This window comes from Zootoca vivipara, chromosome 3 (genome assembly GCF_965207765.1).
Source record: "Zootoca vivipara chromosome 3, rZooViv2.hap1.1, whole genome shotgun sequence".
Lineage (NCBI taxonomy): Eukaryota > Metazoa > Chordata > Lepidosauria > Squamata > Lacertidae > Zootoca > Zootoca vivipara.
The window spans coordinates 40,205,304-40,277,392 of NC_142586.1; the positions used below are offsets into that span (position 1 = coordinate 40,205,304).

Below are 72,089 nucleotides of genomic sequence, written 5' to 3' on the forward strand. Positions count from 1 at the left end.
GTCAACCCTTGGAAACAAGAGAAAATATAGTCCATCAACCACATGACACTATATATGAAAGCAATCTCTGCCTTCAAGTTCCAAAACCTTAACACTGGCTGCTGATTTACTGCCTGGACTGTAGCTCAGAGGCACCGAGCTGGGATGCCAATATTAAAACTGCATGCATCCCAGTGCAACACGGTCGAACACCCCCCCCCCCAAAAAAAGGTGGCAGGTGGTATCTGGGTCTTAATCACAAGCAGTGGGAGAAAATACCCATGGCTTCAGTTAATTAATTTATTAAAAACATTTATGTAAAACATAAAGTTACCCTTGACCATTAGGTCCAGTCACGGACAACTCTGGGATTGTGTGTTCATCTCGCTCTATAGGCCGAGGGAGCCGGCGTTTGTCCGCAGACAGCTTCCGGGTCATGTGGCCAGCATGACAAAACTGCTTCTGGTGAACCAGAGCAGCGCCGGAGTGGTACCTATTTATCTACTTGCACTTGACGTGCTTTCGAACTGCTAGGTGGGCAGGAGCTGGGACCGAGCAACGGGAGCTCACCCTGTCGTGGGGATTCGAACCGCCGACCTTCTGATGGGCAAGCCCTAGGCTCTGTGGTTTAACCCACAGCACCACCCGCGTCCCTAGGAAATATTTATATACTACTTAATTATTCACATTTTGTAGAGATATGTAAAATAATGGTATCCTGCACACCACAAAGAACAGAATAAAAATGCACACTGTAGCAGGATTTGAGAAGGTTTGCTTGCCTGTCTATATATGGCTCTCTTCTCAGCTCAGGGAAAAGGGACAACACAGCATTTAAAGCACGAGGAAGAGGCACCATTAAACATGGTTCTGCATAAGATCCATAATCCGTTCATCCTACATTAAAGCTGATAAATTGCAAATTATGTACTATGTTTCTAATATAGCCCTAAACTGATCCAACAGCAAAGTTTTCAATACCAGAAAGCAATTAAAAGAAAGACAGCCTCAGCAGGTGAATGCAAATTATTTGGTTATTAGAGACCTGATCAAATAAGACAATCTAATTAACCAGTGATCAAATTAAGCAGAGGACTCTCTGAGTGAGGTGTAATTAACTGGAATTGTCTGTATTATGTAGGGTACAATCTACCATCCAATTCCCGTGAAAGCTCAATTGAGATGAATGGGATTTTATGTGAAATAGCATCTGACAAGTTGCACACCTATTCTGTTTTTAAGATATGCATTATATGAGAGATTAGGCTAGAGTCCAACATTTAGCACGGACTGTAGGAAACGTCTTGATGCTTACTGGTCTTCATAAGCTCATCAGCCCAAGTGGCAAGAACAGAAAGGGGATTGTGAGGAGCTTCAAAAGGTTCACTCTGAACTGTGTGAATGGGCAAGTGTAATTCAATTTAGCAAATGTGAAATGATGCACACAGGGGCAAAAGCAATCTAACTTATCGGATCTGAACTGGCAGGGACCAACTGGGAAACAGCTCTTGGGAGTCACAGCAGGCAGATAAATGGAAATGTCGACCCAGAGTGCGACAGCTGTGAAAAGGGGAAATTGTTTTAGGGATCGTTAGGAAAGGGATTGGAGATGAAAGTGTGATATCATAATGCAGTTATAAAAATCTATGGCATGAGCAACAATTGGAATACTGTGTTCAAGCTTTGGTCCCCTCAGCTCAAAAAGAATATTGTTGAGCTGGAAAAGGTTAAGAAAAGGGCATCCAAAATGATAATGAGGCTGAACTATTCCCCTATAAGGAAAAGTAAAGGTTACAGCGCTTGGGACTTTAATTCTTGATATGCATTTTTAGCCTGCCCTTCACGATGTGATTCTGGTTCAATTCAAGTAAACCATTAAATACATAAAATATTACTAGTCCGTATTAAATCTTTTTTTAAACAAAAATATGCTTTTCAGGATTATACATTTCACTAATTTTAAAATCATTTTAACATTTCAAAACTTGACTTCCTTCCCCCTTTCTGCGGTTCCTTAAATTTAATATCTTCTGCATATCCAAATTAACTTAATTTGCTCATTTATTATCTACTTTATATACTCTTATAAAACTGCAGGTTATTACAATAATTCTGCCAATGTTCTAAATATTCAATAAACCATTTCCAATCTTTTATAGTTTGTTATCTTGATTTCTTATTTTCTTGGTAAGTTTCACCATTTCTTCATATTCCGTACGTTTTTGTATCCATTCTTCCTTTGCTGGGACTGTATTAAATCAAACCGGAAACAGCAACAAATCAGAAATAGCAACAAATCTACAGTGGGAGATATCTTCTGATCTTATTCTCTACCCCAAAGGCCTGTGGAAAAAAAGGGGGCTCTTGACATGACATGTTTGGATAGAGAGAGAAAAATATTTCCTCTCAAAATACTAAAATCCAGGGTTATTGAACAATGCTGAATGTGGGAAGATTCAGCGAGTTTTCCTTCATATACCAGTTGAACTATGGAATTTGCTACACAAGATACACTGACGGCCACCAACCTAGGAGGTTCAAAATGTTTTATTTCATAAAACCTATATACCACTTGACAGTAAATAAAATAAAATCCCCCCACCTTGGGAGGACAAAACTATCACCAAATACTAGTCATGATGGCAATGTATACATTTTCTCCGATATCAGTGGTGATATGTCTGCGTATACCTGTTGCTATAGAGAGTGCTATTGCACACAAGTCCTGCTTGTGTGGCTTCCTCTCCCATCTGGTTAGGGCAACAACTGGGCGAACAGGATGAGGAACTAGACTACTTTATCTAGGAAGGATCTTGATGCATCCTGATGATAGGTTGTGGTTTTTTGCATTTAGGAAGCAGCCTTCTTCCTACACATTAGCAGGTTTAAGTAAAATACAGCCAACCACTGACAGATCTCTTCCTCCGTTACTTTTTATGGATGACAATTATTGCTGTTTCCTGCTTACCTGGCAAATGGAAATGAGGACACTTCATGGCAATGTTACCTAGGAAAAGATCCAAGTGCCTACCATGAAAATCTATTCTGTTCTGTGGTTCTAAAATAGCAGTTGAGATATACTTCTAAAGTCTTTCCCTGCTGTAGCTGTTTTCAGTAAGTCTAACCCAGGCATCCCCAAACTGCGGCCCTCCAGATGTTTTGGCCTACAACTCCCATGATCCCTAGTTAGCAGGACCAGTGGTCTGGGAAGATGGCAATTGTAGTCCAAAACATCTGGAGGGCCGAAGTTTGGGAATTTAAAGCACATTATCTTCCCCATATCTTGTTAAGGTTGTTGGGAACTGTAGCTCTGGGAAAGGTAAGCTAGTGCTCTCAGGATTCTTCGAGGAAGTGATGTTTTTAATGTATAGTGTATACTTAGCCCAAGGATTGCCTTGCAGGATCCATCCCTAGCTCAGGAAAAACTTCATAAAGAGTTAACGAAATGTTTTTTTAAAATGTGGTTTCAGAACAGCAGCAGATTCATTCACAGTAGCTTTCTTGAAGAGAAACAATTGATAAGGTTTACAGTTTATCTACTGATAAAATTGTATTTTATTTGAATTAATGCCTTCATTTTATTATCTACTTTGCCCTTGAAATTTTGCAGCATTTGCTTACTAGATCCTCAGTCGTATTAGTTTTTTGGGAGTAAGTCCCGTTGAACTCAGTAGAACTTACTTCTGAATAGACATGCAGACGACTACACTGTTAGAAGAAATAGGTTTAAAAATGCACATTGGCAGAAAGATAAAATACATTTTTATATGCAAAAATTCATTTATTTGAAAAAATTATAAACCACAATAAAAGGCTTTCCAAGCGGCGTACAAGTAAAATTATAGATAGAACAATAAATTAAATTACAATAAAATGCATTAAACATTAGCGCAAATGTACCGGTATTGTATTCCGTTATGAATTCCCTGCAATTTACCATGCCAATATAAATTTTCAGCAAGACCCTTCAATCTAAGGTTGTGACTTTAAGTACATTTATTTGAAAAATTTCCACTGAAAAGAGCATGAAACTACAGGACTGAATACATCTAAAGCTGCAATCTTATGCCCATTTACCGCAAACCAAGCCAGTCCCACTTAGCACAGTGGAACTTCCTCGGAGTAAACATGTATAGTTGTGCAATTAGTGTATTTACATAGCTTTTTCCCATTGTGTATGAACTTCAAATACATCATTATATTAAACCTTACAACAGCTACCAGGATAGGCATGTAGTATGAGCCCTTTTCTAACAGGGAAGGTTAACGCCAATGAATAAGATCTTTTCTTAACAGATAAGTTCATACCTAAGAACTGGAATCAAAGGTTCCAGTTAGTAGCACACGTTTAACCACTACCCCATTTCAGTAGCCTGCAAGAGCTCATATCACAATAGACCAATTGTGTCCAAGATACCATCAGAATTTTTGACTTTCATGAAGACTTCAGTTTCCCACTTAGATGCATTTACTCTCCAGCTAATTATTTGACCACCTCAATGAGTTTTCCCCCAATATGCCATAATCATTATTTTCCTCATTTCCTGGAGGAAAAACGTGTTCAGTTTTCAGAGGTGTTTGAGACAGGGAGTTTTGCTTGCCTTTGTTTGGGATAAATTACAGGCAGGAAATTAAGCTAAATGAATTAGTTTTTCCCTCTATAGAGAGGTCTGTAATGTTTCCCATCTCACTGCCTTGTCTCAAACCAGCTTTCTGTCAATGTCCACTCCTTTGTATTCAGAAACCTTTATATTGGTTGACATTTAACTATTCCAGAGGACGATAGCTGTTGTGGCTACTGAAGGAGATAATAATTGAAAAGAGACAGATTTTTTGATAGCTGAGGATTATTTGTTGCCATTGTTTTAGGAGTATCAGCACAAAAACCTTTGATTACAGCTCCCAAATTCAAAAGGGAATCTGTGAAGAGATAGGATAAAGATGTCATATTGAAAATAAGCCTATTTTCACTATTAAATGGATGGATTTCTTATTTCACCCAAATGGCCAAAATCTTCCCCAGCAAGAATGGCACAGAATACCAGATATACAGTACTTATTAAAATATATAGACTATTTTATCCTAAGGATTCAGAGTACCTAATATCTATACTTAGTAATAGCTCTTCCTACTTCCTGCCAGAGGCACCTACATTTGTTCTGTCAGATGGAGAGACCACAAACACTTGAGAAAGAAAACTCAAAATGCAAGTGTTGACAAAGTTAACATGACTACAAGTTATGAATGCCCTGCAGAGGTCAGTTAGCTGTTCATGTGGAACGCCGCACTGCAATTAGTCAAAAAAGGATTTGTACTGGTGTGAAAGAATTGTGCCAACAATGCAGTGATCCATCCATACATGAATGGGTTTAGAAATTCTGGGGCACCCAGAAGCCTCGTAACAGCCACAATGGGTGGGTCAGCTCAAAGACCTGATGAGATTTCGGATGCCAAGTAGAAGCTAACTGAGCAAAACTCAGTAATCAAGATAACCTGCACTTTTGCTATATTCCAAAATGCTCAACTAAAGCCTATGGTTGCTTATCTATACATTTACCACTTAACTCAAAGGAATTTACTGAGTGGGCATGTATAGGACTAAGCTATAAATCCAGAACTGTTAAAAACAATACAGGATGTGCAAGTGGAGAGACCCAGGTTTTGTTTTGACTTGTTTGCTGGCTGTTTATGTGCAATTCTTGTGAAGTGCTTCTCCGGGAGAAAACACTTGAACAACACCTCCAGAGACACTGTAGATTAGATACCATTCCCTTGGCTGTCAATCCTCCTGCGCTATGGAAAAGCACAAGGTTCTTAAGGCATTATTAGTGTGTTATCTGAAAATCGTGAGGACAGTTCAGGACTCTGTCTTAGAAAAGGTGCGGGTATTCTGATCAATCCGTGGTGGTTGCGAGGTTTGAGTTTCTGAGATCCGTAAAGACGCAAAGCACATTTTCTGAAGACCTCCACAGATGGAGAGGAACCTGCACTGAGAGAAGCTCTTTGTGAGGATGGGCGCAGGGGGCAGCCCCGAAATACTTTCATATAGGGAGAAGGCGCTGCCACCGTGTGTGTGGGGGGGTGAACTTTCCAGTTTCGGGGTGGGGAGAAGGAAGAGAAGCAGGATCCGGGCGGACGGCCTCCTCCTTCCTCGCCCCCCGCGTCTTCCCAGCGCCGCGTGGCGTTCGAACGCTGAGCAAGGCCTCATTGTGACGCCTCAATGGTTGCCCCTTTGCGAGCGCCTCCGCGCGGCGGGCTCGGCTGAGGGCAAAGGCCGCGGCGGGCGCTGCAGAAAATGGGGTTCTGCAAGGCCGAGGGCACGGGGAAGCTCGTCCTCCGGGTGGGCCTGCTCCTGACGCTGCTGGCCAGCGAGCCCGCGGGCGCCTTCAACGACACCATCTCGGTCGACGTGGCGTTGTCGCAGCCGCTGCTGCATGAGCTGCATCACGAGGAATTTGGTGAGCGGCATCACGAGGAATTTGGTGAGCGGCTCACCCACGTCCAGAACCTGCCGAGCCCGCGGAGGGAGGGCGGCCTGCAGAGAGGCGCCCTTCCCCACGAGCGAGAGCCTCGTTCTGCACTGGTCTAAGCCCAGTCGGCGGCGGCTGCGAAGGGCCTTCTTTGCACCTCCGCCGTCTTCATTGTGCAAACGTGCTCCTGGCTAACCTGCGCGAGGCAATTTTCCAGGCGAAAGCACACCTCTAAGGCAACAGCCCCGTGGCGAGGCTGCTGCTGCTTCTAACTGCCTCCTCCTCCTCCTCCTCCTCCTCCTCTCTTTTCCCCGGGCCAAGTTCCAGCCTCAAAGGCTCCCCGGCGCTTCCTTTTCGCTCGCTGCGCCGCCCGGCTGCTGCTCTTTGCAGGTCCCGGCAGTTCCTTCCCATTTCCCCCCTTGAGAAGCTGGAAGATGTAAGGTCAAAGCGAAGGTGTTTCACGCGTGAAGCCAGCTGTTTGCCAGGCTGAGTGAAAGTCGCGGTTTTTTTTTTTTTTAAAGTCAATGCTTAATCATTCCTCACCGGGATGCGAGATCCACGTGCCCTCTTTTATGTCACGAATTGGATGCGCTGTCAGTGCGACATCGTTGTGCAAGGACTTGCTTTGAAACCCCAAAGTGGACCATCCCTCGAAGACTGTGACTGTCTACATATTGCTCCCGGCCCATTCTGAGAACAGGATGCTGGAGTAGATGGGCCATTGGCCTGATCCAGCAGGCTCTTATACATTTTTAACTCTCCGATGATGATTGTTCATGTGTAAAACTTTTTACATAACTTTTTTTCCACTAGATGTTAGGCTGCAGTTCTATACACACTTATCCGGAAGTCTGTGCCATTAAACATAATAGGATTTACTTCTGAGTAAACATACATAGGTTTGTACAGTGGCACCTTGGTTTTAGAACATCTCCGTTGACAAACATTTCGGTTTTCGAATACTGTAAACCTGGAAATAAATGCTTTGGTTTTTGAACACCGTAAACCCGGAAACAAATGCTTCAGTTTTCGAACACACTTCGGAAGTTGAACATGCAACGTGGCTTCCGCTGTGTGCAAGATCCTGAAGCCTAGCTGCCGGCTATTGAGTTTCGGGTTTTGAACGTTTCAGAACTTGAACGGACTTCTGGAATGGATTATGGTCAAAAACCGAGATACCACTGTATTATTATAATATAGCTTTGATTTAGCAATCTGAAAAGTAAGACATCCTGCAGTATAATATTCATCTCTACTACATACCGTATTTACAATATGATTCATCAGTCACTGAAATAAATATACAGTAATATTGTGCTTTTCAATTTCCCTACTGGACCATATTAAAAGAATAAATTACCATGTAGGGATGTATACCCTATTTCTCAAAATTAGTTAATATTTAAATAATGAGATGTGTCCAGCTTGATTTGTTTTAGTATAATTTATTGCTCCAGAAATCCTGCTTTCTTTCACATTGCTCCACTGAATGAGAAAATGTTATGCTTCAGGTGAAAAGCACTGGGGAAGAATTTCATAACTACAGGTGGGTGAGAGTCACCTAATGAACCCTGTCAATGGAAGTCTTGCACAAGGGCTTCGGCTTGCACAATGGGGCTTCCCCCCTCCTGCCCCGTCATTCTTCCTGCATCTGCCATAATTTGCTCTGAGAGGGTTAGGAGAACCTCCAGAACATCACAATCACAAGGGGGGGGGGGGAGATCTTTCCACCTCTCATGCTTGTGCAGACGGAACGTTTGCAATAGCACAATGTTGAATTTCACCCTATATTTTAGTATACTGTACTGTACTTAACTTACTTATGTAACCTGCTTTTTGTAACATTTTCAGAAGAAAATCTGACACAACCCAGGGAAGTAGAATTTGGAGAATGCACGGTTACATGTGGTAAGCAGAAAAGCAGATGGATAAAACATAGTATAATTGGGTGGGTTTTGGTTTTTCAAAAAAACTTTAGGAACAATATACTAACATTAGCTGTTGAACCATTGTAATTTGCATGCCCTCGTTCACCTTTCATTGATTTCAGTTGTTGATAACTATAATTAACAAAAACAATCCAGTTGATTGTCATTATAAATTTAGGTCAGAACTGTTGTTTTATTAATTTCACAGCCTGCAGGCTCTTTAAAAACAAAACAAAAAAACAGCTCCTTTTGTTTATTGGCTCATGGAGCTGCCTTCACCACAGTAACAATTTTCTCTATTTGTGAACATCTGCGAAACGTTCAGAAGCTGAAAGACCTCCTGATGCATCTCACAGATGTCTTCTCACATACAATATTGCCAACCCTACAAAGCAAATTGCTTCTCTGCAATCGTGAATGCTGTATTCATCATACAGCTTGTTAGTTGTGCTAAAGGTAGCTGAGGTCTCAAAAATGAGTGGATCATCAATAGGGTGACCATTTTCTAGTCACATGCAGAGTAAATAAAAATAGGATAGTTGTTGCATCTCTTACAATGGCTCCGTTTCTCAGGTAGTTCGCAAGAGAAACAAATGTTCATAAACCTGATGGTTACGCCTTTGTTGTCACAAAGGAAATGTTTACAGCCCCCACCAGTGCAGCATATTTTTGTTATTTTGTGCCAGTAAACATTTTTTATATTATTCTAATGTTCTTTGTCCCAGTTAATACTTTTCTTTAGCACAGTTTGCATCCCTTCCCTATTCAAAATTTTAAAAATTTGCAGAATGCTCTCCATTGTGGCATTGTTTCCATACTTTTAAGTTACCCACTCCATATATTCACAGGGTTCTTTTAATTATAAATGTAACATTTAAAAAAGAAATATGAACAGTTGGTGTTATAATGAAAGAGTTGCATTCACTGATTTTGTCACTCTCATTTAGAGTGTGTTTTTTATTTTAAGGTAGCCATATCTATTATTTGGTCTATAGCAGAGAAGCTACATTGCTGTCCATTCCCCAAAATTTCAAAATCCATGTTTCTTTAATACTGCTTCTCCCCTGAAATGTGTAGAAGCCTCTGTTTCATTGCTTTTTCCAGGAGATATTTATGGTAATTGTGCCAATTCACAATATCCTTTTGATAATTGTTAGAATCCAGTGTTACCCATGTGCTCCTAGCTTTTTCCACTTCCTTTTTTTAAAAAAAATGTTTTATAGTATGCTGTTGTTTATATTTTATACAGTATCTTAAAGCACTTTGTACTTCTTGTCTTGCTTTTCTTAATAATAATAATAATAATAATAATAATAATAATAATAATAATAACAATCATGTCAGATAGATTTATGGAATTCCCATTTTTTCCTGATCAGGAAAGCATCATGATCAACTTGACTCACGTTTCCCTGTTGAAATCCCAAAATCTGGGCTCATCCATACTGATGTCTAATGAGGATAATAAGATTCCACATTAATCATTCATTGTCCATGTGATATTCTCTACCAAATCACTGCCTTCCCACACCATACCACACCACATTCAAAAAGGAGAAGGTGTAAGAAAATCCAGATTGAGAGCGGGAAAAGTGGAGGAGAATGTCCTAAGGGCAACAGAATTAATGGAAGCACAGGAAGCTTGTTGTTGTTGTTTAGTCGTTTAGTCGTGTCCGACTCTTCGTGACCCCATGGACCATAGCACGCCAGGCACTCCTGTCTTGCACTGCCTCCCGCAGTTTGGTCAAACTCATGTTCGTAGCTTCGAGAACACTGTCCAACCATCTTGTCCTCTGTCGTCCCCTTCTCCTAGTGCCCTCAATCTTTCCCAACATCAGGGTCTTTTCCAAGGATTCTTCTCTTCGCATGAGGTGGCCAAAGTATTGGAGCCTCAGCTTCACGATCTGTCCTTCCAGGGAGCACTCAGGGCTGATTTCCTTCAGAATGGATAGGTTTGATCTTCTAGCAGTCCATGGGACTCTCAAGAGTCTCCTCCAGCACCATAATTCAAAAGCATCAATTCTTCGACGATCAGCCTTCTTTATGGTCCAGCTCTCACTTCCATACATCACTACTGGGAAAACCATAGCTTTAACTATACGGACCTTTGTCGGCAAAGTGATGTCTCTGCTTTTTAAGATGCTGTCTAGGTTTGTCATTGCTTTTCTCCCAAGAAGCAGGCGTCTTTTAATTTCGTGACTGCTTACTATCTCATTAAACAATAGTATGGACGAGCCCTCCATTTACTTGATCCTATTAGTGCCTATGATATTCAGCTCAACTTTTTCTTATTCATTATTTCATTTTTTTTTTGCTATGTAGCTGTAAGTTGAACCATTTTTTAAATTATCTTCCAGCCATCAATTGTTCTAAATCCTTTTGGCTATGCTTTCTTCTCAATTTAGCACCTTAACTTAATTGAATTAACATAGTTCTTCATTAACTTCTTTGTTATTATTGATAAAACTGTCAGATTAGATGTGGTCTAATGCCACTTAGCTGCATGCCTCATTAAAGCCCCACCCCACCCCGCAAAAGGTTGACTTGCTAATACTCTTTCACATCCAACCTTCATTGCAAATTACATTGCTAGGGAATTTGAATGAATATCTCAGTGGCCATTTCCATTAAAGTCAATAAACCCAAATACCTTGTTTTTCATTGAGTGCTAAGCCAAGGATCATGTCTTGTATCTCTCCAACAAAAGTTAAGAGGAGCAAAGCTTGTGCATGGTAAGCCACAGTTAATGGCATGTCATAATGTTCAGATGCGTCCAATGAGAAAAATTACCAGGATAGAGGTGAAAATATCCAACTTGCCAGGCAATAAAAGGAGAAAAAGTAACCAAATAGTGAAACACCAAAGGAACTTGAGATCTTCTGAAATAACCTTTTTTAGGACTTGAAATTTAAAGTTAGCCTACACAAAGCTTGTTGCCCCTGGCCCATATTTGCTTCATGCGTCCATGGTTTCATTGCATGAACACAGAATCTGGCATCTCATATGATCTAGCCACCTAGAAAATTGATCTCTGTCTATTCCCTGCTTTCTACCGTACCCCCGAAGACAAAAGCAGGAAGGAGGCTTATCCAGGGCTATTTTCTCACTTTGAATGCACTTCAGTTAGGGATTTGCATCTTGTTCGTGCAAGTATATCTGATAATATTTTGTAAATATATGTCAACTCCTTGAATATGACAACTCTAAATTATTCAGGTAGCTGCAGTTAAGGCAACTTTCTTCCCTATTGCACTGGCATAGCATGGGGCGGTTGTCTTAGGTGCAAAATTCTTAGGGGTGCAAAATTTCAACACCCAGTGCTGTCTTAATACAGCGGCACTCTTCTGTCGCTGGGCTCCGTTGAAAACTGCTTCTCCATGCAAACCGGGAAATGACCTCTCCAGACAACAGTACAACTCTTCTTATCTCTGCGAATACGATACCCTGGGTGATGTAAATACTATTAGGCAGTTGAATGTGTCAGCATTAAGCCGTCCCGGGGGCCAGTTGTTAGACTGGACCCACAGAGCAAATTGCGATTGCTCTCACAAACGTGAAGAACAACACACACAAGGCAGTAAATAAGGCTTAACTGCTTTATTTACATATAAACAGACTGGGAGCTCTACATTATGGCTCCCTCTCTAGCATCACAGCCAGTAAAGAGAAAGAACAAAGGAACAACAGTCCCACTTAGGAACACAGTAAGACAAACATCCTGTCTACGTCCCATCCACTCTGTGGGAACAAAACACATACAGTCATATGATATACAGTAAACCTATGACTGCAGACGGGGAATGAATCTCCCAACATCATGCACATCATGCACTCCATCCGTTTGGCAACCCACACTATGCCACTGCCCTGTGGTATCAGTTACAGAGGCTTTTCACAGTTCTAGCTAAGAGGCAGGAAGTCCTGCCTGGTCAAAGGCTAGTGCTCCTAGTCCCACCATGCTTTACTCCAAATCTGATGAAGCCATCTTTCTGCAATCGCAATTCATTCCCTAGGATTGTACTGTGACCCAGAAGTTTGTAACTCCCTGTTTCCACGGGAATTCAGATAGTGGAAGTAAAAGGAATCATGAACAAGAGAGATGATGGCAGCTGGGAGATTGGAGTTGGGGCTAAGAGTGATTGGTGGCCCAATAAAAGGAGACTGTCAACTGACACACACACACACACAGACAGACAGACAGTCCATTCGTCCATCCCTGTTTCAGGACTAAAAGAGAAGGTGTGTCCATTGTTCTCCTTTGTTATACATATCTCCGGTATCACCCATTATACACCCATTATATGAGTTTTTAAAAAATCTCTCTCCAAGAGAAATGTCTTTAATAAAAATGTCAATACATTGCTATACACAACTCTGTTTTCTTAACCTTTGAAATGAGAAATTCTCAGCAGCGTAGCATGATTCTCGTTTTCCAACAGTTCCAGTAAGTGTTGTTGCTTCCGTCTGCCACTTGAGGTAATGTTACATGTCATGTAAGAAATATTACAAAATATATCAGGTTTTCTAAGCATTTAGGGATGCAAAATACCTCACCACAAGGTTGTTTCCCCCCCCATATGCACAGGTTGTATTCTGCTTAAGTCACAAACGGTTTTTCCCATCTCCTCCATTCCTTATTCAATAAACAAAATATTTCTATAACGGCTGGCAATCTATTCTGTATTTACTGGGACTAAACATACTATTCTCTCCTCCCTCGCATGCCATGCCATTTGAATGAGCTGGGTACACAGTGTTTGGCAGAAGGAAAAAAGAGAAAAGCAAAGAAACACAGCACTTGTGTTGAATATGTTTGTGTTTTCGAAAATAACATGAAGTTCCCAAGTGAAATGTTGATGTCTGAGATCTGCAATTCTTATCTAATCTGAATTACATATACTGTAGGTAGTTCTTTTCCCTGTAGGCTGCAACCCTCCACACACTCACTAGGAAGTAAGTGCCCTTTAATTCAGTGGGATTTCTTCTTGAATAAACCTGATAGGTGGAAGTTACGCGGTGCAATCTCTTTTATTCTCATTTTAAAAATTTGGATAATTTAAAACTGCTTAAAATGGAAGATATCATTAACGTGGCTACAGTAACAATCAGAATTGAGCTCGCTTCAGAAAGCTTTGATTATGTTGATGAATCCACCAATCAAAGCTAGCACCAAGGTGAGATCAATGTGACATCAGATTTCCTTAATTTGCAAGAGTACTTACCTCCTTCCTGAGAAGCCCAAATCCTGCGAGGTATTCAGCACTGTAATTTTCCATTGGTATCCATAAGAGTTAAGGATGCTCAGCACCTGATCAGAATGAGCTCATCAGAGCAAAAATGCTCCAGGCAGCAGATGGTTGAGGCTTTGAAAGGCCAGGTTCACAGAGGCTGCAAGCTAGCGTTGATATTTAAATTTTAATTAACTTGTTTGTTTTTAGCAATGCATTAAAATGAAAGTGCATATAAAATTCAACTGAAAGGAGAAAGTTTTTACCTTGTAGAATGGATGGGTTATCATCGTCTAAGACAATAGTCTCAGGCACAAATGGGTGGTATCTTCTAAATTTTGTTTATAAAGAAGACAACTGCCTTTCTGAAGGCCTTTGACAGGGACCAGAGTGTTTTGATTTTAGAAGGTGAACTTAAAGGAGTATCTACCAAAACACAAACAGACATGTAATGCTACCTTTTTCATCTTGATCAAAGGTATTGGCATTCGAGAAGTTATATTAACCAATGGATGCCCTGGAGGTGAAACCAAGTGTATTGTTCGTGTTGAAGAGTGCAGAGGACCAGCAGATTGTGGGTGTGAGTAATGATGTAATGATACAGTTATTCCCAGTCAGCTTCTGTGAATATTCATGCATCATTTCCAAAATGCCATACATTTATTCTGAGGTGGTTTAAAAGTGTCATGTCCTGCATTGCTTCTTAGTTAATAGATACTTTCAAGCAGGTTTAAACTAAAAGCCAGTAACATGCAATTTATAATGATTAAATGATGATTCCTCTAACCACAGTCTGTTAGTGGAATTGTTCCTACCGGTAGTATTTTGAGGTGTACGATAATAATGTTTAAGTATTGGTACAAAGTGACTTTTAAAACTATGTTCTGCAGGGGGTAAACCAATTTCTGAAAGTCTTGCTAGTGTGAAGATACCGTGTATTTTTGTACCTCCAGAAAATCGATTTCAATATATTTGGAAAATGTTGATTCCGGACCAGGTAAGTAATCTAGTTCCATCCTGTGCAATGTTTACTGAACTGATTTTATTTCTAACGATTCCACATAAACTTAGGCTTCCTACAGTGTATTTATTTCTATATAATATTGTTAGATGCTAGAATTTAATTAAGGTTTGGGGGTGTCAAAGCTAATTTATTTGGAGGAAATAGCCAGAGCCTAGTGTGTATTTTCAGGCATTGCAAGGACCCACTAATAAGCTTGTTCCTGGGACATTCCTATTGGACATTGTAATCCTAGTCCAATCAACAAATGTTAATGAAGTCAGGCAAACTTTTTTGTGTGAGGTCTTTAGCTATAAGGAATTCAAAGGAAATAGGTGTTAGAAAGGGAATTTATGGAGTCTTCCTCTGTAGATAAACAGAGCTTAGTTTAGGGAAGGGGTTCGCAGTGATGTAACCAGGAAGCGAGAGGGGCAGCTAAGCTGATATGTGCCCTGCAGTGCAGGGGAGGCTACAGAGGAAGGATGCTGATGCTATTAAGGAATAAGCTGGCATGGTTTAGAGTGCTGCTGCTGTGAGCCCCTTCATTGAAGCTTCAGGTTTTGTATATGTGTAAATAAACCATATATCATAAAGACACTGTAGCCTCCGTTGTGCCTCATTGCCAAAGGAAACACAAACCCTGGTTTAGTGCCAAGACCTCTGGAATCTTGTGCACCATTAATTAGAGATTGAGGTGGCGTGGAACAATATTAATAAATATTGGAGCTCACCTTATGCCAGTGACTCTTGCATTACCATATGTTCTTTTTTTCTTCTGCACTTGTATACCAGTGTACACATACATCCAAAAGACACATTAGTATCTTTAATCTGGAATTGTGGTATGCTACGAAAGAACAGCAGCTCATGAAAAGGGGAATGAGATGACAAGTCAGGGTGTAGAGTACTGTACTTGAATACATGAGTTAAAGCACAAATAGTCAAATAAATGTGTCGTGCATTTAGAGGAGAGCAGAAATGATTATGTTAAAACTGTAGAAAAGGCAAGCACCAGAGAAGATTGGGTGAGGAAAAGAAGTATGTCAGAGGTATGGCAAGTTCTGTACATATAAGCTATTGCCACATAAGGAAATGGGAGGGAATAGAGTCCAAGTGAAATGAGAAAATGGTCCACAATCTAGAGATGAGATTACAGCACATGTGTTGCCTCTCTCAAGGTGGTGTGTGTGTGTGTGTGTGTGTGTGCACGCACTCTCAGCAGTCTGCCATAAATTAGGCCATTGTTGTCTTATTCACAAGCCCAGGTATCAGTAGTGGGTGATGTGTGGCAACAACACTCACCTGACCTTCTGGCAGCTGAGTCACTCCTGCTTAGTAACAGATATCCAGAAGAGCACATGAACACACACAAACACAGTGACAGCATAATGGGCTCTTTTGCAATACGTGGCAAGTTATACCATATGCACCCATATACCCTCAAAATTTGTCATCCAATTTAGAGGAGAAAATACATGATATACAAGTATGTATCAAAAGGTGTGTGGCAAACCAAACCTTAATTTTTACTTTGTTGTACTCCTCATCTAGGCAGCACTTTCCCCCTCCACCATCCTTGGTCCCATTCCCCAAGAAGCTGAAACTCTCCCAGTGTAACAAACACCTCTCCATATACCTACACTTCTATTGCACTTCTTCCTCCATGCTGGAAATGGATAAAATTGTCCTTCCTTAATCAAATTCTGAGCCTCCCAGCACATTGACCAAGCAGGGCATGGAAGGGAAGAGGGCATGGCAAGTTACAAGAAAGCCATTGCTTTCTGACATTTCCTAGAACAATCTGCTTATCACATCATCATGCAATTCCTTCCTTAATTTAAAACAATATTGATGAAAGAGGCTTTCCATTTAATTGGTCCCACACAGATTTTGTGTTTTTCAGAGAAGATTTAACAATCGTCTCAAATTTATGGGTCACCCGACTTTGCCTATCCACCGAAGAACTGAAGGGGAAAATGAAAAGTTGGGAATTTCAGATAGTTTATGGTTTAGGATATATCATGAGGGATCACTGAAGCACCAAGAAAGAAAGAAAAGTCCCGTCCCCCCCCCCCCCCCCGGTCACATAGTACATTCATCATTATGAGATAATCCAACTTTGTCTTTTTTGTCGCCTTTGAATTGATAGCAATCACTCATTCTTCCTAATGATTCAGCTATTCTGGAGGTACACAGAGATACCCACCCCGTTGCGTTTGAGTGCGATACAATAGAAAACGATGAATTGATTGCATCTGTAAAATATACAGTGTACACAACAGCTGGTAAGTTCATGGAAGTTCATAAATATTTAGTCAGACGTTGCTTGTGTTAAATTAATCTTTATGAGAAGATCTTCACTCTCCACTCGTAGTTTGCAAACTACAAATGGAGCAATCCGGTAAACATGTGATGCTTCTTGTACTCTGCAGGAAGCGGAGGCCGGAGGGAATAGTGTCTGTGGTGCAGACTCCATTAAAATGACTGGGCAATGTGCTCACTGCCAACACTTGATGCACTGCACCCATATCAAGCAGATTGTTTTGGAAAAACAGCGTTTTAATTGAAAAACATATATGCTGATTTATTTTAAAACTTCCTTATCTGTTAATTTGTTACTGTACTGCATTCATCTGCATATCTTTTGTGCTTTCCTCCCCTCACTGATTTCAAAAGACAGAAAGATCAGGCGGTTTAACAGAAGCAGCTGTTGACACCTTGTTCAATTCTCCCCAGGCCCTCTGTTATAATCTTTCAATGCTGCAGAGTAAGGATTTAACTGATGTACTACTTGCAGCTGTCATCTTGAATTTTACCACTCAGAGTAGATATCAGTTCCAGAGCTTCAAATAAGCCCATCAGCATGAGAATATCACAATTCTCCTCATTTCTCCCACAAGAGTTCTCTTCCCTGTGCTATTGCAGTTAAAATACCCATGTCACTGGGTTGAAGCACCAGTGGTTACAGGTTACAGGGTTTCCTGAAAAGGGGTTCTCTTAAAATCACCATTTTATCAACATGAGAATGATTGATATGTGTGCCTGCTTGTAAGAAGGACATGACTACATGGAACAGAAATCTCCTTATGAGAACACACCCATAGCTGAACTTTGTGAAATGGAAAATGGCCTTCGGACCAGTAAACAAAAACTAAAAAGAATCACTACACGATTAGATATATATGATTGTATTGTTGCTAGAGGGATAACTTTTCTGTGGAGCTATGCTATATGATGTCATTGTTGTTTTTATTCTGGTTTTAGGATTGTATTATTTTTAAAATATTGTTTACATTTGTATGGCCTGTTCCATTTGCTAGTCTTTTGTTTACCACTTATTTTCTAATTGTAAAAATGTGTTTTGTTTTGTTTTTTAAAAAAATTCAGGACGGCCCAACTTTTCTTACCAAGTGAGCTGAAAGAGTACTTTGACATGGAACCTGCGGGCTGCACAATACTTTCTCACATGTGTTTGTGTGTGCTATGCAAAAATCACAATGTGGGAAAAACCATGAAGCCAGCCAATGCTTCTCTCAATTCCTGCAGCTCCTGATAACTCTGCTGGCTCAGCTCTCCCCTGCCTCACAAAAGCAGGCATCAGCAAAAATCACAATGCAGAAAAACCCATGAATCTAGCCAATGTCTCTACATAGCTCCATCCTTATTTCAGACTTCATGATATATTGGTATATCACAATGTATAGCTGGTGATATATCGTGATGTTGCAAACCAGATATCGCCTAGCCCTAAGTCCCCCCCCCCCCCCCAGTCCTTGACGACATTAGTTTAAAGGATCCGGTAGCAAATGGCATAATTTAAGCATTTGACAGAGTGGACTACTGTAAATTTATTTTAAAAAAATGAGGGAAATTATGCAATGCCCTATTTTGATGCAGTGTTGTGTTGTGTCTTGTGCTTTGTTTTCTTTGTTGCTTTTCCTTGGTTGACTGTACTTTGAATTTGTTCCAATGCATAGCTGTACCTTCAAGACCCATGCTGGATCTCTGAACCACAGAATCTGTAGGAGCAAGCAGTTGCTTGCTGAGGCCTGACTCTCAATAGTATCCACCTGTCTCTGGTTTCTGAAGGAAAAAGCAGCCTGTAATTCCTCTTAATTAAGGCTACCTCCATGTAAAAGCACAAACCGAAAGGGCAAACATAGGTGAATAATGACTGGAACTAGAGAGGGATGTGAAATATTTCTCATGGATGTTTCTCCTTCTAAAGTCTACAGGTTCCAATATATGTTTTCTTCTCCATTTGATAGAAATGAAGATCAAGGCTTTCCCTATACTCTGCTAAAAAGAAAGGAATGGAATATCAACATACATTGGCTGAAATTAGTTACTTCTTGTTGTTGTTTAGTCGTTTAGTCTTGTCCAACTCTTCATGACCCTATGGACCATAGCACGCCAGGCACTCCTGTCTTGCACTGCCTCCCGCAGTTTGGTCAAACTCATGTTCATAGCTTCGAGAACACTGTCCAACCATCTCGTCCTCTGTCGTCCCCTTCTCCTAGTGCCCTCCATCTTTCCCAACATCAGGGTCTTTTCCAGGGAGTCTTCTCTTCTCATGAGGTGGCCAAAGTCTTGGAGCCTCAGCTTCAGGATCTCTCCTTCCAGTGAGCACTCAGGGCTGATTTCCTTCAAAATGGATAGGTTTGATCTTCTTGCAGTCCATGGGACTCTCTCGAGTCTCCTCCAGCACCATAATTCAAAAGCATCAATTCTTCGGCGATCAGCCTTCTTTATGGTCCAGCTCTCCTTCATGGATCAATGCCTTGCCGTGGCGAAGGGGCTTGAATAACTCAGAGAAGTTATGATCTATGCCGTGCAGGGCCACCCAAGATGGACAGGTCATAGTGGAGAGCTTTGACTAAACGTGATCCACCTGGAGAAGGAACTGGCAAGCCACTCCAGTATCCCTGCCAAGAAAACTCCATGGACAAAGACAACAGGCATATAAAAGAAATTAGTTACTATGAATTCTCAAATTCATGTTGATGGAAATTAGGGATGAAACTAGGAATAATTTCCCCTTTTACTGTCAGGTGCTATTCGATAAATTGGTTGCTGTTAAGAAAGACTGTATAATGGGCTACTCTTTTATCAATGGTCTGAGCCAGTAGGTCTTTGCTTATCTTCTTGTTACTGAGTAACTCATGAATCCTAGAGACCAGTAAAAAGCATTATGTTTGGTCAGCTTCAAAATGCATTTAATCTGGGCTGCTGTGTCTTCATGGATAGAATGTCAGCCCTCAACTGGTGAACTGTGCCTGGTGGCTTCTTCTGATCCTTGCTCATATATTCCTGTCCTGTGCATTTGCATTGATGTGTCAGCTTGTGCACATCACTGATGGTGTGTGTCATTTTTCATGACACTTCAGTGGTGTTGCCATTAGTACAGCCCCATTCTAAACATTTGTGTGTCTGCCAAAGCAACATACATATACATGCATATACACCCCTGCAGCAGTGATTGCTGAGAGCCGTCATCTCTTGAACTGAAGAGTTGGGAGGTGGAGAAGAAAACTGGATTATCAGAACAATCTGCTATCAGAACAGAGCTGCTTTGGGCTCTGTTCTGTTGCTAATGGCTCTTCATACCATTAGGACCCCTATAATGACATTAGCTTGGAAACTGAATCTAGGCTCAATTGTACACTCTGCAAATAGAATCTCCTTTCGGAAGAAAGAAGGCAGGAATTAATTCAAGTGATGACATCTTGCATTAAAAATCAAGGACTTCTAAAAAAAAGGAACCATAGGAGGGATGATACCACTTTATTCTCAGGTGGTGTGTAAATGATATAATGTTGTGCCTGGTGGGAAACTTTCCTATAAGAGATTATACCTGTGTTCTTGCTCAAAACGTGTGTTGCAGCAGTTTTTAGGGTAGTTTTGGAGACAACAGGGAGATGCGTGGATAGGTGTGTCAAAAGAGCAGGAAGAATCTACATGAAAAATTGCTCCAGTTTCTAAGGGGTGTGTGTGTGTTAGGATAAAGCTGGTATAAACTAAGAGCTATCCATAAGAAGTATTTTGCACAGGATGATTCATTTTTCATTAATGCTCTATTAATTCCTCATCATTGGTGAGGTTCTCTGTTTGGTTTTAAGCAGAGACCTTGGCTCATAGGTCCTGGATCTTCTCAGCAGAAATTGGAAACCCCTCCCTCCATGTCTTTACAACTTCTGGCTATTGCAATGAAAATCACAGTAATTGTTAACAGTATTCTGCATCAGGCAACCTTTCTACTGCTCGGTTGCTCTGTTCCATACTCCAGCCTATTTTGGTTCTTAGCTTACTTCTGACAAAACCAGTGACATAAGGCAGTTTATTCATGTTTTCTGATAATAGTTCTGTGTGGGAGGGAGTGTGTTGTAAGTGAAGGGGATTATTCTCCTCCTCTTGCCATGGGAAGAGAGAGCCAGACAAGATCCAGAGCATGCTCCTTGTGCCATCACCGTGTGTGTGTGTGTGTGTGTTGGCAACAACAGGGGAGGAGGAGGTGAAGGCAGCAGCTGGCCAGTTTTCAGAAAGGACAGCGTCACCCACATATACAGTTGGCTGTGCAGAGGCAATTTTTGTAGAGTAGTTTTCATTCAGGTCATTTCCTGTGCAGGCAGAGGCTATGGCATTGGAGCACATTGCCCTGTAGAGTTCTAGCGATGTGCTCGGAATGATGCTCAAGACAGAGACATTTCAAATCATTTTGAAAGAGCATGTTCTCCAAGAAGATAGCAAGAGAGGGGTCAAAGCACAGGTTAAATTAGCTACCTACCTGCATCTTTAAGTCTAGAGGGCCAGGGGTGGCTCTCTTTGCCACCTGCTATGATTCCAGTTCACCTTTAGCCCCTTACACTTCCAGTTTGTGTGTGTGTGTTTGTGTGTCTCCTACACTTCCATGGAAACCTTGTTCTTATGCAAGTCAGCACCTAGTAAGGACAAAGGCTAATACAACCACTCCTCCCCATGCTAGCATTCTGGTTTTTAAGAAACTTAAAAGCACGGATATACCGTATATATCACTATTGTAACGTAGTTTGGCCCGAAGATCATCTTGCCCCTGAATAATGTGACACATCAAAATGCGTTTGGCAAGCCATACTGTTATATATTTTCTGTTTTGAGCAAATGGTTGTGTTGCCGCCTCCCCCTTTTTGTCTCCTTTTCCTTGTGGTGGTGCAGCCTCCTTCTTTTCTATTCAGGATGGAGTTAACACACTAAAATGGAGCTTATATAGAAAACGTTGGTTTGTTTCCAGTAATGCAGTCTTTCCCATGCTATCCCTCCTCTAAATATAAAAGAATTCTAATGATTTTGGAACAAAAAGTCTGTCTTGGCGTTCTGTTGCTTTTAACAAACCTGACGTCATTTGCACAAGGGGGGGAGTTTACTTTGAACTGTGAGAATGCAGTATTGTGAACTAGGTAGTGTTGCAAACTAGGTCATCTTGCTTGCTGGATTATTCCACAGTATTTACAGTAGTGTTTAGAAGCAGGAATTCATTATGCTACATTCTGTACTAGCAGACATTTCCTGCCTCCTGCCAGAATCTCAAGCCTTTGGAGGCCTTAAGAAAAGGGTTTAGGAGAATCTCTGTGTAATATTGTATAGTTATAAATCCTAGTTCAGATACAGAAAGCCTGTGTAGGATTGTGTTCTGCTATAGCACACTCGATTGTAGTAGCCGCTCAGAAAATATATACTACAGGTGAACACTATTTTATTTGATACCTTGGTGCAGGGGGGTATGCTCACAATAAATTTTAAAATTAAGTTTTATTTCTGAGCTGCATTTAAAATATTGAGAGGCAAGGTAAAAATCCACCAAACAAAATGTTCAGAAGAAGTTAAATGCAGCAACCTTTTGCCTAACTACTCACCTGGTTGTTGCCAGACAGTAAGGAATTCCCTGCAAGTGGGTGAGGTTGCCTCCATGCTACCTGCTTAATGAGCATTAAGCCTGATTTGTTTGCGGAGAGATTAGACAGGGACGTCTATTTAACGAGCATTCATTCTGATCTGTTGGTGGGGAGATTACACTACAGTTGCACCAAGCAAGTGTTGTCCCACAATTCCTTGCGCATTTCCCTATCGCTTTCCTTTATTGCAAGAGGTCTGCTGAGGAAGGGGCTTGCAGGAGGCTGGCGGAGGGATAGGTCACTCTTGTTTCTTCCTCTGCATTTCCATGCTGGTCCCAGTGCAGGGGACCATTTATTCCTTCTCTGCCACCCTGTTCAGTCTTTGTGCTGGCCGTGGTGGAAGGGAAGCCCCTTCCTCTGCAGCCTGCATGGAAACACAATGCCATCCCTCCTGCACCAGCTCACTTGGCAGAAGGCAATTCCCTGCCCCCCCTCCCGGAAAGGAAATGCAGGATACTAGGGTTCTATCAGGCTAGTAACAAAACAAAACAAAAAAAAGTGCAAGGTAATAATATTTGTGGACTTGTTTGCATGGTTATGGTGCAGCCGTCCTGGAGCTATCACTTAAAAATAAAAACAGAACAGCAATACATAAAAGCAAAGTAAGCTGTGCATAGGAAAGTAGCTTGTCCTGAGAAGGCTAGAGTGCAACTGTTCATGCTTTCTCCATGCATGTAGTTAGGGGAGCATCAACCATAGTGGTATGATCTCAGGAAGGCTTTACCTGTGATTTTTAAAAAATGCCTTATTCTTTGCCACATTTCGTGACCAACAGTGATATGTATGACAACGTGGTGGTGGTGGTTTTTAATTCACCTTCCACCAAACTAGGGCAGCTCCACTAGTAGGTGAAAATAATCATCGCTAGGTATGATGTCTGAAAGCTTCCTTGACTGATTTATCTAGTTTCAGGAACTAAGTCACCATCTGGTGGGTACCACATTTTCCAAGGCTTGCTTTATTCAGAGGCATTATTTCGACCTACCCCTTTAAATCTTACTGTTTCAATCTGCGGCTAAATTTTATTACTTCTGATGATCAGCATTTTATTTACATAAGCCATCTTAACCTTACACTCATTAACATGTTATATAAGAGCATTTTAAAGGTTTACTGCAATATACTGTCTCTCTTTTGTAAATAGAAGTGATGTTCTAAGTTCTTGTGCTTATTTACTTGTTTAGTTCCTCCATATGTCGGTTCTTTTAAATTTCTGCTGCTGTGAATCATTCCTGGTGTGTTGCACTCTTTCAGACTGTGCACAGGGATGGTACATAGTAGTGACATAACAGTTTTGCTTAAGGTTATAATGCATAATGGTCTGCCTTGTAATGCCTGCCTTTTAAAAGATGCACCTTTTGTACAATTTAGAATTGCTTTCTTATATCACAGAAAAACTTAGTGGAGATTTCTATAAAACATAACAAAGCATATTTAAAAAGACCCCTTTTTTATTTTCATCCTTTTCATAATTCTGTTTACCAACATTTCCATAATAACAGTTTTGCCTTTCTTTAGAATTAGAAACAAGAAGGTTGAAGAAGCCAAATACAGATATAGTTTTGGTGTTTGTCCTCATAACTGGAGTTATTGTTTGTGTTGGCGTGGTCTTTGCAATAATCTTCATCATCCTTAATTGGTAGGTAAACAGTGTTAAACTGAAACAGACTTTGCAGTTGGGTAACAACTAACTGTCACATTATGGCTGCAATAAGCACCAGACCTTTGAAAGCAAATTACATCACCCAAAGAATCCTGGGAGATGTAGTTTGTTAAGGGGTGGTGGGAATTGTAGTTCTGTGCAGGGCAAACCACTGTTCCCCCAGGATTCTTTGGGGGAAGGTCATGTGCTTTCAGTTTATGGCATTTATGTTGCAGAAGCCAGGTACAGTACTGATCAGGAGATAGTATATGATGATGTAAGAACTCCAGAAGTTATATGCAGTACAGTAGAAATATTTTGTGAAAAAGGAGGGTACTAGGGCAGACATACACTCTGGCAATGAGGGGTGAAAGCAGGCTTTCCAAAAGTGCCAGCTACAAGCATCTCCATACTTTATGTGGGAAGACAAGCACAATCCACACATTGCTTGTTGCAAAATGACATGCGTAGAAAGAGGTGCCCCACTCAAGAATCTGTCTCCCGGAGCAATTGTTATATGTAACTTCTTTTATAAGGCTGGCCCAGGGGCTTCTAGATGCAGTTATGAATCTGGTTTGGCTGGTTACAAACAGTAAAGAATAGGTGAACCTGCAAAACTAGCAAAGGCATTACAAAACAACAACCCTGAGGAGACCTTTAAAGGGGAAGAGGAACTGTTCCAGATACAGGAAGCATCATGGCAGATTGCAAGCAGAAAAATGGAAGGAATGGATAAAGGAAGCTGCTGGTGGGGAAATTGGCTAATGAGACATGGAAGAGTGAGAAGTAGAATAAGCGGAAATGAGAGAAGAGAGCATTAGAAGTGGAGAGGTCAAGAGTTTAAATGTCAGTACTGTATATAGAGTGACATTCGAAGAATGGTTGAAAAGTATTGCTTTCATTTTAATGTGATAAAGTTTGTGCTATAATATGCTGTTTGTTTGGCTGAAGACAGAAAATAGCTTTTTTTATAGAGAGATAAAGGGGAAGGATGATGCTTTGCATGGCTCAGTCTTAGGTGGACCAATTGTCCGATCCAGGGTTTGTACCCACTTCTTCTTGTCCTACTGCTTCCAACCCCTGCTCATCGAAAACCACTATTTAGTGCTCAGTCAGAGCAAACAGCTATTTAGGTTTTCTCCAGATGGATGTTTGCTCTGATTTAGCACTAAAAAGTAGGGTTTTCCTGGGAAGGGAGCAGGGCGAGGGGGAAACCACTCAGACCCATCCATGGGACAAGTGTGGATGAGCCCTCGGTATAAGGCAGCTTCATCTGTTCCGTTGCTCATATGTAGTGCATACACTCCTCTGGTGAACAAGGTTTAGAGGTAGAACTGTTTTCTGACCAGAGGTTAAGAACAGGGCAGAAGAAAAGCTTGTGCACGCCATTAGAAGTGATGCAACCCTTAACCTTTGTTCAAGCCTTTTTGTAAAAAAAAGTATTTTCTGTCTCTAGCCTGCTTTTTAGAAATGACACAAAGACAGGTGGCGTTTGTCTTATGATCTGGTTGCGGCTTATCTTGTAGGGCTGCTGTCAAAATGTTCTGGCAAACAAAAGTTTGGCGAAGCAGAGAGGAGCCAAGCTCAAGTTCATTGAGGACGTCATCGGGGCAGTTCACCACAGTAGACCAGATGTCGCAACTAGACAACAATCCAGGAGAACCGGTTTCTGCTTACCAGGAGTGGACTGGACCAACAAGAGTCAGCGAAGGAGGAGGGGGAGGGGGAGAAGGAGGAGGAGATGCAGACAAGGGGAATTATTAGAAAAGAGAGATTATTTTATAAAAGGGAGAGATTAAAGTATGCTCGGTATATTAAGAGTACCAGGTCTGAGAAGTGCTTTTTGCCGCTCTGATTAAGCTTGGTTGTGAACATTGAGACAGTAGTGGGAAACAGCTTCAACCAGACGTAAGGACTGATTTCTGCTGTCAAGATTAATCTGGTTCATCCGGAGCCTCTGCCTTTCTGTGCTGTTGAAAAGCCAAAGTGAGATGTTTTTGCATACCCAAACTCACACAATAAAATACATTGGCACTCCAGTTCTTAATATCTATGCTGGCGTATCTGTCTGTGACATAGTTCATGCTTTGTGAGATTGTGATAGGGGAATTAGGCTAGAACCCCAAACCCTGATCCACACTGGTAGAGGGGGTTAAGATCCAGAAGGCGTCTCCACCTGCTGGTCTTGAAAGTATGATGCAAGCAATGCTCTGAGATGGGGGTCTCTGTGCTGTGCCATCCTGGCTGAGGTGGGTTTCAGAGGGCTCCACCATTTCTTACTGCCCCCATTGCTTCCTGGCTGAGCTTAAGATCACTGTGTTATTGACTGATACTCCAATAAATTTCATGCTGGCACAGGTGCGTGCAGACCATAATCCAGCACAGGTCTTTGCACAGTAAAATCAATGGGTCTAAATTTCATTCATACAAGCACACACACGCACAAAATTTTCAGTTATGCATTTTCCACAATAAGATAGTACAGTACATTCATTGACTTCTCCTTCCATTGTTCTTTTAATTTTCCCATTATTACTTCATATTCTATTCCAACCATCTAATCCCCCTCCCCCCTTTACATATTCAAACTCGGCACTCCAGCTGTTTTGGGACTACAATTCCCACCATCCCTGACTACTGGTCCTGTTAGCTAGGGGTGATGGGAGTTGTAGTCAAAACATCTGGAGGGCCGAGTTTGGGGGTGCCTGCTGTAGATTATATACTGTTGAATTTACCTTAATCCTGCTAGTTTTTTTCACTTGTTTACAGTTATTTTCCAGATACTCCACAAATATTTTCCATTCCTCTTTATGAACTCTATCTTCTTCTTCTCTTATTCTGCTTTAGACCTGCTAATTGCATACTCCATCCTTTTAAGATGCCATTCCTCCTTTGAGACCTCTCCCACCCTCCATTTTTGGGCTAACACAATCTGAGCTGCTGTAGTTGAATACATACTTTTTTCTGGCCCCTGGGAACTTCTTTCTGTACTATTCCTAGAAGAAATGCCTCTGGGTTTTTTTGGGGGGGGGGATTTTTTCATCTCATTCTAAATCATGTCCCAATGATCCTTAACTATTCTTCATGTCCACTACATAGGATAAAACATTCCTTCTACTTCTTTATATTTCCAGCACATATCTAATCCAGATTTGTACATATTAGCTAATTTACTCTGCGTTGGGTACCATCTATATATCATTTTCATGTAATTTTTCCGTCACAATGGGTCTAAAGTTCTGCTGGATTACAGCATTGACGTTTAGCAGCCTACACAAAGAACATTTCATACCGTGTCACTTGTCCTGTCATCAACCTTCCTTCCCTGAAATGTTAAAACCTCAAGGAAGTCTGAGTACCATAACTTTAGTTACTGCAGAAGAGGGAGCAATGTTACGCGTTTGCAAATTGAGACAAAAAGATTTGTGCTTGAAAATGACTGTGTAGTGGAAAGGAAATAAACCTTGTATCCTCAATTTCCTTTAATTCCCTTTTCTGGCACCACATTTTTATAGATCAAGTTGAGCCCCATTTTGAATTCATGGCTGCAGAACTGTTAAATAGTAAAACTATATCACATATTTTCAATTTTATAGAAATCAAAACTTCCAGGGGGGGGGGAGGGAGAGAATAGGCTGTTGAAAGTAGCAACCATTGACATTTAATGGGGACTCAGAGTAGCTCTGGCATTAACAGCTGTGCTGGAAATTTTATAAAAGAGTTAATGCCAAATACACAAAAGTATAGACAGAATTGGTTTTCAATAACCAGAAAGCTCATTATTAAACATTTGTTCAATTTTTAAAAAGGGAGCTCATCGAAGGAAAAACACATAAGGTTTATTTCCAAAGTTCAGATATTTGTGCAGATGTTCTAATTGCACCCCCCGTGTCTCTTTAAAACAGCTTATCAACATTTTTCATAATTGTATGTTTTTGGTTTCTTTTTAAAGAGAGACAAAAAAAGAAAAATGAACACTAACCATTACTTCTCATAGAACTCTGCATTTAAAACTGGCAATTATTTGAATCACTGAGATGGGCAATGCTTTATTGTGTTATTGAGGGAAAGCATCCTAAAATCTAAAGAGAAAATGTAGATAAGAAAACAGCCCAGAAAACAATGGTGGCAGTACTATCTGCTGCTCCATTAGTCAAGGCCAAAAGCTTTTTATTTCACTTGCTGTTCAATGTCAATGCAATTTTCTTTAATATTTTATCTTGTTAAATGTTTGTGGTTGAAGGAGAACTGTGCACTTAAAAAAATTAAAATGGCAAATATACAAATTATGAATCCATTTTGTACAAATTTCCTGATATTAATAGGCTGCTGAACTTTGTATTTGCAAACTCTGACAAATGTATAGAAGGTCATCGTAACTTTTGAAAAGGGAAATGAAGGTCTGGGTGGGGCTGATGGGTAGCCCAAAATATCTAAAGGGCCCAAGATTGTAGAAGGGTGTTTTATGCCAACACACACACCCCTCCGCAAAAAAATACTTTAATAGAAATAGCATTTTTTTAAAAAAAGAACTGCTAGCAATTCAAAAGCACAAAACACCCCTCAGATTCTTGTTGGGGAATCCTACCGTTTGTAAGTGTGCTTATATGGATGATTATACATCACCTGATGGAAACGCATGTAGAACACACCTTATCACCTTATCTTTTTTCTTATTAAAATACTTATAAATGTACTTCACCTATACAGATACCAGGGCAGGTAAAACATACGTTGTTTTTTGTTTTGTTTTGTTTAACAAACCATATATATGCTAGGCCAGGGGTGCTTTGATCCAATTCTGATGGAATAAAGCATTTGAACAATAATCTAGTGTGCTACCGTATGTCTATAGCATCCTACTATGGGAAAACCCCAATTTAGCCATTCTCCATTTCCAGTGTTACTTAAACAATTATACTTACCAGGATCAGGGCCGGACATATTGTGAGGCTGCCATCCCAGCAGCTCATAAGGGAACCAATTAAGTAGTTGTTTGTTTCTTTATAATATAACAGGTGCTTGTGGGATTTTCACCTCACCTTGACCTAAAATGCTATTCATTTTGACTGAAGACTGAAGACGGGGTAACCTCAGGCAGCAAAATATCTTGGGCCCACCTGCCCTTGGACCTGCATTGACCCACCTGTGCAATCTTATAGGAATTGACATAATCTTATTGGGGCTGACAAGGTTATAAGGGCAACTGTGCAGACCCTGTGGTCTATATAAACTACCTTCCAGATCATCTTTCCAATTGTGAATTAGAGAGCCCATCTGAACTTGCACATATCAGTGTAGATTCTTGATCATTCCCTGTTTCTTGGGAGAGGAAGTGGAACGATCTTTTTTGTAATTCACAGCTTGTCTGTATATGATCTGCTCTCTTTCTCAGGAAATTGAAGAAATATAATATTTTAAAGATCATAATGTATGAGTCAATTTCACTAAAAGTGTGATCTAATGGCATAAGTGATGGAAATAAATTTTTCCTGGACAGTTTTTATGCATTCCTTAGCTTAAAATGAAATCTTAATGATGAATCCAAAAGATTTTCATTATATTTTATTACTTCATTTAGTCAAAGACATTTAACAAAATACTAAGGAATAAACCAGGGGAGGGGTGTTCCCCTGTGGTGCCTTGTGCCACTGATTTCTTTACAAAAAGACAGTTTTAAAAACCACATGCTCCATAAAATGAAGGAAAGTTATAGTTGAAAGCAGATCTCATTTTGTATTATTAGTGGTGATATTATCTCCAGTGTGGTTAAGATTCAGGGAGCATTTCCTTTGTAAATCAAGGAATAGTTTCAGCTAAATGCTTAATGAAATTTGCAGTATTCTGTGTTGCCTGTGCAGTTAATTAGAGCTATGAATAATGGGAAATCAGAATCTCACTTACTTAAAAATAAAATCTAGATTCCCAGAATAACTGACAATTGTTGAATTTGTTTTTCTGTAATAGTTAAATTGTAAACATATCTCCTCAGAAGTGAAGTCCCACTTATTCCCAGTTAAGTATATAAAGGACTGCAGGATAAGATTATGAATGAAGACTTAGCTTGGAAGTGAGCCCCAGTGAACACAGTAGGACTATTATTAATCATTTAAATTATATACCGCTTTATATTTTTCATATTAAAATCTCCAAGCGGTTTACAACACATCAGAACATCAAATAAAACAATCCAGAATAAAAACATTACTGAAGAAAGTTGAATATAAAGTATGCATTCAAAGCAACATACTAAAATATTTCAAAATAAAACATTACAAAGGTCAACTACAAAATGCACATTTAACACAGCAAAGTTAACAAAAAAAATCTTAATGTTTCAAAAGAAAGCATTACTAAAGGAAGTCAAATATTTAAAATAGTGTAATTAACAAGGGACTAAAATATTATCGTAAGCATAGAATATATATGCAGCTGTTCTGCCAGTTGTGCCAATGATGGTTCATGGTGGCTGGCGGCTGAGGAAGCTCAGCCTCATTCAGTGCAATCCTATGCAAGGAGACCATTTGGGCTGTGAGTCCTGGAAGACCTGCTCCCTGCCCTCCCAGACCAGGTGGAAAGAGTCCTACAAGACAGGGAGCATGTCTACCAGGACTCACAACCAAGATGGTCTCCTTGCATAGGATTGCACTGTAACATGTGCATGATTGTTAGACAAGCAAACCACAGATATTTGGCAAACTGCTTTTCCATGGTGCTTAGTAGAATTGGTTGGTCTTGGAAGCAATCGGAAAGCAATATGGATTATTCCACTGGATCTGATTCCGTTTGTGATAGCTAGGAACTGCTAAGCCCATGATGGGTGTTCTGTCACGCAACCTAGAAATATATGCCTTGAGTTAATGATAACATTCGTTTCCCATCTGCGGTAAGGATTGGCATTTAATCAGGTGAACTGGGAAACAATGAAAACAGTCTTTCGCAGCACGCAAGAAAAAAGGAGGTATTTTGATATATATGCTATTAGGTGTTTTTGTTTTCTGTTGCTGGGTATGCATATCAGACAACGACTAGATCAATACCCTTGTCTGTGGAGAAACCACAGAATCCGAAGTAGTTACTGCTAAATGGTTGTATATCAGAAAGTGTAAAGTTAAGTTGGTTATTCAACTTTCACACCTAAATTGTTTCATGCCTTTAATCTTAATGAAGACAGGAAATTAGAAGCACACTCCTCTTGAAATACGCTTCTCCTGCTGTTTGACCTTGCAAAAGGTGTGATCTAATCATTTCAGATTTTCATTTCCTTTTTCTTATTTCTGGTTGCTTCAAGCTCCAATGTAAGAATTCACCCCCCACCCCTCTCTCTTTCTCTTTCGCTTGCTCGCACACAAATGCCCAGGTCTCATTACTCACACCCTGGGTTCATTCTTTTTAAAGTCTTTCCCTCCTATCCGCTTGTCAATTTGACAGCCCTCTCGGTTCCCACAGATATGATCATTTTGTGACTGGGGTTTTTTTTTTTTTAAAAGGGTGGAAAAGCCGAGCAGAAGAAAATGCAAGGTGTACCAGCAGGCACTGAAAAGAATTCCCACTTGCTCTTCTTTTGCATGTCTCCTATAGGCAGGTTTTCCCAATCTTGGTATTAGAATTCACTTTTGGGTTGCATGGCAAACTAAGAAGCACATGCCTCTCCATGAAGGGAATATGCCAGCTTTGGTACATCCTCAGCAGATGTACTGTACTGATATTTCAGGGGTGGGGAACAATTGGCCCTCCAGAAGTTCTTTCTTTGATTCCAACTCACATCATCAACCTCAGCCAGTGTGGCCAGCAATTAGGAAGGATGGGAGTTGAAGTCCATCATCTTCTGGGGGCGGGGCGGCGGCACAGGTTCCTCACTCCTGCTATATGAAATACTGCAGAGGAAAGAAGGCTTATGTGACATCATAGTGATGTCAGATGATTGACAGTTGTGTGGTCTCCACCTGTCACAATATTCCAGCAAGGATGGGGGAAGATCCAGTTTTCTATTCCTGGTCAATAGTCTTGATACCTCAGTTTCTAAAGGCAGCCCTGTGTCGGGAAGTTTTTAATGTTTGACGCTTTACTATGTTTTTACAGAGTGTCTGGGGAACCCCAGCCAGATGGGTGAGGTATAAGAAATAACAGCGGCAGCAACAACAACAACAACAATGAATGGTTGCCCCAGCCATTCAGAATGTTTGCAACATATATAAAATATAAAAACATACATAATAAAACTATACAGGGCTGCCTTCAGGTGTCCTCTAAAGGTTGTTACTTATCTCCTTGGCTTGGGTGTCGCATAACTCCATACCCTCCAACATTTCTCCAATGAAAATATGTCCTAAGAAAAAGCAGGACATTCTTGGATCAGAACAGAAACTGGGACAGCTTCTGTAAATCTGGCACTGTCCCTGGAAAATAGGGACACTTGGAAGTTCTGCATACAGTACAAGGGTAAGGGTGACATCCATTGCTCCACCCATTCTTTATTCTTGCCTGTGATTCAGCCCTCTTCCTGTTCCCCATCTTATAGGGAAGTCACGAAATAGTTTCATTCTATCTAAGGCATTCTTTTTTCTTTTAATGCTGGTGACTTTCTTTTAAGGCTGGTGCCTGTTGTACTGATAGCAGAAGAACTTACTTGCAAAATCTGAAAGGTTGCTAGAAGGGCAAGATTTAGTAAGATGAAAGTATACCAGGTAAAAGGTGAATGAAACCCACGTTTTTCAGTTGATATCTGTGACGAAGCAAAACATCTGTGTCTTATTAGATAATCCCCCAGACGTGGGCCAAGCGGGATGTGGTACGCAAGTGGAGTTTTCAGATGTGAGCATCACTGATGCCTCTTTCCACTTGTAAATTCAGAATTACACACATACACATCTCATAGCCATACCACAGACAGGCCTAACTCGCTGCTGCTGCTGCTGCTGCTGCTGCTGCACCACCACCAAACTTGATGGGACGGGGTGGTCCAGGCCTCAACAAGTTTGAGCAAGAAATAGCAAGTAGGCCTGGTTTGCCCAGTGTCTTGTGGGCCTACTGCAATGAGTCAGAGAACTCTGCATGCTTCGGGTTTCATATGCAACACTAGAGTGTGAAGCCAAAGTTCCAAAGTTCCAAATACACATAATAAACAAGAGTTTCTCAGACACCACTTTGTAGCTCTGAATTATTGTTTCTATGTGATGTCTAAACCAGTCATGGGTTAATTTAATGCCCCGTACAATTTCTAGTACTGTACATAGATAGTACTACTACTAAATAAATGTTAGTTGGTAGCTGTAGTAGTAGTCCTCAATTATATAAGGTGTTTCTTGTAAGAAATTGTATTGGTTTTAGCTACATTCAGTGATTCCTAAATATAGTAAACCACACTTGTTACTTTAGCCTAAATCAAGAAGGAGACAGGGAGACAACTGAAATTGCTTCTTAACAATGAACAAATTTATTATTTTTTATTATTTATGTGCATATACTGTAATTCAAGAGAGCAATTAGCATCCCTTTGAATTCTTACCATGGAATAATACAGTTTCTGTGAAAACGGGATTGTAAGCATGATTTGTTGCTGCTAGCAAAAAGAATATAATCAGATTCTGTTTCCAAATGTATTTGCTTAAGAAGACAATAGACAATATTAGCAGTGAAACATTTATCTGTCTAGCTTAACTGGCTTAGGTGAGAGAGTTACTGCTTAGAAACTCAGAGAGACGGGAAGTTCATATCCTTGGTTTGGTCAGCTTGTAACTTTCCAGTTTTAACATTTCTTCACAAATGCCACTTTCCCACAGGAACTAGAAAAGGGAAAACAGGAAGGATAGTGCCTTCGTGACACCAACAGCTGCTATACCAGTCCTCCTCTTCTTCTTACACTTAGTTGCATGATTACAATCCCTAGCACAAACTGACACACTATGGTGAATTCCATGCTGCTAAATTAAAATATTGCGTAGCAACCGACAGGTCTTCATCTCAGACAAACTGCTCATATGTGCTATGTTTTTCTTAACATTGGACATGATGAAGAGATTAGCCCTTGCCATTTTATCCTCTGCTCTTTGTTCCTACTCAAAACACTTAATGAGAGAGTTGAATGAGAGGTTCTCCCGTGAAGACTGCAGTACAGACTGGGTATATACAATCCATCTGCAATCTTGCACACAGTTAGGCTTCTCAAATCCCACTGAAGCCGGTGGAATTTAAACAGACTGTGAGGAATGCTATAGCCCTGTAATGCTACTTTGCAAGGGAAAAGGCAAGCCTGCTTTACCAAACAAGCCATTTCATTAGCATAACTGCTCCCTGCTCGCTTGCAACGAAGGGGCAATGTCTACTCTGAGTGGAGCTCTGAAAGGATGGAATTTTCCTCAAGCACATCATAAATATTTCCTTCAGTACCTATGGTGAGGAAACAGGGATTGGCCAGAAATACACCCCTGGAATATATTAAACAAATAGAATTCCTCTACTGGAACACACTATCTATATACATTTAATGGAAACCTGCACCCTGAATTATATCTTGGTGCTCCAAAGCCTGAAACAAGTTAAGTTTCTGCCTTTTAAAAAAGAGAGAAGCCAGAGTGTCTGAGTTTTGTAGAACTCCAACATCTGCAGCGCTGTTATGAAACAGGTTTAAAATTGGGCTGGGGAAATTCCCTTGTGATACACCAATGAGAAAACAGACCTAGATTTTAGAAGCTGGATGCCTAAAATTAGGATCCTAAGTGCCTAGTTACACACCTAAATAAGCAAAGTGATTTTTGAAAGTGCTGAGTTGCCTGTATCTCCTGGTTTGGGAAACGTTTGCCCCATAAACCTACCTTGCTGTAAGCACGGTACAGGAGAAGTACCGGTATTTTATTCCCTTTCATTTGCTGATAATCTTTTTTCTTCTTTCCATTTCTTGACTGCCTAGCAGCTTTTATGATAGAGTCGGAAAGGACCTTGAAAGTAATTTAGTCTAATACAAACTAAGTTTGTATTGGAAAACTAATAAAAATGATTTAAAAGAAAGAAAGAAAGTAATATGGTCTAACCTTTTGCTCAATGTCAAGATCTGCAATGCAGAGTGCACAACAACTGCAGCCTCTCTGCCTGTCCTCTGCTAGCCTTAAATACCTCTAGCAAAGGACAGCTCAGGTTTTTCTAGGCTTTAGACTCCCTGACACCATCCTGTAGATTCAGGCTAATCTGCTGAACTCATCTTTGTTTATATATCTCTTCTTCCATCTCCTATACACATCCTCTTTGAATCTCGGCTCGTCAGAGAGCAATCTGTGCAGCCACACTGGCTTCTTTCAATATCTCCCATTTTTCCTCCCTCCCATGTTTCCCCAACATAGGGATTTATTGCTTTCCTAAAGTACCCTCCCCCCCCCAGTTATCTAACATTTATATTGAGATATGGAGGCTGTGGATTGTGGTGAACGCTGATGGGTGTTTGCAATGAAAGGTGCAGGAAGGAGCAAAAATGAACTGCCATGGCCCCAAGCTATATAACACTCATGTTTTATAGTTATATGGTTAAGAAACAGTCCATCTAAAATTAAAGCCATTGGATCTCCCTTGAGCAAAATGCATGAGAATGAGCAGAAAGCTGGCACATCTTCCTTCTGAGGGCCTGGCAACAGTTGCCACACAACACTGGTTACTCTGCCAGGAATGCCAAGCACCACATTAGGACAGGGACATGTGCATGTACTTACTAACACTCAGGGTATCCTTCTGCATATTCAAAACTGTGAACTTGCAGGATAACTGCACCCGTGAAACCTCCTAGGAAACAAGGATAATCAGGTAAAGGTAAAAGGTAAAGGACACGGACGGTTAAGTCCAGTCAAAGGCGACTATGGACTTGCGGCGCTCATCTCACTTTCAGGCTGAGGGAGCCGGCATTTGTCCACAGACAGCTTTCCAGGTCATGTGGCCAGCCTGACTAAACCGCTTCCGGCATAACGGGACACTGTGACGGAAGGCAGAGCACATGGAAACGCCACTTACCTTCCCACTGCAGCAAGCAGTGGGAGCTCACCACCATTGCGCGGATTTGAACCTCCAACCTTTCGATCGGCAAGCCCAAGAGGCTCAGTGGTTTAGACCACAGCACCACCCACTCCCCTGCAAGGATAATTACCTATCATTTGACAGAAAGAAGCTCAAGCCCCACAAATGTTAGGCACATATTTGACATAGCTTATTGTTGCATTAGGCCTCAAGTAGTGATGGACAAATGAGTCTGTTTTTGGTTCTCTCTGTTTCTTATTTTTCCTATTTTCAATTCAGTTCTCCAAATTTGCAACTTAAAAAAAAATCCTTATGAAAATTCTTCAACATTTTCATGCGAATTTCTCCTCAGATGTGCCCCTCAATGTGTTCCTTAAATTCTATTTTTGCATTCTCTATTGTATTCTTTTTCCAAGGCTTGTGTTCCATTTTGTTTTTCTTCCTTAAAGGGAGCCTTCTTAAATCTAATCTTAAATCTTTAATTTTGCTCATTAACACGATCATGCTCATAACATAATGCTCTCCACTGTCATTCTCTTGGTCCTGGTGGTACCTTTCCTGATCCAGGATACATATTCTAGCTGAACTTCATTATTGTGGTTTTAGACAACTCTAAAAAAATTTTTAGTGAGTCGGCACTTGACAATCTCTTCCAGCTTCCTTTTCTACCAATCCCCACATTTTGGGGGAATTTCCTCTTCTTTTTATTTCCTTATTTAATAACACATCACTTTCGGATATATTGAGATATTTCCACACGAAACCTTCCTTTCCCCCCTGCCAACTGCTGAACACCATTGAAGCGGACAGTTAATCCTGCTACCGAAACATAAAGCACACAATTTCTGAAGTAGGCCTCTGATGGAGTATCATCTGTGTCCTTTGTTTCTTCCAATATAGCATCAGGTGTGATATTGTCATGTGGCCTTGTTTTCTTACACCTAACTATATCACATGTTCCCAGTGCTAAATTACTCTTGTGGTCTGGTACCGCCACTCGTCGCAGTTCTGTGGAAGAGTCTGCCTCTTTGGAGATTTCTAGCTTGTTGGACTCTTACATCATCTTTGATTTACAGAGCATTGGCAACTCTTGTGCCCCATTTCAGTAGGTTTCAGTTCTGCCTACTATGTACCCTCCTCTATGAGCAAGCATTCCCGGTCCCCCCCCCCCCAGCTCTGAAGCTTCTGGCATTAACATATAAGTATTTATATGCAACACTCACTCTCTCCAAATGGCCTCTCTAATTTTCTATCAAGCCTCTGCACTTGTAGTGCCTGGTTTTATCACTGGAGGTTTTTAAGCAGAGGTTGGATAGCCACCGGCCATAGCTGTTTTAGTTGAGATTCCTGTATTGGCAGGAGGTTGGACTAGGTGACCCCGAGGAGTCCCTTCCAACTCTTTGATTCTATGATCCCTCCCCTAGCTGAGCAACCAATTTGTCGGGATAAATGGTCCTTTGCAAGAAAGACCCCCCCAATATAAACATGCTGCTTATTTAAAAAATGTTAGTTGATTGATACAAGTAAAGAGCTAATTTACTAAGGTCTTTAATTTACTGATACAATGTAGAAGACATTGGGAACTACAACAGAAGAAAAATATCTTCTCCGGAAGATAATGTTCAACTTTATGACTGCATCCTAGATCGGTAAATACAAATGCTCTCATTGCAATGTCCTGCGTGAATTCATAGAATATTTAACTACAGTTTATCTAATCACCGTCACAGAACATTCCTCTTGTAACTGTTTTCTTTTTACATAAACTAATCCTTGAGGTCTTCTGTTTTCTCCCCAAGCGCATGTCTCTGATGAATAGCTGTGAACCCTCCCACTTTGTCCTCTGGGTGGGAACAGATTCTTAAGTGGCTGCAGCTGTAGAAAGTGATTAAATATCACTGTCTCCCTGTAAGTAGCAGGTGGCAGGTGGCAGGCAAAGGTTGGGGTCAAAGGGCTCCATCCCATTTTAGCACTTGCATTGAGAAACAGGGCAGGGGTGCAATGCATCAGTCCTCTTTTATCTTTTCCTATTGAAAATAGGGGGGTGGGTGGGTTTAAGGGTACAATTGTAAGGTGCCTGCTGGGTTGAGAAGCATCTTTCTACATCTAACCTTCCCAGCAAAGAGTTTGATCAGAGAATAGGGTGGAGAATGGAACACAACAAGAAGAGGGGATCAAAAAGACATTGGATACAGGAAGAAAACGGCTGCCGTCTTACCTCTCCATTCCCATTTCACTCTACAGTGGTGCCTCGACTTACGAATTTAATCTGTACCGAAGGCACCTTCGTAGGCCGAAAAATCCGTAAGTCGAAAAGCGCCATTGGAAATGGAAAAATTCTTAAGTCGAAGCAACCCCGTCTAAAAATTTGTAAGTCGAAAAAACCCTATCTAAAACCACCGCAGTTTCCATTCGGATGTCGAAAAAAATCGTAAGCGCGCGGCCATTTGCCCCATTCGTAAGTCGAGTCGTTCATAAGTTGAGGTACCACTGTATATTCTTTTTCAAGGGAAACAATTATTCTATTTTTGCTTTAGACGTATAGACATAAAAATACACTGCATCTGCACCATACATTTATAGCAGTATCATGCTGCTTTAAAAAGTTATGGCTTCTTCCAAAGATTCCCGGAAACTGTAGTTTGTTAAGGGCACTGAGAGTCCTATTTCTCCCATAAATGCTACAATTCCCAGAGTAGTCAACCCTTCTTTCCAGAACTATTGACTGTGCTATTTGGAATGGATCTATTTTTTCCAGCTCATATGGTGCATGCCCTGTTGGATCACAAGCCGCTGAAACCATTGTTGAGTGCCCCAAAGAGATCTCAGCAGATATGGTTGCAACTACGAAACTATGATGGTGCCCATGAACTAGAAAGAAGGCAGCCCTGGGGAAAGTGGGAATAGATTTGCTCATGTGACAACAGAAGGAATATCTCACCATGATTGACAATTGCTGTACCAGTCTTTGGGAGACAGAGTCACAAAGGAGGTAAAAGGCTACACCGGCCGTTGCAAAAACAGTTGAAATAATAGACCACAATTTGTAACAGAAGAATCCCGGAGCATCCAGACTCATTGGGAATTTCAGTATCTGCCCTCAGATGTAAGCATGTGGGGTGGGGGAATAGTGGGTGAGACTGACTTAATGGGTTCCGTCACCAGAAGCCCCCTGCAAGGACTTTTGCTTGCTCAAGGGGCTTCTCCCCCTCTCAACATTCTGAAATTGGCTTGCAGTGGGGGGGGGGTGTCTGGAGAACCCCCAGAACAGCACACGGTGGGAGGAAAAGGGGTCAGAAGAGAACGGTGTTGAATCCCTTCCCTCCTAGTATATATTAGATGGATATAGGTGCCAACTCTTATGGCCCCATCCCAATAATTTTTTGGAGGGCAGGCCAGGGTGCAGAGGAAGACTGAGCATGGAGCCAAGCACAGCACAGCTTCAATAGCTGGCTCCTCCTACTGCTGTGGAGAGGAAGGCTTTGGGGAATTAGCCCTGGCCAGTGGCGGTGGCTGTAACACAAGAGAGGAGGAGCTGCTGGCCATTGAAGCCGTGCTGCCACCATATTCAGCTCCACCCCGTGGCTGCTCCCAACATCCTGATGTTGCAACGGCGCATGTGTGACGTCCCAAGGCCACATGTGTGTCATTGCCCCGCCAAATCTTCTGCATATATTGGGGTCTCTATACATGGATATATATGGATATGTGTTGGAGGAGTAGGGACTAAAGGGCTGTGTCTTATCACCATGTTATAATTTGAAGGAAGAAATAAAATGTAAATGATGAAGCAAAGCCTGTCTTTCCCAAAGCAACGGGAAAGCTGAATCAGCTGCCAAGATGGCTGAGAGAATTTGATTCAAATCTAGGAAAAGCAGGAATTAATCTGTATTTCCCTATCTTGGACCAATACAACACTCCCTCACAAGGTTTGGGGGGGGGGCATGGCACAGGGATTTAAAAATAGCAATTTGGGGGAGGGGAGATATTTTGTTTGCATGCCTTTCTACAAAAACGTGCAAGTCATACCTGCCTGCAGACACACTCTCATAAAAAAACCATTTCTTCCTCCCGTTCTTACCATCTAGCATTTTACAATTACAGCATATGTTCCATTAGATTTAATATAATCCATCAAGAGGCCTCACTGGGGATCTCCTTCATTCCAGATTTATTTGCTAATAGACTCATGACGGCCGATGATGGCTCTCTCTTTTCGTGCGATTATTAATTGCTAATGCAGTTTTATCACTGCAATCACAGAGTTGCCAAACACGCATTCACTTCTTTTGAAAAGCTCCAGCCTAAATTATGGCTTCATCGTCCAAGTTTCTGCGGGAATTCAGAGCACCAATATAATATATGGAAAGTAATTGAAGGGCATAAATTTTAGCATTGTGTCTCATCTTCCTTGACTGACTCCTAGCTCCTCGTTGGAACCAATTCTCTTTTGAACACTTATACTGTACTCTTGTTCTCTGTCTCAGATTTATGCAGAACGAGGCCAGTCTCTCTTGGAGCAAATTCTGTGGCCAGAGATAGGGAATCCTGAGATCAGAAAAGCTGAATATGCCCAACTCTGAGGGAAAGATAAAGCCATGGGAGCCAGATACTTTGATTTCCCATCCCCCCTGATCCTAAACACAGCTAACGGTAAAGGTAAATGGACCCCTGACCATTAGGTCCAGTTGTGAACAACTCTGGGGTTGCAGTGCTCATCTCGCTTTATTGGCCAAGGGAGCCGGTGTACAGGGCCAGCTCTAGGTAGAGTCCCGGTGGCGCAGGGCACCGGGCTGGCAGGCGGGGCGCTGCGCGGCAAAGCGGCGCGGAAGCTGTGCTGCATGACTAAGCCGCTTCTGGTGAACCAGAGCAGCGCACAGAAACACTGTTTACCTTCCTGCTGGAGCGGTACCAATTTATCTACTTGCACTTTGATGTGCTTTCGAACTGCTAGGTTGGCAGCTAGCTGACAGGAAATCTGTTCATTTCTATGGGTTTTATTCCAACAGAAGTCTTTTAGCAAAGAATTGTGTGAATTTCTGAGAGATCTATAAGGGCTGTTGGAGCTTTTTTTTGTTGTTGTTGCTTTTTTGTGCAGTTGCCCCTGGGGAAACAACGGTCGGAATGTTGTGTGGGTGAGACAGCAGATTTTCTGTCAAAGAGATTGTCCAATGTTCTTCTGAACAATGTGCAAAGAAGCCCTTCTCTCAGAATAGCTCATTCTGTATTTCTCCCATCCCATGTTGTGTTTTAACATCTTGAGGCATTTGTGTTGTGGTTCTCATTGCAATTTAATTGTTTTATAATAACACTTCATTTAACTGGATAATTGACCACATGCTTAACTTTAAGTACACAAGCAACCCTACTGGGGATGTTAAGAACGGTCCTCCCGGCTCTTTTTTCACATTATCAGCCCATACGTTTAGCTTTCTGCTCTTGTTCCCCATGCCTTTGCACTAGTTTCAGATTGAAAGCACTCTTCTTGAACACCAACACGGGTTGTAAAATGGTATTGACACTTCCCTGTTCTCATTAGAAATACAATGTATGCATTGAATAATGATATTGTCATGAATTTGGAGTGAGAGGAGTAGGCTGTATGCCGAGACCCTTCTAACTCCTGGATCCAGCAAGTGTCAAAATCTAAGCAAGGATTCAGATCATGAGACAGACTAGCTTCTTGGTGGGGTAATGGGCCATTAAAGTAACAAAGGAAGTGGCTCTGTGTCAGAGTGGGGGCCTCTCCCTGAACTCGCTGGTAGTTAGAAAGACAAAGGCTAGAGTTGAGAGTCAGTTATATGAGCTAGAAGCTGGAAGCTGAGAAGGCAGAGCGATGCTTGATTTCTGTTGGAAATATAGAAATTCACATAGAAGAATCAAGACCCTCTTGGTCTATGTGTGGTCTATGTGGTTTTTTGTCTATGTGTGGACATTGTCACACACCATTTTGAATCAATATGGTGAACCCTTCCATAGCTAGGAATTAGGACTCACCAACCCGCCTGGGCAGTAAGAGGTAAGAGTGGGCTCTGAGGGTACTTTCACACATACCCTTGCCTAGAGAAACACTCTACCTGGTCTATCTTTTGTATGTCAGTATCTTATGGTGCAATTATTTTATTTCCCTTCATTTCAGCTCTTCTTTTCATGTCCAGATTCTGTTCTGGGGGATCCCACAGATTCATCTCCCACCCTCCAAAATATCCTGGCGTGACACGCGCAGCACTCTTGAGAGACACAAGCCAACAATATTTTATTCTATGCCTTGTCTCTGGTAGTTGTCACCACCCAACTCCTTTCTTTTACATTCAGGCAACTATAGATTCTTCAACAGCTTCCTCAACCTAGTCTTTCTTGCTACCTGCAGGTGTCTTTGCAGTTCACCATTGACGACAATGACAACAACTACTACTACTACTACTACTACTACTCCGCACATCTGGCTGGGTTTCTCCAGCCACTCTGGGATGCTTACAACAAATATAAAGACATACTTGTTCTCCAGAGGCATAACCCAGAGGAAGAATGCATGATTATAAAATCTAAGTGTTTTGTTAATTTGGTTTAGTGTTGGTCATTTTTTATTTTAGAACTGTGTAGTGTTTCAGTGGTTTTAGTGGATGTCACTGTGATATTACTGCTGCTGCTGCCATTAGTTGGTGTTTTATAAGTGTTGTTGTTGTTTAGTCATTTAGTCGTGTCCGATTCTTCGTGACCCCATGGACCAGAGCACGCCACGCACGTCTGTCTTCTACTGCCTCCCACAGTTTGGTCAGACTCATGTTCATAGCTTCAAGAACACTGTCCAACCATCTTGTCCTCTGTCGTCCCCTTCTCCTTCTGCCCTCCAACTTTCCCAACATCAGGGTCTTTTCCAGGGAGTTTTCTTTTCTCATGAGGTGGCCAAAGTACTGGAGCCTCAGCTTCAGGATCTGTCCTTCCAGTGAACACTCAGGGCTGATTTCCTTCAGAATGGAAATCTTCTTGCAGTCCATGGGACTCTCAAGAGTCTCCTCTAGCACCATAATTCAAAAGCATCAATTCTTCGGCGATCAGCCTTCTTTATGGTCCAGCTCTCACTTCCATACATCACTACGGGGAAAACCATAGCTGTAACTATACGTACCTTTGTTTTATAAGTACTCTTTTAAATTAACATACAAATTTTTTTTGGGGGGGTGCCTTTAAGCCTTTGAAAATAATAACCATATAGAGTGGCTGGGGCAACCCAGTCAGTTGGATGGGGTGTAAATAATAAAATTATTATTATTTATTATAGTTTCCTAGTTACCAGTCTAATTCCTGGAGGTGGGAGATAGCGATTGGGTTCATTTTACTGTATAAAGATGTCCAGAACAGATATCGAAGATATGTTGTATACACAGGCCTGCAGCCACCTATGGTAGAAGTTGTTGCAAACAAGGTGTTTGTTTTGCTCACTGAACATCTCATTTCTAGCTCTGATTAAATATCCCTTTTCATTTATAGCCCTGTTCAGTATCCATTAAAGGCTCAGAAAGCAATGAGTGTATCGAACAAAGCAGTGAGGTCTATATTTTATGAGTGTCACTTGGCTTTCTTCCCCTTTCCTAGGCATGTGATAAGCACACCTTCTAACCCTGCTTCTTATTCTGATTAAAATATTCAGCTTCTGTAGGGAAGCAGTGATTGTATTCAGAGTAACATGAATTGTACTCTTGCATATTGTATATGGTTTATGGCACTTGCTTCAAAAAAGTGGCAGTTGGTACATATAAACCCCTGGTGAATTCTAATTGCATTTATTATTATTAATAGTATCGTGACCTTTATATATAGCAGACTACTGGACCTGCCATCATTTATTGTAACTTGCCAATTGCTGCCAGTTGTTGTTAGCATCCGTCTGTCTCGAGAAACAATGGAGTGTGCCTCCGGGGATGAAATCAAACTGGTGTGTTAGAAGCACTGAAGTGACTTCCCTGGGGTGCAAGCTTGGGCAGTGTGCAGGTAGGTCCTGGGCTTCCCAGATGGCAAGACCCCCCCTCTCGGCCTCGCTGATGTGGTCCAAAGCAAAGGTGAGCAATACATTTCGCACCAGCTTGGCTACAGGAGCTGCCAGAAGGAGCTGTACAAGGCGCCATGCAATCGTTTTAGGGGCCGCACTCCAGATTTGTGTAGGGTTCATTCCTTAGCCTTTTCTTCTCCTGAAGATATCCTGCAAGACAGCAGAGGTTTGGGATCAGAGTTTTCCTTCTCCTAGATGGGCCACCTGTCCAGGTTGACAAGCCCCATCTGCTCCTACTTTCCTCTATGGCGTGTGCAGAAACTGTCAGTGGTGAGTGGGGCCAGATGAGACGGCAGCCCAAACCGCAAATGTAAATGCTGCTTTTGCAGTGGGCTAGTTTCTACACACATTCATGGGCCTCTCTCTATCTTCTTTCATTCTGACAATCAAGAGGCATCATCAGAGTTCAAGGACACATTTCAGTCAAGGAAAAGCACCCAAGGTGTTAAACAGAGTCCAGTCAGGTGGGTGGCCTGGGGAGAATTCCAGGGGCCAGGTAGAGAGGGATGTATTCAGCCCCTGGATCTGATGGTCCTCATTCCTGGTGTGTTCAATGCAGCGGGGAAAGCACAGGTGAGCTGGTTATGTGAGCTCTGTTCTGGCTTCTCTTGCATTATTAGAGCAGGGATGGGAACCAATGGTCTTCCTGATGTTTTTGTATCACAACTCCTGCCGTTCCTGACCCACTGGCCATGCTGGCTGGGCTGATGGGGGAGTCCAATCATATCTGGAGGGCCACAGGTTCCTCTCCCCTGCATTAAAGATTTGAGACTGTGGAAGAAAGAAAAAATTGCCTATTAAGTGAAAATGCAGTGACACCATAATCCCATCTCCATGCTCCAAATCTCAAAAGTGTGGGCAGAAGGACTATATCTCTCGGTTTAAGAGCCCTATAGCATTTGCAGCTCAAATTTGTCACCCAGCACAATTTTCCTTTAGAATCAAAAGAACGGCAAAATCCCCCACGCTATGAGCACTGAACAGATTTGACAGAAGTAAATATATGGAAAGTAATGTCTACAGCCTCCCCCACAAACACATGTTGAGGAAAATCAGCCTACTTCTCAAATTGTGGTGGAAATAATAATAATAACAAACTCTGCTGTACTTCGTGCAAGCCAAGAGTCATCAACACGTGCCCATTTGCTTTTGCTTTTCCTCAGAGACAATCTGTATCCTTTCCAAGCTGTATTTATGTACAAGATGTGCCTTACATTGCGGTATAACCTTAGAAGTTCAAATGTGACATCTACTCCCTGAGGTAGGACAGCTATGCCCAGAACGGAATCACGTAACTCATTTTCTCTTGCCATATGGTGATTCCCACCCTATGCTGACTGAATACTGGAGTAAAAGTCTCCATAGGCACACCATGAGTGACAATGTGTCTTGCTATGCTGGGGGGTGGGTGGGTTATGCTCTGCATGTGTGTGGTGCAGATTTTGTGGTGCTGTTGCTGAAATGGATGTGTTTTGATCCTATATCGATGGACTGAAATATTTTATAGGATTGTAAGCCTCCACGGCAGAGATGGGGAAATTTTCCCGCCCTTCCCCCCCTCATGGGGCTTTGTAAAAGTGGTGGCCAGGCAAAAGACTAGAGGCAAAAGTTGTCGGGTCAGTGGGCGTGGCTTTTACTCTTTTTGGACAATCGGCACATTTTGAATTTTGAGAGAGTGCTGAGGAGGCCAGTAAAAAAATTACCTACTACCAGTATGAGGAGGGGGTGGGAATTGCATTATTTAAAATGGCTACCATGGAGTACATGACATAACACAAAATTAAGAGAGACAGACACCCACAACAACCTTATGCTTGGCCGTGGCAAGTTATCTGTGTCCTGCTGGAACTGTTCTTGGGGAATCACACAATATTGATTTTACTGATGCTGTCTAATAGCAACCAGAAACATTCCTCAGCACCAGGAAAAATACAGAACAACCCCACATTCACTCTAACCTCACAGAACAAAGGTACCTGGCCCCATAACTTCCTTTCAAGAAGTGCTAGAGACTTTCTTTGTTTCTTTTTTTAAATGAAATTTTGGGATCTAGGGCACATTTGTCTGCACCAGTTTGGCACCCTCTGCTTTAGCAGTAGGCTAATTTCAGCCATGCAAAAGTCAGAACAACCCCCTCCAACTCACACACACACACACACACACACACACACACACACACACACACACACAAAGCTACTTCCATCCAGGCAACCAAGAAACAACATTACACTTCAAGGACAGATTCTAGTCAGGCAAACCCACCTGAGGAAGTTGTGGAGCAGAGCCAGTGAGGGATGTGGCCTAGAGGGGTGCAGCCTATGGAGCACCCCAAAGGTGGCATAGAGAGGCATGGTGGGCCACATTTGGGTCCCACGCCTCAGGTCCCCCACCCTTGCTCTGTGGGAAATCCTTTGATCCTTGTTCTTGAAGGATGGATTAAATAAACAAATATTTGTCTTGATCTGAAGGAGCTTGGGTGCTTTATCATCATTGCTGAAGCTAAGCATATTTGGTTCTAATAATAATTAATAATAATAATAATAATACCCCACACATCTGATTGGCTTGCTTAGGTGAGAGACTGCTTGGAACCTTTTATACATACACGGCCTTGAATTTTATGGGGAAAAGGCAAGACATAAATGTCAGGAAAAAAATAGTTAAAAATGATATCTGTGCTTTGTTGATGGCCAGCAAGGGTGCTGGCTCCTGGGGGCCAAGGTACTATGCCCCCCTTTTTTTGAAGGGGCCAGTCCCCCTCAATGTTCAGAGGGGCCCCTGCACAATATCAGAACGTCCCACACACACTATCAGTAACAAATTTGCTCTGGAATTCCTCATATGTGTGTGTTTTAAACACTGTCATGCTGGGAGGGGGGCAATTAAGCCCCCCCCAATAATAATAAATTTGGGTGTGGCAAACAAAGCATATTGGGCCTGAAGTTCAGTCATTTCCACATTGGATCATGTTTCCCCCCCTGAAGGGGATCCAGCATAGAAAAGCTATGAAGACTATGAAGCAAACAGAGCAATGAGTAAGCATTTTGACAGGCAGATAAGGCAGTACAGTACAATAAGAAGGATTGCCAAATAGTGACTAATTTCTTGACAGGCATTTTCAAGTTACTTATTCATTTATTTACTCCTCTTGCACCTCTACTTTTCTTCAAGGAGCGCATGGTAACATACATCCCCAGCCCCCTCTGTTTTATCCTCACACAAACCCTGTGAGCTGGGTTAGGCTGAAAGTTTGTGACTGGCCTATGAGTTGGTGGCTGTGTGGGGGGGATCCTAGCTCAGGCATAGAAATAAATGGGAAGTAAAAGTTGCAGCCGTTGATGGGCAAGCTGAAATCATCGCTTGATAAACGTAAATTTTGTACGTCAATTCTTTTTAGTATCAGCTCATCCAGTTAGTATAGGAAACAGTGAAATAACTAAGTGTGTGGTCCTCTGCCCACTTACCTGGCCTTTGACAGCAGTCGTGTTTTTGTGACCTACTTGAAATTGCAAACAATTGTGATGTTTGTCTCCTGTTCCCCCACACTCCATATTAATGGCTGGCTTTATTTTGCTTTAAAGTTGTATTACCTTTGCTGTTGTAACCTACTTTATAATGAAGGACGGGTAAGAAATCTAATAAGCAAATAATAAATAAGTGTGCATAAGCTTGCAGCCCTAAAAGTTATAAGCACTATTTCTGGGCGAGGAGCTTTGCAAACCTACCAGGCTAGAAATTAATACAGGGATCATTGCCTGGGAAGGTTATTGTGTCTTGTTGTGTTTGAATGCCCCAGTGGGTACGAACATTTGTGGTTTATCCAGATCCAGTTATGAGATTATGCTGTTTTTAAAGTGGAGATTTTATATTCCTATTTCCACTGTTGCTACAACATTTTGGTAGCACATTATAACGTGTAAAGATGCTGTGCAACCTTTATATTGTTTGTCTGGTTCTGAACAGCTGTTTGGGGAATTTTAGCAATATGTGGCTTTATACTGAGACTGTTTCGCTGGATGCTCAGCCATTATGGCTTTAGGCAGATGGAGTACTTCCTTTGGTTTCCCAGCCTAAGTTCCAATTTCCTCCTACTCTAAAAGGTATCAGTTTGTCTCATCAATAATATGAAGGCAGGCCATTAAATTTCAAGAATAATTTGCATCAAGGTTTGCATGATAACAACAAGGACAATGTATTTAGCCGATACATGAGATATTCTGGGCTGCTTCTGCAACCCAAGTATCAGGAGAGGGCTCCCTTCAAATGATTCACTTTATCAAGAGAGAAAATCATAAACAGGGAAGCAGATGGAAGAGGAAGAGGAAAAAGAGCTTTGTGAGATTGACCCATCAGCAGCAGGCAAAATTATGCCAAAGACAAAAGCTAGTGGTCAGTTTAACAGTTTTTCCTTGCAAAGGGTATTTCATACACACAGATGCCCCAGGGAGGCACTTCAGCTTCATATTTCAGTTATAAATATTTTGCTATTTCCTCATGCTCTACAGTGGTTCGTTGTCTAAAAAAAAAAACCAAAATAAAATCTCAGCCCTAGGGATATATGACATATTTCCAAGGAATTTGCCCAATCATTTCACATTCAGCAGTAAGGAGCAAGTGTTAAGCAGAGGCCAGCTGATTTAGAGTCTAAGATTAGATACCACAAGCAACTATTTAAAAACCTCTCATAATCAGCAAGATTTGGACAGATTGTAAATGAGCAAGAACAGCGCATGAATGTGAAAGCTGGTCCCCCCTCCCCTTCCTTTTGCAGTAGAATCAGGGGGGGGGGTGTTCATATAGATATGGAGAAGGCTAAGGTTCCTCGCCTGCTTGGTTGTTAGAGGAAGCTCTAGAAATCTCTGACATATGGTAATGGATGAAGGCCTTCCATCTGTGAAATGATGCTATTTAGTACCTTCAGCTTCCACTTAGAGGAACTCAAGCCTGAAGACTGAGAATTCTTGTCTGAATTAAGTATATTGGATCAGCAGCTTACCTCTGTGGCATCAGGTGCAGTCCCTGATCTGTGTACGGATGGCGAGGATGATGTGGCCTCTAAGAATTCAAATCCAATATGCACCTGCCTTGTTTTAAGCAAGGCCTCCTAAGGGTGGGTGCTGCTCATTTTTGTTTAGGTGCTTTTAAATGGTTTTCACTGCTCCTTTTAATAGGGTTGGCTTATTTAAGTATAATTTTTTTATATGTATGCTTTGAGTTATATCTGTTTTAGCTTATGCGGTGAGCTACCTTAGGCCCTGCACTGGGAGAGAGCTGGGATGTCAAGAAATAAATATTAGATTCAGGGCTTATTTTGAGGGGGGCATGCTTTGGATTGGACTGCCATCTTACTTTTCTTCCTCTCTTCTTGTGCTGAAGCCACTTGCCCCACTAATTTTTCTCCAGTGCAGCTAGCGCCTTGAGGCAAACTTTCATGTATTTCTTGTTGCATACATGACCACTCCCCCCCCCCTGCTACTTTTCTTCCATCAGGGTTTACCTTTTGCTATAGGAGCCCAGCTTTGGAGAAAAGAACTTGGGGGATGGATCCAAACACACATAACCCAACCATGCACCCCTTTGGTGATTTAATTCCTATCCACACATAGGAATGGAGAACCTGTGGCTGTCCAGATCCTGTTGGGACAGCAGTCCCATCATCCCTGACCATTGGCCATGCTTGCTGGGGCTGATGGGAGTTGCAGACCAACCACACATGGAGGGTCACTGTTTCTCCATCCCTGCCCACTTTATATCTGATTGGAGAAGTCCTGCACTTAAAGACACCACCGTCACATGTGGTTTCGCCCTTTGATTTAGGAGAGAATGCCTCTTCGCCACTTTGGATTTCCAGCAGCTAATTGTTTTGAGTTTGACTTGAAATTTATTGTGGATTAGATTACATGGCCTGAGTTGCAGAAGTGTTGATTGCATTGCTTCTGTGGCTTCTGCTGCTGGTGATATGTTTGATAGGATTAGGGTGTTCATTTCCCTCTGCATATTTCATTTACAAAACACATTTTTTTATGGATTAAGACAATTTTCTGTGCTCTTCCATTATTGCTAATGCAGATTCATTAATGCTCTTCATCCCCACCCCCACCCCTAAGATTAAAAATAAGTTGTGTTTCCAGATTCCCCTTTTTTTCTTTATGGAACTAGTAAGCAGAAAGCGTCTTTGATGGCTTTACAGCTTGTCTCTTCATGTGTCAGATGGCATTTTCATTTATTTTCAGATGACAGGGTGTTGTTTTTCTTCAGAATTATTTCCTTCATTTCGTCTGTCCTAGTATATCCTTGTAAGAATGTAAGAATTGTGCTGCATAGAAAGCTGCCTCCCTTCAGGTTCAAATCATAATCCATCTAGTGCAGGTATGGGGAACCTTTGGTTCTCCAGATGTTGCTGAATTACAGTTCCCACCATCCCTGGCCATTAACCATGCAAGCTGGAGCTGATGGGAGTTGTAGTTCAGTAATATCTGGGAGGCCAAAGGTTCCCCACCAATGTTTTCTACTCTGCCAGGAAGTCGCTCTCCAAGGTCTCAGGCTAAAAGTCTTTCATCTGCTACTTGCTCCTTTTAATAAGAGATGCATGCTAAAACCTGAGACCTTCTGGATGCAAAGCACCTGATCTACACTGAACTATGCTCAGTTGTCTTATCATTTCCCTGCCCCCCCCCAACCCATTGCAGCATGACCAGTGCCATAGGTTGCCAACAAATGAACTTACAAATACACTTGAATATTCACTGCTGATGCTCTAGTGGCAGATTGCCGCATGGGTTACTCCAGAATCCACAAGATCAAAGAGGGCAGTTGCATTTTTTGAATATTATGTATATTCTCCTGTACAAAACACTCTCAGCCCAGAAATATGTGTGTAGTACATATGTCAGGAAAAAAAATAGCTGGCTCACTGTCTTCTTGCTTAACATTTTATTTGTGACATTTCCTGCATCTGCCATTGCACATTCTCTCTCACTTGGAAAATATAATGCAGCAAGCTTGTAAAATATCATTTCCTCATATGACTGGTCAGTGAATTTTAAAACTTTGCTTTAATATGGCATTTTAGAATATTGCTTTAATTCATGCCAACATCAAGGCCCTATTCCACTGTAATATTTTGCCTTATAGGGTGCACAGACTATACTACTTGCTCAAAGGCAGCCGTGTCAACTGATAATCTGATTTGTGGGCCAGTCCATTTCATAGGATTGTCCTCGAATGAATTACATGAATGGCCTGTCCTGATTAAACATGTTCATGTGGCTCAATTGGTTCATGAGGCACAATTTGCAAATAAAATATTAGGTGCTGGTTGGATAGATGTTGTAACAAGGTTTTTTGCTACGGTATGTTGCTATCTTCCTTCATCATTCACATTTAGTCCTAGATATCATGGGTATTGGGGAGGCTCCACTAAAAAAGGTAGTCATACCTCGGTTTAGGTACACTTCGGTTTGAGTACTTTCAGTTTAAGTACTCCGCGGACCTGTCTGGAACGGATTAATCCACTTTCCATTACTTTCAATGGGAAAGTTTGCTTCAGGTTAAGTATGCTTCAAGTTAAGTACAGACTTCCAGAACCAATTACACTCATACTTCGGGTTAAGTATGCTTCAGGTTGAGTACTCCGTGGACCCGTCTGGAACGGATTAATCCACTTTTCATTACTTTCAATGGGAAAGTTCGCTTCAGGTTAAGTACGCTTCAGGTTAAGTACAGACTTCCGGAACCAATTGTGTACTTAAACCGAGGTACCACTGTAATTTGAAGACGATCAACCCTTTTCCACCAAAAACTTTATATAAGCTGATAATGACTAACCTGAGCCATTAAGTCTCCACTGCATGATGAACAGAGCTCTCTTGCAAGGACCTGGCTATGCTTTTAAAGTATGGCATATAGAACCCAATTGGGGGTCCGCACAACCCACCCAGGGGGTCTTTGGTGCCATTCACATAACAAAACTACCACAGAGGTATCAACATTTTCAAAAGTAGGGGATCCATGGCTTGGCTTTTGAAAAATAGGGGGTGGGGTGGGTCTGCTGTACTTAACTAATTGGGAACTCCTAGAGTATAGTGTACCACTTAAGTATTCTAAGCAGTGCATCTCCCCTGCTGCTGACATGTGTCTTTATGGATTCAATCCATTTATTACTGTGTTGCAGTTTCCCCGAGTCAAGCAGGAGATGCTTACGGACTGGCAAGAGTCCTTGGCCAAAGAGACCTTTGGCTGATACTGCATTTTAGTGTCAAAATGCCATATGTTCTTACTTTGGGACATGTTTCTTCTATTGCTCTTGTTGAGGGAAGAAAAAAAGGCTTTTTCATGCACATTATAATTAACTTGCCTACATACATATCCATATTCCATTTTCCAAGGTGGAGGAACCTTTGTAACTCAGTCAGTAGAGCATGAGACTCTTAAATCTCAGAGTCATGGGTTCGAGCCCCATGTTGGGCAAAAGATTTCTGCATTGGACTAGATGATCCTCACGGTCCCTTCCATCTCTACAATTATGTATTAACATACAAGTCTGAAAGTCAACAGTCAAAAAACCACGGGGCTTTTCAAACTAAGTAAGGATGCTGCAAACATTCCTGGGATGAATGCCACTAAAGTAGCAACAGGTTTCCAACCAGTTATCTCAGATCTGCAGCAGCAGCAGCCCAAGATTGTGTTGTATTGTGGAAGATTTTGTGTAATTAAGCCAATTGCACAGCGCAGGGAAGCAATATCAAGCCAGTTAGCAATTGAGTTGGAACTATGATGAGCTGTAATTATACTGGCTGGATAGAAAATAGCTAGCTGGCCTTTGCTTTGAATGGAGAATGTGATGAGTACCACTTAGACCAGATGGAAACACAATGGGTCGCTCATCTTTGTGTCTTTCAGTTGGGAGCCATGCACAATTAAGCCAAGTCTCTGTGCCTTTAAAATAAGATAAATGTGCAATAATGCTCAGATCCAGACTTAGCATGAGGAGTAATTACCATTTTGACTATCCTAGCCATGTGAAAACTGTGTGCCTGCTTCGTAGATTTGCCCTATAAGCATGCAGTCTCAGTTTAGGGGAAGTTGAAATAGCTATATAAAAAAATGAAAAAGGTTTACACATCCCTAAAACCAGGAGAAGGGCAGAAAGTCTAGCTTTGTTTTTCTTAGTGATATTGTTATCTTGCCTCCATGATACCACAAGATACCCTAAAGAAATGCTGGTGGAATGAGAATTCAGAAATCTGGGCAGGCGTTTAAAAATCCGTGTGGTTTGAAAAATGTTATGGAAGTACAAAAATTAGAAATGAGAACTAAAAATGAATTTCATAGTTTCAGATTCAAATAAACATAATTTCACTTTGAATAAATAACAGTTTAATTACACTGAAGAAATAAAATATGGTATGGTAGTAATACATTGGTAATATTACAGAAGTACTATTCCGCTATAGGTAGTTTAATGGTAGAAGCTACTTTTAATGACAGTCTTACCAGTACACTTGTGTACAAAGTAATATACAAGTTGCCAACAGAAACATTGCAGCAGTTGCAAAGATGTTACCAGCTCAAACAAACATCTAACAATACAATATACTTCAAAGTGAAAAGTAATAATGTTAGATTTACAGACATTAAAAGAGATAGGCTCTCCACTCGGAAACAATAAAAATAAAAAGCTACAGAAATCCAATTTTGCAATTTCATATTATCACAAGGAAAGACTTTCCTTTCTCCGACATTGCATCCCTGGAACATTTTAAGATGTCACAGCAACTTAATTGTTCTATTCTACAAGTACAGACTTGATTATTATTATTATTATTTTAGGCCACTGCTTGTATAGCTGACATTTTAAATGTTTTTAGTTTTATTTACATACATTCAACCCTATATCACCACAAGAAAGGATTTATTTATCATACAAGAGGCATTTTAATCAGTGCAAGAAAAAGAAATCCATAAGTGATTGCACGGCATTGAGGAGGTAATATACAAATATACATCAAGACTGTTGAGAATCTAATATGCACATAATACAAATGGTCTCTGGTACAGATATACACAACATTTAAAGTTAATAAATACATAGAACTGTTAAACCACAGAGCTACTCATTTCATGAGAGTGTGTATGTGAGCAGTGAAACAGTGTGAAGATAAGCTGCCAGGCTATTCCCAAGGCAATGTGAACAATTGAAAATGGCATTATCTGCAGCAAGGGTGGGAATCTATGACCCTTTCAAATTCTGCTGTACAACAGATCCCGTCATCTCTGACCATCAGGCATGATGGCCGGGACTGAAAGGACTCCAACAGCAGCTGGGAAGCTGTAGGTTCCTCATCCCTGTTCTAAAGAAAGCTTTATTTTCAAAATAAGCTTTCTTCAATGACAAAAACTGCCTGTCCATGCTGCCTAAGAATAGGGCAATTGCTTTAGTGGCTCAGACTAAAGCCCATCTAGTCTTTTGCTCTGTCTCCAGCAAGAGACCCGCTAGATGTCTCTAGAAGTTACAAGCAGGGCTTAACAGGTGTTGGTCTTGTGCTGAGCATCTGATTGGCTGAGATTACCCATATTCAAAATTGGTTTATCTATTTAGGCCAGGTGGGAACCAATGGCTCCAACAGATGTTGGACATGCTGGTTAGGGCCAATTCCTACCCTTGATTTAGGCAGTGGTAAGCTGTGAAAATTGCAGCCGGTGACCAAGATGAGCGGGGGTGTCATGCTTTGGGTATCTGCTGAAGTCAGTTGAGGGAAGGGGTAGCTTGCACAGCTCCATGCAGGTGGCTGCTGGTGAATGGCCAGCAGTGCCAGGCACAGCTATGAGCCAATGTCATCAATGGCACTTACAGGGCACTTCTAACCATGTGGAGTTCCTCCACACGGCTCAGCTGCCTCCACCAGACACACAATGCAAAAGCTACAGGGCTCCTTCCCCTCCTGGTTGCCATTCAGAGGTGGCACCCATCTACTGCTTTCTGGTTGTTGCTGAATTTAGGTATCTATAGCAAAAAGCCGTTGCTCAATGAAACCTCTGTGCCAAGGGTCACAGGTGTTGTATATCCCCAAGTAGGATTGGGAGAAACACCACCATCAGCTGCGATGGTTCTTCATGTACGTGAGTACTTCCAGACATAGACATGGAGGCATGCATGTACAGAAGCACCCTGCACTGGAATAGAATCCTCTTTGCATAAGAGCTCTGTGTACACCCTGGAATGTGCACGGAACTCTGATTTGGGGCAGACCATTCCATCGGCAATGCTTGCTTTTCTCAGCCTAGAAAGATACTTTAAAAATATATATTTCCCCCCAAAAGGACATACTGGCCACAATATGCTTTAAGGGTCCCAGATAATAGTGATGCAGAAATGTTTTAAAAACACTCATTGTAATAAAAGGTGTCGCACCAGTCCCCAGAAGTGACAGAAGTGTCTATACATACGTTTAGTTCCAATAAATATAAATAATCATGTGTTGGTTGGGAGAGGGTGGCATTTGACTAGTTTGTTTCCTGGCACCCACTGGGAGGGATCAGAGTGGAGTTTATACCTTCCCTTGGATGAATGAACTTTCCTTCCCTAAGCAGCTTCCCAGCCTTAAGAACTACTATTCTAAAACATGGCTTAAGTGCAGCTAATTTTTGCAGCCTATCTAGCAGCAGTTGCATTTTTGCGCCCATTTTGTAGGGACACCATCACCAGCTCGGTTGAAAAATGTTGTTAGGACAATACACACAGCTAGAAGCACTTTTCTTTAAACACACATATGGGAATGAAATATACTGATGAATACATACTATTTCACAGAATGTTGTTTCTTATTATATCAAGAAGCACCATGTTTAGTGCCAAGACAGCCCCTTTGTCCCGTATTTTGTTTTTTTTAATTACATAGAAGTTAAGATCTTGTACATAAACAGAAACCCAGACAGTGTGCATTAAAACCACAAGAATAGTTTCAAAAATGGCTCTTAAAGTTATCTTCTCCCCCCCTTCTCCTCTGGTTTTTCTTTCCTCCCAAACTGTTTCAGATTGAAGATGTACTGTATTGTCAAAGGAAGAAAGTAGTTTCAAACTACAGCCCACCATAGACCCAGCACCTGCACAGAGAGGAATTCCTACAGCACAGGAGCCCATTTTCTCTCCCCCCCCCTCAGTATGCACACACAAGCAATTGAATGGGCTATGCTAATGGGGGTGTGTGTCTCACATTCTTTGACCAATCAGAAAGATAAGGTGCTGTATAGGGATATGGAAAGATAGCACAAGTCTCCAATTCCACAGAAAGGCGTGCCACATGGGACTGCTTGAATGTACATGCTGCAGGGGAGGGGGAAATGATGCTTATGCCCCAGAGATACCTCTGATCATGTGCTGCATTAATGGTGGCCTGCACTGAGCTCAGAATATTCAGTAAACATCATCTGGAGGTACCTAAGTAGTTACCAGAATCATCTTTTCCTATCCTTTCCTGTTTCTTAGAGGGATGATTAAAGTTTTCCACCGCTACTGAAAGTTACACACCCTGATCAAGTGTGCTATTTCAAGTGTGTGTGTGGGAAGTTTCAATGCACATATGGAGGGTGCTTGCTTGCAAGGACTTGCGAATTCGCTTCAGTGGAGGGGGCAGCTCTGCAAATGAAATCAGTAACAAATGCACAGCTGCCCTCTTGGCAGAAGTCGTGGCATATCCCTCTTGTGCATGTCTTGAAGCAAACCGGAAATAATCCAGCCCCTTTCGATTGCCAAGCTACGACTCTCAGGAACATGCAATAGAACAGATTTGTTCTACACCAAGTCCAACATTTTGTACAGTATTTTGACATAGCTATGAAGAAATAAGGTTTGCATTTTTATCATCGTCATCTTGCCTTTTAGCAACTTGCCTGGTGGTTTTGGCAAGCTGTTCCCCTGGATGGAATTGTTTTATTGCACAAGGCCCAGCAGTGCTTTCCGATATTTTGAATCACTATGCCTCCATTGAATTGCATTGACTGTTTTGATGAATTTGTTATTCTGGTTTGCTACTCTGTTTGATATTATAATGATAGAAATGCTTGTTGCTTTTTAATGCTACTGCGATTATTGTGAGCTGTTTTGAGCTCAACACTGTTGCTGGAGAAGAAGACAAACATCAAATCAAATAGAATTCATTCTGTAGGTGACCACCTAACTTACAATGCTGAACCATTGAACATGTTAAAACCTCCACTGCTGTGGCCCCTAGATTGTCCAGAAAGGACTGTGGCACTTCAGATGAAAAAGGTTGCCCACTCCATAGAGGTGGCAGAGCCATTTCTAGGGTAACGCTTTTCATGACGCTTTCATTTCTGGAAAAGAACTAGTGTGAGCAGCTGTAAAATGTCAAGCACTTCACCCAGGAATGATAGCTCTCTTCTTTGCTAGATCCCCTTTAGTCATAGAACTCAAAAGCAGTATGCCACAAACTAGTATCTCTCTCTGTTCTATAGCTCTGTGCTTCCTTCTTTCTGGTAGATTGGGGCTTCCCAGGATCTCTGAGCCACTGCAGGCTAGGGATTCCCTACTGTACAAAAATGTTACTAAAGAACTCCCAAGCTGTGAGTGAGGAGGTGTTCCCTTGCTTTCACTGCTAGGTGCTCCTGAAACTTGTTCTTGCACCTCCTTCCCCATCTTACATCGAAATCATACTGATATCTAGTAGAGGCAGGCTTCCCCCATATACTCTCTTTCCGAAAGGAGCCGTATTCTAGTAAAACTCTTCAGATGTGGAGCAGGGAGGAAGAGGACTGGAGACGGAGAAGTTTTTCATATCAGAACTGCTCTTTGATAACTTGCTCAGCTCCCAAGCCTTTCCTCTCTTGAGCATCAAAGGATCAACTTGTATGGATTCTAAAAGCAAACGATTTGCCCTAGTCAGCTTCCAAACTCATGTTACTCGGGATCTTTAGTTCTCGGCAGGCTGCATTCTAGCTACAGCTTTAGTTTTACTTTACATTCTGCTAGACGATAGCATTAAGTTTGCATGTTCCCGGTTTTTAATTCTTTCAGTGTCCATTTTATCTACTGTTGACTGGTCCCCACAGCTCTTCGTGATTTGCCTTCACGGAGATGTGTGACAGCACTAGATTCATAGAATGCTGTCCATCTGGTGCTTGGAACGCAAGCTACAAGTTGCAGCCCAGCAACTGGAATCCCACACACAATCCTCAGTGCAAGATGCAAGGATCTAAAAAAAGAAAACTACCCACATGTTTGGGTTCTCTCCCCCCCCCACACACACACACATGTAGGACCTGATCAAAAAAAGGGATCTTAATATAGCAGTCTGCTTCTTTGTGTGAACTGCCTTTGCTGGATCAGAGTAACCTTCTTTTAGCAACAGGAGGCCAACTATCTTACTATAAATGTGATTTATAAAAGGTTGCTACCTTTTAGATGGCTGGCATTTCAATTTTTGTCTCCTGCATTCTTAGTTCTGGCAACAACAAAAAAGCTACAAATGTGGAGCATCCAACTTGAGAGGGTTCTTAATTTTGCTGCAGTGGTGGCTTGATTCTGACACAACTGCATGACTGTTTTAAATTTCCTTGCATTTGTTCACAGAGACACTCAGCTTCCTCCAGTCATTACTGTCATTATTGTGGCCGAATTCACATTAAGCCAGTCGATTTTTTAAGCACTACAGTACTTCTGCCATTTTAATCAGGCTGCCAGCTACATATATTAAAATACTTCTCTTCAGTTATCGTATTGGGTTGTTGTTTTCAGTATGATTTTACAAATGTGCTCAATAGATCCTGCAAGCTCATTGCTGATTGGTTGGAAGAACTCACTTTTAGAAACAGAATTCATGTGCAAAGAATGCAGTAAGGAGTACAGAGAAAACATTTGGTCACAGTTTCTTATCTTAGTAATATTAATGTAACCACAGTTATTTAGAACACGTACACAATACACACAGCTACATAGATATTAATTAATTATATATACACATTCATTTTTTAAAAATCTAATACAAACACTTTATCCTCTTGTTACTGAAGACTGATGTTTTGGCATTTCAGGTTTGAAATCTATTTAAACCTGGGACATAGGAATGAAACACATTTTCAAGTATACGTCACAGTGATTGAACTTTGTACATGGAACCGAACACGTGTTTTCTTCGCAAATCCAATGCCAGCAACAGACCAATGAAAAAGCAGTTGCCTGTTAAAGACATCCCTGCCTAATAACTTTCTTTTGGGTCATGTTGGCATTCACACAATTTCCAATAAAAAGCCAACAGTCTTATAGACAAAAGATGGCATTTTTTTTAGGGGGGGAGGGAAACACACATCTTTTTCAGTCTGAGCCAGTGTATTTTTTCCTTTTTTTCCAAAGGTATTCTATGTTCCTTTGTTTCTGCTATTTCCATATTTACAAGTTTCTTGTTGTTGTTGTTTTAAAAAAAACTTAATAGGGATTTCAAATGTGAGCAGAAGAAATGCAAAGCCTTTCCTTTTAAGTTCACTAAAAACCACTAAGAATGTAAAAATTTCAAAAGACCTTATAGGAATTCTTCAAAATACAGGAAGTGTTTTCATGGTGGGTGGGGTAGGGGGGGTAGGGGTTACATCACCACATACTTTACATTACATCCACACAAGTCTACCTAATCACTTTGGTTAGACAAATATCAGGAACATACAGTAAAACATCATACATCTCACAAGACATGGTACAAAATTTCTTACAATCCAGTACTGCCGCTTTGGGGGTGGGGGAGGATGAAAACCTACTTACAATTAACATAGTTCACACTAGAAAAAAACCCAAAAACCTATGAGTACAATTTTTACTTTTTTCTTCTAATTAAACTGTTGTATGTTTCAATTTCCAATAAGCTTCCTAAAGTGTGTATATCTTGCTCACCGATTAATGTGATTTTTGTGAGTGTGTGTATTATAATAGCCAATATTATTAGTCAATTAGCATTTTGCCAATGGGAAAAAAATCTGTTTTTAAAAACTTCGGTTGATTTCTTATTTGTAGAACTCAGAAGAGGGGGCTACTGCTCAAGACTCATAAAAACAGTCACTTAGAAATGATAAACTTAAAAAAAAATGGTTACATTGGAGGAAACAAGCCATGAATTTCTCTTGCTTTCTCTTAATCTGTTCTCTTATGGTGTCGAGAGGTCTTTGTTTTACAGCGCCTCTGCAGTTGTGTCTGAGGAGACAGACATGGTCACTTTGGCAATCTTAACTGTGTTTTTAATACATTTTTCAGCAGCCTTGTGGACATTACCTGGGTTGTTAGCATGTCTGTGCTGGCAGTCAGACTCCAAGCTGTTATCAAGAGGCTGTGCAGTCCCATTGCAAGGTGGAAACATGCTCCTGAAAGCATGTCTCAGGTCCTTGCTCCTGAGAGCATAGATGATGGGATTCACTGTGGAATTCAGCAGGCAGAGCATGCTGCAGAAGGCAAAGATAGTCTTCACGAGCTTGTTCATCTTCCCAAAGACATCATAGAGCATAATTGCAAGTAGAGGACCCCAGCAGATGATCAAAACCACAAGAATGAGGACCAAGGTTTTGGCCAACCTAATGTCCATACGTGTTTGTTCTGGCCTCGTAATCTGATGCACTTTACCATCCTCTGAAGTATGTATTATTATGCTCTTCTGAGTGCCGCGCTGGATCATTCTAACAGCATGACCATGAGCCTTCCACAGTATGTACATATAGGCATACACAATAAAAAGCAAGAGTACAGTGGTGACCCCAATCCAGAACAACAGATAGTTCTCGTCTATTAGAGGAAATATATCTGAACAAACAGAATTGAGCATTTTGCAGTTCCAGCCAAGCAGAGGGAGGACGGCTATTACAATAGCTATGGTCCACATAACGCAGAATGCTACAACAGCCTTTGATCTGGTGACAATTCTCTTATAAGATAAGGGCCTGTGTATAGATATATACCTGTCTATTGCGGTGAGGAAAAGGCTGCCCACCGAGGCAGTGAACGAGGCTGTAACTCCACCCAGTTTGAACAGGAACACATTAGGGCTGTCTTTCCGATGGAAAACATGGAAGTCAACAAAACTGTAGACGAAGATTACACTGCCCAGGAGATCAGCTACAGCAAGGCTGCTGATGAAATGGTAGGAAGGCCTGCAGCGAAGGCTTCGGGACTGCAGGATGACAATCAAGACCAGAAGGTTTTCCAGAACAGTGAAGGTGCCCAGGGTAAGGGACAGTACTGCAATGGCCAACTGCTGGCTAGGGTTCAGAATCATAAAGCACTCCATATCCATGAAGTTATCCCCACATTGTATATTATCCTCATTATCCTTGAAGGTGGTTAAGGTCTTGTTGTAAAAATCTGTAAGGTTGATCTGATCCTGTGGGGGTCCACCCAGGATGGCATCTTCTCCTGCAGTCATTTTTGGTCTGAAATCGCCTCGGAAAGAAGACAGAGGGAATTTCTGTGGGTAGTATCCTAACTTGGAAGCCATGTCACTTTTGAAATCTTCGTACTGGATATCGCTAGAACCCATGTATAGAAGATCTGTCGTAATTGTTCTGAAGGTTGTATCTGCGAGGCCATCTAGGGCTGACTTCATAACCCCAGGTGTCAGTTATGCAGGCTTGTGGGGGGGAAAGACAGGAAAAGGCAGCAATCCTAGTAGAGAGGGAAGAAGACCAAACTTAATTAGCTATATGCAAACTATAGGAAAAGGGCAAAAAAAATATTGTAAACAGCTTAGCAATTGTAAACAGCAAAGCTTATTCTACCTAATGGTGGATCTGTCTGATATTTTACATCAAGTGCACATTCATTCAGATGTAGAATGTCTAGACTGCTGGGCATGGTTAGACAATGAAATGACTGAAAAGTTAGTGGGGCACGCAGAAGTATTAGAAAATATATTAATTTTGATTAAATTATTATAGTTAGTTCTGCTGGATACGTTTTCTAAATGGAACTTTGATGAGAGCCCCCTTGAGTCCTTCATCCAAATCGATTAGACAGGGAAGTGGTATGCGAGCATGCACAGCTCCAAGTATCTTGTCCAAATCCTTAAGCCACAACCAAATAAATTATCCAACAAAGCAGGACTGGGTTTCTGCAAGCTGGATTGCAGAAGTGGTAACATCATATCAAGGAGGATGTTAGCATTTTTATCCTTAAAATGCTTAGTGAATTAATCACAGCAGATCATGGAGAGTTCTGTTGCATCACAATGCTGGCCAAGTTCGAAAAGCCCCAAATCACAGGGAAGAGATGTAGTATGTACTGTTGGGCATACATGACGATGGTAGAGAAGTATTGGGTAGGCTCTCTAATGAGTGATTAATTGTATTCAATCACTTACTCCAGCTACACCCTAGAATAAATGTGAATCACCTATGATTGTTCCACACCTTTTGAGACTATTGATAGCAATGTTCTGATGCCTTATTTAGAATATCTACAGCCCTCAAAGGACTTCAATGATTCTATTTCATTCTTTCAGGCAAAAATCCCCAGAGGGTAGACCTGGCACATGCTTGCTGGGCATCTTGGGAGACATTTGTTCATAGTTCCACAGGCAGGTAAACACTGACATGTATACTGTGCAATTTATAGCCACTGAATGAGATCATCCAGAACTTTGGAATGACATGTCACCAATACACTTGTTACAGCTGGGTCTCTCCTATGCCAAACATCTGAGACTAGTTAAGCACATGAGGTCCAGTAGGCAGGGGTGGCCTGTCCTGTTTTGCTGCCTGTTATTGTTGTTGCTGTTGCTCAAGTGCTAAGATGTTCTCACTCAGCCCAGCTCCAATATGGGGAATGAGCTGGGTGGGAGAAAAGTATTCAGAAGTACCCCAAAACAGTGAAATAACACACGGGAGGGGTTGGGTTTCAATCTCTTCTTCCACACGCCCATATTTACATTAACAGTAGACCTTCTGCACCAGCTTTATAGCAAACGGAGAGGAACATGATGATTTAATCAATTTTTATCCCATCTTCTCTCCCAAAGAAGTCCAGGACAGCAAACAACAAAAGAGGAAAACAAAACATTTTTTTAAAAAAAAAATATTAATGAATGAATAAAAACTCTTAGCAGTCACATATTGTTACTAATAACTTCACAGTTTTCAGAAACAGGAATCAAAATGCCTGGAAGGTTTAAAAATCCTTCCTCAATGTTAATAATGAGGATGACATAGGGCCGGGGGTGGCAGAGATGTATTGAAAAAATGGGGAACTATACTGAAAAGGCCCAGCTATTGGTCAGAACCAAGTGGGCAGTGGCATACCAACTGGGCCTCACCTGCCAATCATAGGGCCTGAGATTGTTTATACTGAGGGAGATACTTTTTGAGGTACTTGGCTCCTAAGGTGTTTAGGGCTTATTAAGCTAGTACTAACACCTTGAATTGGGCCAGAAGCCCAATCAAACCAACAAGGCACATTCTGATTTACCTGCAGCTTCCAGACCATCTCCAAGGGCAGCCCCACGCTCAAGTGCCGAACTGTAGTTCAGTCCTGGCACCACTTTTAAAAGATCTAGTGAGAAAGGGTTTTGTTTACAGAACAAGACAAAGAAGACAGGCCAGCCAAGATGGGGGAGATCCTTCATTGAATCTCACGACACCTTAATTTTTACTGGAAAACATCCATGGGGGACTCTATGTTTTATGAAAACAGCGTGGAAAGGGGTGGAACTAACCCCCATATCATGTTCCCATGTAATCTGATGCTGCTATTAGTCCTGGAGCAGAACACATACACTTCATGGGGCAATTTAAATGGGGAAAGTAGTATCAGGGCAAGGTTAACCTTCCACTTAGTGCTTCTGCTTGCTCTCATCTGGGATTATCCCTTGCATTCGTTTAGGCAAAAATGAAAATGTTAGGAAACCCAATTACAAATGTCCTATGTATTGTCAAATTTAAGAGGCAAGAACAAGGTCTTCTATTTTATTGTCCCAAGGTTTAGGAACTGTCACCCTGTTTATATACTTGTGACTCTTTGCCTGCCTTCGGGTGGAGGGAAGTAAGACTCATTTGTTCTAACAAGCATTTTTTATTGTATTGCGTTGTGGTTCTACTGTTTTAAATTGGTATTTTATGGTTGTTGTAAATGCCGTTGTAATTTTAACTCTCATTTTTACTGTGGTTTTATTGATGTTTTATGTTTGGACTATGAGCTGCCTTCAGCAAATTGTTTAAGACAAGATAAAATATATATAAATAAACAAACATCAAAGCAACAAAACATGGATTAATATTATTTGGGAGCTGGGGAGCTGAGAAGAAAACAGAAGCAAATTGCTTGTGCTGAATTTCCAGATACAGTAATTTGCGATGCGCTCCATAGATCTGCCAGTAAACAAAATAGGGAATTTGCCTTTAATTGCCAAGAGTATATATAAAAATAGCTAATACATTCAATGCCATGGGCTGGATGTACAGGAGTGGTGGGAGGCACCAGCTGGGGTGATAGCCTGTAGCTTATTCGAATCAATATGTGGAAGTCTGGTAGTAGATGTCCCTTAGTCTGTTTTTGCCTGTGTTCTTGGGTCACCTTTGCTCATTTCCTCAATCTTCCTTCTCCTTAACATACACTTTCCTTGGCTTCCTCTTTCTCTGTCAGTCCTTACTCTACCTACTGAAGGCTCTGGGCTTTCTTACACTTCATACGGATAACTCCTTTCTCTGGATCCTGTGTAATGTCTTAATCCCAACAAAACTGGCAACTTCCCTTCCCTTTGCTGCAGTGCAAATTTTCAGGGTAAGGTATTATTTATTTATTACATTTGTATACCGCCCTATACCTGTCGATCTCAGGGCAGTTAGGGGTGGGAAACCCTTTTCAGCCCAAGGGCATCATTCCCTCAAGGGCAACATTCTGGGAGCCACATGCCAGTGGTGGCGGGGAGAGGCAAATGTGGGTGGGGCCTGAGCCAAAATGTGGGTGGAGCAAAGGTTGTGCTTCTTACCCTTTGCATGGTAGGCTACATTCCAGCTGTACAAAAACCAGACGTTTCTACATGCACCTCTTTAAATGTCCTCTAGGCAAGCAAGGAACATTAACATAGTTCAAGGACACATTCCAACCATGCAAAAGTACTTGAGGAAGAGTCAGATCAGAGCCAGGAAGGGGTGTGGCCTGGAGAGAGGGGTGTGGCCTGAGGAGGAAATGGAGGAGGCATGGCTTGTGGAAAATTCTGGGGGCCAGAAGGGCTACATTCCACTTCCAGGCCCAATGTTCCCTAGCCCCATAAGAAGGTTGTGGGCTCTCCTTCCTTGGAGAGCTCCTTCCATGGTTGGATGGCCATCTGTCATGGATGTTTTAGTTGAGATTCCTGCATTGCAGGGGGTGGACTAGATTACCCTTGGGATCCCTTCCAACTCTAAGGGTAAAGGGGCCCCTGACCATCAGCATGACAAAGCTGCTTCTGGTGAACCAGAGCAGCGCACAGAAATGCCGTTTACCTTCCCGCTGGAGTGGTCCCTATTTATCTACTTGCACTTTGATGTGCTTTCAAACTGCTAGGTGGGGAGGAGCTGGGACTGAACAACGGGAGCTCACCCCATTGCAGTGATTCGAACCGCCGACCTTCTGATCAGCAAGCCCTAGACTCTGTGGTTTAACCCACAGTGCCACCTGGGTCCCTCCTTCAAACTCTACGATTCTATAATTCTAAGGCATGCAAGAAAAAGATTGTGTGGGTCAGTTATCTAAAGCAATATGGACATACATTTGGAAGATGCAAGTGGAATATTACCATCTGTCATTTTGACAGAAAGTTATTTTAAAATCTATACAACATGACAGAGGACTCAATGGAGAATAAAGAAAAATCAGGGTAGGGAACAGTAAGTGTTGCTAATGATGAGCAGGGAAGTCCTCCATATGACTTTGTGTTGGCTCAGCAAATCTTGGTTGGTAATTAAGTCTTCCAAAATCTAGAGACGGAAGTGTCTCGGAAATACTGTTATAGATAGACTCTGCTAAGATGGTTATAACTTATTTAATTAAGTCTCTCTCTCTCTCTCTCTCTCTCTCTCTCTCTCTCTCTCTCTGTGTGTGTGTGTGTGTGTGTGTGTAAACCATATATAGTGGGGATGAAAATTGAGGCAAACTCCCATTTGCCCTGGTGAAAGTGCGTTTCACAAATAGGACACTTCAGCTGATTATCACCCTGTGTTTTTATTATACTGTTGTTAACTGCATTTTGTATTGTTCCAGTTGTTTGTATTTTACTTCAATTGATGAGAAAGCACTTTTTACAGCTTTGTTTCCTGAGAAGCTAGAATGTTCACAAACATTCCATGTCATCACAGGAGCTCAGCCAATTGGTGCTGGAGCTTTCATCACTACAAGAACAAAGTAACATAAATCTGTGTGATATTTTTTTTTAAGCTCTGTACCATTGGCGTCCTTATGTAAAGTGCCAGGGGCTTTTGATCCAGTAGAAGGTATTTTCTAATGGAGGAAGTGTCACCATTTTTGCCGATTCTGCCTCCTAGCAACAGCACTAGGCATGCCAATTGGATTCTACCCAAAGTCTGCCTTTTACGACACAAAATCCTGACAATGTGAACTGAAGGAGAAATAAACCCTTTTTAAAGCTAAGTAAACTTTTAAAAGAGCAGATTTAAACTATGTGAAACTGAATTTGGAATCAATGTTGCATTCATCCATAAATGTTTGTGACAGATTATACAGGTGATCAAAATTAATTCCTTGACTCCTATAATTTATAGCCATTCCTGAAGCAAAATTTATCAATATTTCATGTAGTGCAGAAATGCTAGAAAACAAATAGTTTTCTGGTGACTTCCACACAGTTGAAAACAAAAAACAAAACAAAAATAACCTCAATCATTTATAATACAGGCAGAGTGTTGTACATAATGTTTCAATTAACCATTTAATAATTTATAGAAGTGACTTTACTTAAATGTTATCAACTATGTTTATTTCTATAACACAAGGGGTTGCTATTTAAATCATTCAGTAGCAGACAGTTAGGAAAGTGTTTTTTAAACATTTTTCAATTTTTCATGAAGCCTAACAATTCAGTGATAAAGCTGCGGTGAGTATGACTTGTTAGCCTACTCAGAATAAATACATCTTTCCCCACCTTTGAAGTACAAGAGTGTGTGAGATCGTATGTTTACTGAAAATGCTAATAAGGCCCTCTTATGTTTTAACAAACATTCAGCAAAGTACTACTCTGTATGCATATGCTTTGCCAGAACCAAAGTTAATGGGATCATGAAAAGCAAATCTCACCCTGCATTTCAATTCCCCCCCCCCACCCGTGCATTTAGATTTTTACAGTAATTTCCAAGTTATTGTATTTGCAGACAGAAATTTATTTGCAGGTACCAGGGAGTTCATTAGAACAGATTTTAGACTTTGGAGGATGCTGCTGACATTAATTTTGTTTTGTTTGCTGTTGGGACTATCATAATTGCAAATCACTAGCAATGTGTATAAATGCACCTATTAAAATAGGAGGGAAAGTTCATTAAAGACGGATCAAAACAAATCATACAATGAATTTGGGGATTTGTTATTAATATAAATTAGGTACATATGCCTTTAAACTTTGATATGTGAAGAATATAAGACCAACCCATTACTGGACTTGGGGATCCTTCAAAATACTTTTTAAAAAATAAATCATTTCTTAGTGCTTTCTTCATGCAAGCATACTCAAGTGCCAATAGCGCTTCATCCTATCTCAAACTTGATGACAACAAGAAGGGGGCATCAAGGGGAAACCTGACACCTATTTGTCACTTCAAACAAACAACATGCATAGCCTTCAAATAGAATCATAGAATCATAGAGTTGGAAGAGACCACAAGGGCCATCCAGTCCAACCCCCTGCCAAGAAATAAAATAAACAAAGGTGGTTCGATCCAGAAGTGCTCCTCTCTGAGCAGAATTTCTTCCGCTTGCACATTTCTGGATCCAGCCCAAGCCTTACAAAATGGAGAGCCTTTGTTGTTGAGATGTGAAAGCTTATGTTGACAGCTTTTTTGAAAAAAAGGATGCCTGAACTCTTAAGCAGATTCTCTTGGGTACTCTGGAAATAATTTGTGAAAAGTTCGAATTTAATGATCCCTGGCTAGATTTAATGATCTCTGGAGCCACTTCCCAATGCAGGGTGTAGTCATCCTGGACTATTCATTTGGAGATCAGGAACAGGCTGCAGAATCAGCCCTCCAGTTTTCCTTGTCATCTCAAGCGCAGATTGCCTTCTTTCCTCAGCCCTGTTCAGATGGACAAATCTACAAATGCAACATGCCAACAGAGTATGGATGACTGTAGACTATGCTGTATTTATGTTCAGAGGACAACATTTACAGCTAACTTAATAAACGGAGGTGAAGAGTGGAAAATAGTTATCAAAAGCCTATATTTACATGGCTGTTTAATGCACATGTACATTATCTAATTGATCTTTGACCTGCTATTAATTTATTAGTCGAATTACTTGGAATTTGAAGACTGTATTAATCTGGGGGAGGTAATTTCAGATGGACTGTGTTTACATTTAGATGAGGGAGGTGAGGAGCTTGTTCCTCCCTTTCTTTTTTCAGCATCAATCAGCACACCAACCAGGTCGCTGCTCCCTTTGAAAACGGGGGCCTAGAATGCTCCATGGGACCAATTCTAAATAATGACAAAGTGTAAAGTGCCTGAATTACAGACAGGCAGCTTTTGAAGGCACAGAAAAGCCTCTTCATGAAAAGAAAACACCTGTAGCAGGTGTTGTTTTGTGTACCTTATCTGCTGAATTTCTTTAGGGGCTGCCAACCATTTTGGTCTAGTGGTTACATTTTTAATTTTGAGACCACCATGGAGGGGGTGTGGCATAGTACAAAATTAGAGAGACAACCACCCCTGATAATCTTATTCCCACCATGGGAAGTCAGCTATTTCCTGTGTGAGCTGACACAGAAGTCAATTTTATTGTAAACCGCCTGGTAATCCTTGGATGAAGGGCAGAATAGACATTTCATAAATAATAACAACTCACTATGAGATCTCTTACTGAGGAGCAGCTTGGGTGTCTCTATCATCCTGTAGTGGATCATAGCAATGTTTTATGGATGGGTTTCCCCCCCCTCTTTTATGATATTATTGTCTAAATTATACAAAAAAGGCTGAATAAATTCAATGAGTAAAATTGTGGTAGAATGTGTGGCATAAGATCATGGCCACTGGTCCCATCACCTCCTGGCAAACAGAAGGGGAAGAAATGGAGGCAGTGAGAGATTTTACTTTCTTGGGCTCCATGATCACTGCAGATGGTGACAGCAGTCACGAAATTAAAAGACGCCTGCTTCTTGGGAGAAAAGCAATGACAAACCTAGACAGCATCTTAAAAAGCAGAGACATCATCTTGCCTACAAAGGTCCGTATAGTTAAAGCTATGATTTCCCCAGTAGTGATGTATGGAAGTGAGAGCTGGACCATGAAGAAGGCTGATCGCTGAAGAATTTATGCTTTTGAATTATGGTGCTGGAGGAGACTCTTGAGAGTCACATGGACTGCAAGAAGATCAAACCTATCCATTCTGAAGGAAATCAGCCCTGAGTGTTCACTGGAAGGTCAGATCCTGAAACTGAGGCTCCAATACTTTGGCTACCTCATGAGAAGAGAAGACTCCCTGGAAAAGACCCTGATGTTGGTAAAGATTGAGGGCACTAGGAGAAGGGGACGGCAGAGGACGAGATGTTTGGACAGTGTTCTCGAAGCTACCAACATGAGTCTGACCAAACTGTGGAAGGCAGTGGAAGACAGGAGTGCCTGGCATGATCTGGTCCATGGGGTTACGAAGAGTCGGACACGACTAAACGACTAAACAACAACAGTGTGACTTAAAGGAATCACCCATATGGGCTCTCTGCCACCTAAACCTCAGTGTCACAACCTAAGAATATTGGGTTTTTTGCTCCAAGTTTTCCTATTATTACCTTTTAGTTGATATATTGGTGGCTTACCCACTTACCTGGGAGTAAGCCCCATTAAACTCAGTTGGACTTACTTTTGAGTGTGCACACATAAGATTGCATTCTTAAGTGCTTGGTCATGTCTTTCTTACCTTTTTTTCTGGTATGAACACCCAAAGGCAATGGCATAATTCATCAGATATATTATTTATATATGGTACCGTTTTATTTTATTTAGTACGTTTTTGTACTGCCCTTCATCCAAAGAGTTCAAGGCAGGATGCCTGTCCCTCAAGGATCTCCTGTGTTATTCTTCCATAATCTAGTGTCAAGCATAAAATCTTTTCCTGGATATAGGCCTGCAACTGAAGATAACAATTCATGTATCTAAAGGGGATTGTACCCAACAAAAGTCTAAATAAGCTATAATAAAATTTGCCATGAGTCACTTTGCTGTTATAGACCTATAAAATCAACTAGATAATCTGGGGAAATTTTACTTATGGTACCTAACTCTGCAAAGCATCACAGAATGGAAATGGGCTTTTTCACAATTATCCCTGCACATAAGATTAAACAGTTATTACTTATTTTCTGTAATTCTCTTTTATTGTTTATATACTGTATTTGTATGTTTTATAATACTCTTGTATTTTTGTAATTTTTAAAGATATTTTTAAATATTAACAAAATAAAAAAATTCCTTCAGTAGCACCTTAAAGACCAACTAAGTTTTTATTTTGATATGAGCTTTCATGTGCATGCACACTTCATCAGATACACTTGGATTTTTTTTGATTTTGTTTCGACTCAGACCAACACGGCTACCTACCTGTAACTTTAAATAATAAGTGGTTTAGAAAAGCTTTCATTCAATGATTTGTATTTTTTTTTAATACAAGTGGATAGAATTGCTGGAAAGGGACTTTCAAATGTTGCAGACTGCAGAACATCTTCAAGTACTTGGCCAAGGAATGTAGTCCGAGATTCTGCCAAGCATATTCGGCCTGCAACATGGCGGCAAGGCACAACACAGCCCCCCCCAATCTCCTTGCTTCTTACCTACTTTAGGTTCCTCCATCTTCTTCTGTATTATGTTAAAGAACATTATATATGTTTGGAAATACTAACACTAAATCAAAAAATAAACTAAAATGTGAAAAGGTAGGAAACTTTTTGAAATTGGGCAAACTTTCAGTTTTCAGTAATTCATGATAAATATGATGACGGTTATGAAGAAATAGAAATCGATGTTGTTGTTGTTGTTTAGTCGTTTAGTCGTGTCCGACTCTTCGTGACCCCATGGACCAGAGCACGCCAGGCACTCCTGTCTTCCACTGCCTCCCGCAGTTTGGTCAAACTCATGTTCGTAGCTTCGAGAACACTGTCCAACCATCTCGTCCTCTGTCGTCCCCTTCTCCTAGTGCCCTCCATCTTTCCCAACATCAAGGTCTTTTCCAAGGATTCTTCTCTTCTCATGAGGTGGCCAAAGTATTGGAGCCTCAGCTTCACGATCTGTCCTTCCAGTGAGCACTCAGGGCTGATTTCCTTAAGAATGGATAGGTTTGATCTTCTTGCAGTCCATGGGACTCTCAAGAGTCTCCTCCAGCACCATAATTCAAAAGCATCAATTCTTCGGCGATCAGCCTTCTTTATGGTCCAGCTCTCACTTCCGTACATCACTACTGGGAAAACCATAGCTTTAACTATACGGACCTTTGTAGGCAAGGTGATGTCTCTGCTTTTTAAGATGCTGTCTAGGTTTGTCATTGCTTGTCATAGAAATTGATAGTGCTAGCTTTAAAAAAGACGCTGTTTGAATTTCATGCAGTGGTTATTTTGTATTGTTTTCCCTCCCCTCCCCTCCTTTTATGAAAATGAATGCTTTATGTCTGCTTGATAATGTGAAGGACTGG

General features: G+C 41.2%; 2 protein-coding genes across 2 annotated transcripts in view; one reads left to right on the top strand and one right to left on the bottom strand.

The window, feature by feature from the left end:
• The first annotated feature begins 3,749 nt into the window (after nt 1–3,749).
• SPACA1 (sperm acrosome associated 1) lies at nt 3,750–26,057 on the top strand. The gene is made up of 7 exons (XM_088667443.1): nt 3,750–6,438; nt 8,302–8,358; nt 14,085–14,186; nt 14,497–14,603; nt 16,756–16,891; nt 24,053–24,173; nt 25,703–26,057. Exons 1-7 carry the CDS (start codon nt 6,276–6,278, stop codon nt 25,938–25,940), a joined length of 924 nt encoding a protein of 307 aa, XP_088523569.1. The 5' UTR covers nt 3,750–6,275; the 3' UTR covers nt 25,941–26,057.
• Nucleotides 26,058–56,708: 30,651 nt separating this feature from the next.
• CNR1 (cannabinoid receptor 1) overlaps nt 56,709–72,089 on the bottom strand; it is a 24,477-nt gene continuing 9,096 nt past the window's right edge. Inside the window, exon 2 of the mRNA XM_088667199.1 lies at nt 56,709–61,879. Within this exon, the coding sequence (XP_088523325.1) occupies nt 60,399–61,820 (1,422 nt within the window). The 5' untranslated portion in view covers nt 61,821–61,879 and the 3' untranslated portion in view covers nt 56,709–60,398. The remainder of the gene's footprint in view (nt 61,880–72,089) is intronic.

Coding starts and splice junctions, on each gene's coding strand:
- SPACA1 (XM_088667443.1), top strand. CDS start 6,276: ATGGGGTTCTGCAAGGCCGAGGGCACGGGGAAGCTCGTCCTCCGGGTG. Junction 8,359..14,084: donor AGAATGCACGGTTACATGTG/GTAAGCAGAAAA, acceptor TCTTGATCAAAG/GTATTGGCATTCGAGAAGTT. Junction 14,604..16,755: donor AAATGTTGATTCCGGACCAG/GTAAGTAATCTA, acceptor TTGAATTGATAG/CAATCACTCATTCTTCCTAA.